Source organism: Acipenser ruthenus, chromosome 3 (assembly GCF_902713425.1).
Source record: "Acipenser ruthenus chromosome 3, fAciRut3.2 maternal haplotype, whole genome shotgun sequence".
NCBI lineage: Eukaryota > Metazoa > Chordata > Actinopteri > Acipenseriformes > Acipenseridae > Acipenser > Acipenser ruthenus.
Window position 1 is genome coordinate 40,389,331 of NC_081191.1, and position 72,089 is coordinate 40,461,419.

General features: G+C 41.8%; 1 protein-coding gene across 2 annotated transcripts; it reads right to left on the reverse strand.

Annotated features, from left to right (window-relative positions):
- Nucleotides 1-10,258: 10,258 nt before the first annotated feature.
- LOC117435273 (brorin-like) lies at nt 10,259-59,103 on the reverse strand. 2 transcript variants are annotated; one of them, XR_004663434.2, is made up of 5 exons: nt 58,812-59,103; nt 48,097-48,858; nt 46,048-46,177; nt 17,936-18,229; nt 10,259-17,322 (listed from the first exon to the last, which is right to left on the reverse strand). XR_004663434.2 is itself a non-coding variant. In XM_059012929.1 (4 exons), exons 2-4 carry the CDS (start codon nt 48,778-48,780, stop codon nt 18,078-18,080), a joined length of 966 nt encoding a protein of 321 aa, XP_058868912.1. In that variant the 5' UTR covers nt 48,781-48,858; nt 58,812-59,103; the 3' UTR covers nt 10,259-18,077. The 2 variants fall into 2 exon arrangements, 1 of the variants encoding a protein (XP_058868912.1); XM_059012929.1 differs by having other exon boundaries at nt 10,259-18,229.
- Between the last annotated feature and the right edge of the window lie 12,986 nt (nt 59,104-72,089).

The following is a 72,089-nucleotide window of genomic DNA, read 5'->3' on the forward strand; positions in this document are numbered from 1 at the left end:
CCACAACATCATCACGTCAGCCAGTTTGTCCGCTAGAAATTGATTTAAATGGAAACCCAATTTTAGGTTGGTTATGCGCATTACTTTTGCCGAATTTCAAATGCGCATAAGACGTTATCGCTTTGATATCTTAATGGAAACATAGCCAGTGTTTTAATGTTATACAATGAAAACATAAAACTTGCTTTTACTGTCAATTGCTTTCAGATTAAATATTTCATTTTTTTTCTTTTTTAGTGACTGCTGTTGAAGTTTTGGGGTGCTTCCAAATGGGAATATACTACATGCTACCCACTGAGGGGCTCATGTAACACCTTGAATATACACTGTTTTATTTATACTACATGCTACTGAGGCGCTCGGGTAACACCTTGAATAAACACTATTTTATTTATACTACATGCTACCCACTGAGGGGCTCAGGTAACACCTTGAAGAGACACTATTTTATTTATTTGCATCACGACAGAACCCTTTGAAAACAGCTGTTAATATTTCTTTGTATTCCAGATATTGTTGTTTACTCCAACAATCAGGTTAATCAACAGAATTAATACTTGCGGGGGAGTTTCTTTGCTCTTGTCCAGATATTGAAGATCCTGGCTGATGAGAAGTTTGCTGATTTAGTTCAGGCTTGGTACCAACTTCTTTTTGTAGGTCTGATGTTTTTGTGTTGTCCAAACTGTCGGAATAGTCATTCGGTGATTGCTCAGTCGTAAGGTCCTTTCACACCAAGCGTGTTGCATCAAAGTGTCAGCGTCACATCGTTTTTTAGAATACTGTACAATTTATGGAGGCTTTCACACCGCGTAAAAGAGACCACGTCTGAAATTGACGGTGTTCCTAATTTTCTGTGCGCATCCGGTTTAAAGTTTACAGGAAATCAAAAATGATGTTCAACAACAGTGTGAAGTATTTTGTTTAGAAATGTTTAGTTTTGGAGAAAGTGATCATTTATTTTCAACAGACTACTTAGGTACACTGCATTGTGTGAAAAAAAGTTTCAAGAAATAAAATGTAAGTGTGCAAAAGCCCACTTTTTTGTTTAAAACATAAATTAGCAAGCGCTGTGTGTATATGAAGATCACAACTGGGGGGTTTTGTGCGTGTATGTCTGTGTGTCAAATGGGAAGGCACTTAACTTTCAACAGTGAAGACGTACAGTAAAGAAAGACTGCTTTACACACTCGAAACGGCAGGCTAATTGATATTATTTTTTTCCCCCCTAGATTTTTATTTCCTTTCCGGTATGCCATACCATCATTTTTTTTTCTTACTGGTATGCATAGCGGTGTATACCGCCCCACTTGAACCACTGCCTGTGATAAATTCCATTGGCCACTTTTGTCTGTCTGAAACTTCTGTACATTCTGTCTTGTGATTTAAAAACATTATTTTGTTAGAGAATAAAAACTGTTGATATAAACCTGTATTACAGCATTTTGACTTAATTGGTTTTGGCGTTCGGCCTCACATTTCTGGTCAGTTGGTGCTGTTTTGAAATCTTTTACATATCTCATCCTGCGCTGAGAGGTAGGCAGGGAGGCAGTTCGATCACCAATGCCTCTGGCGAGGTGGAAGATGCGATTAAGGTTGGGGAGCAGGACGTAAACTCAAAGCACAGAACGGAAAGAGAGGTTGTTTTAAATTTACAGTAGCTGACACTGTTTGTAGGTTGACAAGGATGTGGGAGTTATCTCATTAATCCAATGTCTGCTTGACTTTTGATAATGGTTGCAAGGATTTTCCTATGAGTCAAATTATACTTTTTGCAGGAGTATATGTTTCAAACATATGTTCTTACACACCATAGGGTTTATCAAGAAAAGTTATTGTTGTTCGTTTATAATAAGAGTTGCTGGGCCTAACGCAGTTAGTGATGGAGCTGGTGATAGTACTGTGCTGCTGAGCTTTGCTGCCTTGTGTGCTGGAGGAGACCAGTGACTATTCAGAATCGCTAGAGAGCGAAGGAAATATTACAGTCCCTAATTGGATTGAGTAGTTGGGACTTGGAAAGCACTTTGGCCTGTATTCTCCAAATGTACTCCAAATTCTGATTAGTGCATACTTTTCAGAAAGGAAAATCACACCCAATACATTTTCCAAACCAGAAACACCTCAGATATTTAACATTAGGGTACTCTGAAGGTGTTTTTTTTATATTTATTTTAGAATTTTAATCACTTTTTTACTTCATAAAAAATACAATTTGAATTAAATAGCTTTAAGAATCTAAACCTTTGACTTTTTTTTTCACAGAACATTTAATTTATGCTGATGTAATCCATTTAAACAACATATCTAGATTAAAATGAACAATATACTTTTCTGGAAGATTTATAATTGCCAGAAATAATTGATTAAACACTTTTGATTAAAGAGTTTGTTAAGGTCCACCCATTGAAGAAAATAATAATAATAATAATAATAATAATAATAATAATAATAATAATAATAATAATAATAATAATAATAATAGACGCACTTCCATTTCTAAAACATTTAACTTTTTACAGCTATCGTCTTGTGGTGCATTTTTAGACCAGAAGAGTAGCAAACCACAGGATAAAATCAGAAAATGTTCAATGTATTGTCTTGAAGGTAAACAATTGATCAAACTGAGAAAATAATGTGCCTCACAGCAATCAGTCAGCATGTCTTTCTTTTTCTGTTCCCTCTCGATGTTGAAATAATTAAAAAATATATATTTTTTTGTTGCATACCGATGAGAAATTACAACAACTGAATTGTTGATAGTTGTTAACACAGAGCATGTTATGGATTTGTATTTCCTAAGTGTGGTTTATATAGTTTCCCTCCAGGTTATTTTTTGTTATGTTTGATTAATTAGATAGCAGACTGGGGACTGTTGCTGAAATAACCACTGCCTAAGGAATAATACAAAAACGTGCATAATTAAATAACACAGATTTCATTTGTGACAAAACAGCTAGCTACATTATGTACAAAAAAGCTTTTGCTTGGTTTTTTACTTCTTAAATATAATTTGTAGCATTAAATAAGCAACAAAGAAAATAACAGTTCTGCCAATTAAACCCACACAATCTATTCCACCGCAGGATTTCTCTGTAGGATCAGGACAATACAACAAACAAGACATAGACCTACGATTACCTCTCAGTCTCAAGTATGGAACATATTCCATTTCAGTAGCACATTTAATATTCTAATAACATCTAATGTTGGCCATGTGTAGGTACAGTAAACTTGGCTTGAATCTATAATATGAACAGGTGAAACAATAAAAACATTGTTGGAGCTTAATGAATGCTCAACAGAGCAGGCTCAGTTCAGACCACTTTGATTTGAATGTATGTTAAATCCTTGGTTGTCATTCTTCAATACTCATAATAAAAAGCTAGTAATTGTTATTTGTTTATTTAGCAGATGCCTTTATCCAAGGCAACTTACATAGACTAGGGCGTGTGAACTTGGCAGGGAAAGCTCGTAAGTGTCCCAAAAAAATGGTCTCAATTTCTTGCAAGATTCCTGGACAAGCTTGTGAAATCAACGCCCACTTACACATGGAAACACGAGTTTCTCCTGAAAATGTTAATTAGCTCATAAAAGTCCTTTCCTAAAGCTGCTACAAAAGTCACATAGGAATACGTAAGTTGCCATGGTCCAAAGATGGCAGCAGGGAAATTAATGTTTTGTTTGCAGTATTTCCTTTATCAGATTGATGTTGCGATAACCCCACTTTTTTTCTCTGTCTTCCCTAGAACTTTGCATAATGCTAATCATACATGGATCTAAATGTGTTTGTAAAGTATCATACAGATTGTATTTACCAAGTTTCTGTTTAAAACTATTATTAAAAATGTTTGATAAACTGCATGGTGGGCTTGTGAATTCAGGTGGTTACAGCTACTGTACAGTACTTCAGAATATACTTGCAAATTGCTTTCCAAACAACTGTCAAAACATCTTTATTGTAAAGTACTACTAAGTACTATGTTTAAATGTGTATAACTATACTCCAATGCAATTTCTCCTAGTTACCTATGTCTGAGTAAAACCGATGTCCATCCTTCACTTACGTCCACTGGAGCAATGAAGAGGCTTGGGTGTTAATATCCATAAGGGAAGAGGATATGATGAGGCAGCTTGAAAATAAAATGTGGTGTGGAATTTTCGCGACTTATTTCTTGGGAATCAACAATACTACTCAATATTCCAATACTTTATTAAGCAGAAACAGTCATACAAGTACAGCGCAAATGAGGATGCTATATTTGGTATAAAGAGATACAAAACAAGCTAATTAAACAAAAATGTGATCTAACATCTACAAAGAGCAGCAAAGCCAGGTTTTGTGCTCAAAGTCAGTTGCGTGACTTTCTGTCAGTGTCATTCAGGACTAAAAAGCAGCGTTCACATTCAGCATAAGTAGCAAGATACCTTTTTTCTTGCAACTGTAATTCTACAGGGAGTTTTTTCCACTGTCTTCATCCTGCAGCTTCCAGGCACGAAATTCGTCAACAGCATCCCGAGTAGGCTCTCCGAGTAGCGTTCCCAAACTACGTATTTCAATATTTTCTATGTCACCGTTGCTAGTTACATCAGATCTGAGGTAAACAATTAGGTAGTTTACACCATACAAGCTGCTTTCATCAATTGTGATGCTGATACAAGACTTTTTAATGTTGAAATCATTTTGCTTTTCATTTCATGGGCTATGCCGATAATGTCTGCACCGTTCATATCTTGAAGTGAAACTAACGGATCCATTTTGCTAAAAGCCAGCCTTTCTTTGCCGATTAGGTATGCAGTTCGGAATACTGCTGCAGTCTCGTTTAGTAAATGAGAACTTAACTCTGAAACCATGTTCGGAAGAACACTTTTCTCCCTAATATTATTATTATTATTATTATTATTTATTTCTTAGCAGACGCCCTTATCCAGGGCGACTTACAATTGTTACAAGATATCACATTATACATTATTTCACATTATACAGATATCACATTATTTTACATACAATTACCCATTTATACAGTTTGGTGTTTATTGGAGCAATCTAGGTAAAGTACCTTGCTCAAGGGTACAACAGCAGTGTCCCCACTGGGGATTGAACCCACAACCTTCCGGTCAAGCGTGCAGAGCCCTAACCACTACTCCACACTGCTGCCCTAATAGTGGCGATCTCGATAGCCTTTTGATGTGCAGCGCTATTTCTGTGTTTGCAGATTTTTTTACGTAAATGTTTTGCAACAGATGAACTCACCGTGCCACTCAACCATACTTCTGATAGCTGAACTCCCTTTTCAGAAATAAGTCGTTTAGCTTCTTTGCAGACTGTACACCCTAGCATTTCCTTCGTTGCAAAACAACCATGGATTACGTTCCTTCCATTCCTCTCACTGTTTACTGCTCCAGATGTTTGGTGTTTTCAGTGTCGTCGTTGTTCTTGTCGGTGTCTACATTCTGTATTTCAGCTTCGTTAATCAAATCTGTGCTTAACTGGCCAGTTGAGCTGCATGTTGAAATGGTTACGGCCTGACTTTCGCCAGTTTTAGGTTTCTTCGTGAAACCGAAATCTGACAAATCTTGCTGTTTTCTTTTATACATTTGCATTCAACTAATCACTATGTACCAAACCATTATTTCTGATATCAGACTGAGGTGCGATGATAAAAAACGATTGTGTGTAGATAAACATTCATTTGAATGTGTTAACTCTACACAGTGCCACCCGTGGTGCGGCTGATCATGACAGGTCCATCTGAATGAAGGAGCAATAGGCTACATTCGGAGACCCCCCCAGGTTTAGATTTTTAACTCTTGTAGGGGGGTTCTCATCTCTTATAGAGGAGCTCCCCCATAATTCAAACCCTCCATATTACTGTTTTACAATTCTTGCTGGAGACTGAGGTAGCTGTTCCTCTCTTGCCTGAGCACCTCCTTAAGGTCCTGGCACAGATTGTGCAGGATACAGAAGACTGTAATAATTTGGGGAACAAGCTTGTGGTTCACTTCAGTACGCTTCAGTAGTAATATCCCTTTCAATAGCCCAAACGTCTGTTCAACGCCCACTCGAATTTGGCTCAGTTTATTATAAATAAAGATCTAACACCCCCGTACACACAGATAATGTGTGAAAAGCAGTGTGGGTGACAACACTGATCGTAGTATTAAAAAAGCAGGCACTATCCATCAGCAAATCAGATCTTTAATAACCGTTTACATCAAACACGATGACACATGGATTCTTTCTCGTGAAACTTTTCTCTGCTCATGTAAACAGTATTTTGGGGACTTTCACAGTTAACAGCATGAGAATCTAAGTGGGCCGTCATCATGACTAATTAAAATATGACCCTCCCCTCCGCCTCTCCTTCATTTGCATAGCATTCAGGGAAAAGTAGGCGTTCCAAAGGGAAATGAGAGGCTATACACAAAAAAGCACCACGTCCACGTTTATTTCATGTGAAACAGATGTCTCGAGAAAAGCACACACATGTGACGTGGCCTATTGTCACATTAAAAACAGTATTGACATCTCAAAACTTGAAACAAACAACCCAAGGATTTCCAAGGACTCAAGTATTTACTTAAGTTGTTTATTTTTTGTGATGTGACAAAAATTATGCTTAAAACACATTAGTAAAAAGCTTAATGAACTACCCCCTGTAACAGGGGAGATCTGTGCTGATTATCTGGCATATCCATGGTTCTGCAGGCTGAAGGCAGCAGTCTCGTAAGATCTGTCTGTCAGTCATGGCGATGACATGGAGAGGTGAGGAAGAGGGTGTCTTGGCTTTCCATCTCTCTGAGTGGCTGAGAGGAGGGCCTTGGGGGATTGCTCGGCCCATAAGAACTGCGTTTGGTTGTGCATTCGGGTGGCTGGAGAGAGGATACCAGTGACGCTTGAGAAAGACGTTAGTGTAAACAAAGAGCAGGCAAGCACGGCTGAGTGAGACAGTCTGCCTTAAAAGAAACTAAACAGCAGCGCTTTACCAGGCAAACTAAAACTCTGGTGCTTTCGGATTGGTCTGCTGCCGAGGTTGCTGTGGCCACTGACTGTGTACGAGGTGTCTTTGACAACAGTAGAGAAGCTTGAAGCTTTAATCAGTTCATACATCAGGAAATGGTTGGGAGTTCCACGCTGCTTCAGCAGAGTGGGACTTTATGGTAAAGGAATACTGCAGCTACCAGTCTCCGCTCTAACCGTGTAGTTCAAGTGCACCAAGGTCAGACTGGAAATGACATTAGTAGAGTCACGCGACAAATGCATAAGGGAGGCAGCACCTGTGTTGAAAACTGGAAGAAAGTGGGCGGCAAAGAAAGCTGTGGAGGACGCAAAGGCTGCCCTTCGAATTGGTGATATCATAGGGCAAGTTCAGCATGGAAGAGGGGTTCTTGGTCTCAGTTCAGCTCCTCCTACATGGCACAAGGCAGCCCCAGCTCAACAGAGGAAGCTGGTAGTCAATGAGGTGCAAAAGCAGGAGGAGAGGATGAGGTGCGTAAAGGCCGTTTCCCAGGCCAAGCAGGGAGAATGGATGAGATGGGAAAGTGTGGAACAACACAAGATTGGCTGGCAAGACCTATGGTCAATGGAACACAGCAGGATCAGTTTCCTCATCGGGTCAACATATGATGTTCTCCCATCACCACAGAACCTAAACCTCTGGGTAGGAGAGGATCCCTCATGTCCTTTGTGTTCATCACCTGCAACATTAAGGCACATTTTGACAAGATGTAAGGTGGCTCTTAGCCAAGGACAGTTTAGGCCCACATGAGTATAAAGAAATAACTTGAGTATAAAATGAGTATAAAGAAATAACTTAAGATACCTCAGTTTTTGTTTTTATTATTTTAATGATTTGGAGTAAATAGCATTGAGAAGCTAGATCTTTGTTTCCAACGTCCGTTTTATTATGAATAATATACTGCTTAACAGTCACAAATCTATTGTTACTTTCTTTGAAGAACAAACAACAGCCTTGATAGTTTAATGAATATCAGGCTTAGTTTTATTAATTAGAAACACACTGGAAAAAGACCATGAAAAAAGACAGCTCTATAAATAGAGTCCAATAATAACAAAATAAAATATTGATAAACAAAAAACTTTACAACATACAACAGAAATGCACACCCTTGATTTTTCAATACTATCACATACATGTACAGGTAACAAAAATGACACAGCTAATTGTTGTACAGACACCACATACAGACATGCTCAAATTTGTTGGTACCCCTCCACAAAAAACGAAGAATGCACAATTTTCTCTGAAATAACTTGAAACTGACAAAAGTAATTGGCATCCACCATTGTTTATTCCATATTTAATAGAAATCAGACTTTGCTTTTGATTTTTTATTCAACATAATATTGTAAATAAGAAAACAAATGAAAATGGCATGGACAAAAATGATGGGACCGCTAAACTAATATTTTGTTGTACAACCTTTAGGAGGCAATCACTGCAATCAAACGTTTTCTGTAGCTCTCAATGAGACTTCTGCACCTGTTAACAGGTAGTTTGGCCCACTCTTTCTGAGCAAACTGCTCCAGCTGTCTCAGGTTTGATGGGTGCCTTCTCCAGACTACAAGTTTCAGCTCTTTCCATAGATGTTCAATAAGATTCAGATCAGGACTCATAGAAGGCCACTTCAGAATAGTCCAATGTTTTGTTCTTATCCATTCTTGGGTGCTTTTAGCTGTGTGTTTTCGGTCATTATCCTGTTGGAGGACCCATGACCTGCGACTGAGACAGAGCTTTCTGACACTGGGCAATACGTTTCGCTCCAGAATGCCTTGATAGTCTTGAGATTTCATTGTGCCCTGCACAGATTCAAGGCACCCTGTGCCAGGCGCAGCAAAGCAGCCCCAAAACATAACCGAGCCTCCTCCATGTTTCACTGTAGGTATGGTGTTCTTTTCTTTGAAAGCTTCATTTTCTCGTCTGTGAACATAGAGCTGGTGTGACTTGCCAAAAAGCTCCAGTTTTGACTCATCTGTCCAAAGGACATTCTCCCAGAAGGATTGTGGCTTGTCAATATGCATTTTAGCAAATTCCAGTCTGGCTTTTTTGTTTTTCTTTCAAAAGTGGAGTCCTCCTGGGTCTTCTTCCATGGAGCCCACTTTCGCTCAAAAAGCGACGGATGGTGCGATCAGAAACTGACGTACCTTCACCTTGGAGTTCAGCTTGTACCTCTTTGGCAGTTATCCTTGGTTCTTTTTCTACCATTCGCACTATCCTTCTGTTCAATCTGGGGTCGATTTTCCTCTTGCGGCCGCGCCCAGGGAGGTTGGCTACAGTTCCATGGACCTTAAACTTCTTAATAATATTTGCAACTGTTGTCACAGCAACATCAAGCTGCTTGGAGATGGTCTTGTAGCCTTTACCTTTACCATGCTTGTCTATTATTTTCTTTCTGATCTCCTCAGACAACTCTCTCCTTTGCTTTCTCTGGTCCATGTTCAGTGTGGTGCACACAATGATACCAAACAGCACAGTGACTACTTCTCTCCATTTAAATAGGCTGAATGACTGATTACAAGATTGGAGACATGTGTGATACTAATTAAAGGAACTAATTAGTTTGAAATATCACTATAATCCAATTCTTTATTATCTTTTCTAAGGGGTACCAACAAATGTGTCCAGGCCATTTTAGAATATCTTTGTAGAATAAGCAATAATTAATCTCTCTTCACAGCTTCTTTGCTTTATTCTATGACATACCAAAGGCATGCAGTATACATGATAAAATAGCTTTTAATTTCATCACTTTTCAGGAGGAATGAAGCATTATTTCAATGAGCTGTAAGGGTACCAACAAATTTGAGCACGTCTGTACCTTGGCACAGCTGTCCTTAACCAGAATATTCAGTCCTTGTGAATAGGGACCTTGTTTGCCTATTTTAGAGAAGGTTTAGTTTGTTCTTTTTTTTCCAAGCACTGTTTAAGTTTAAAAAACAGTCCTAAAAAACATTCCTTACAATAGTCCATTAAGTTTTATGAATAGGGCTCATGTACTCTTAAATGTTTGTTTTAACTAATTTCTTTAGCACTGTAGTGTGGTGTGTGTTCCGACGGAACTGCTGTGTTAAGATTGTTTCCAAGCAAACTTAACTTGATTAATTTGGAAAAGTAAATGCAAAAAGCATTAGGGGTGTGCAGATAAAATAGATTAGACTTTCCCTTAACTAGTGTGCTAGAGATCTGTGGAGTCTATAAGGTACAGCTTACTATATATATATATATATATATATATATATATATATATATATATATATATATATAGACCCTTCATCTTTTGTACTGCCGTACAAAATAATTTCTACATTCCATCAAAATCTTCAGAATCACCACCACACGGATACATTACCTTATAGGTAACACAGGTACTGCAGGAATGATCTGGCTCAAAGGCAAAGATTATTGTACCACGTGCCCAAACAACTCAGCATAACGTTAGTTTATTATCATAACCCTCGTTCCCTGAAATAGAAATGGAACTATTACCGCATGGGTATTTTTCTCCTAGAGACCCGGAACCTGAATAAGATATATCAAAGCTGCTCGACGAGCCTGTGACGCAGTCATGGCCCATCCCTGAGGACATAAACACTGCGGTCACAGACCTCAATGTCTTTTTTCCTTCAGCCTGCTGCAATCATGGACGCAGTGACCTTAAAGGTTAATGGTTACATTTCTATTTCAGGGAACCAGGGCTATGACAATAACCTAATGTTCCCTTTCAAGTATGAAATGTAACCATTACCGCATGGGTAAGTGTACCAAAGCCGTAGCAAGGGCAATATTGCAGAACAACTGGAATGCTACAAGGCTAAGCCAAGAGGCTGCCTTGTACATTACCATATGGAACCCCAGTAACAAGTGGCTAGGGTTAAAAAATTGAGGGAGAAACTCCCCTCTATGTCTGTGTTGTAAGGGTCGACTGAGAAGCCACCCTTAACGCTCTAGTTCCAAAACCAGGGTTTTGAGGATCCACAAGTCTGTAGAACCCAGTAAAGGTATTGGTGAGTAGCCCACACCACTGCATTGCAAATGCCCTTGACAGACGCACCCTGGAATAAGCCCATTAAGTTGCCATGCCCCTGGTGGAATGGGCAGTGAGCTTCTCTTGAGGGTGCATTTGGCCAGCTCATTGGCAGTCCTGGCTGCCTCCAACTTTTTGTCCTGTCAACATAATATGGCAGGGCCCGCACAGGGCAGCAAGTATGGAGCTGTCGCTCCCTGTCAGACTGGAAAGGAGGTGGATGAAAAGCCTCCAATTCCACAGACTGGTTGACATGAAATGCAGAGATTGTCTTTAGCAAAAAGGCAAGATTGGTACAGAGTGTAACCTTTGTCCTGGCCTCTGTACAAATTAAGCAGGCTTTTGCAATAGAGAATGCCTGCATCTCACTCACTCACTTTGCGGAGGTGATAGCAAGCAAGAAAGCGGCTTTGAGCGGCAAATATTTCAGCTCAGCTGAATGCTCAAAAGGCTTCTGAGTGCATTAAGCACCACGTTTAACCTCCAGTGAGGTACAATGTCCTTCATAGGCAGGCAAAGCCACTGAGCCCCTTTCAAAAATGACCCTGCCAGGAAGTGAGCTCCTGGGGAGACCGAGTCAATTTTGACATGGCAAGCTGAAATAGCTGCCAGATAGACCTTTAATGTAGAGGGGGATTTCCCCACATCAAACAGGTCCTGCAAAAACTAAAGTACAACTGCCATGGGACAGGTCGTGGGGTTGAACCCATGAGGCAGATGCCACGTCTGAAAAACACCCCACTTGCACCCATACTGGGAACATGTGGAGAGTGCTCTGAGCTGCAGACCCAGAGCTGCAGGCTCAATTTGTCGGGATGCTATAAAGTCCCCCGTGCCTGACTGAGCAGGTTGCGGCGCTTGGGCAGTCTCCACTGCTGGCCACTCAGGAGCTGTATCAGGGTCTCCTGGCCAGTAAGGGGCTAGTAGGAGCACCTTGGCCCTGTCCTGCCTGATTTTCTCCAGGCACAGCGGGAGCATGGCGATATAACAGTTGCCTTGACCAGCGGGTCCCCGCCTCCTATTATGGAGGACCAGAGCATACAGTGGGTTGATTTCTTGGGAGGCAAAGAGATCTATCTCTGCTCTTCCGAACCTCTCCCAAATGTGCCTCACCACCTCAGGATGAAGCCTTCTCTGAGGTGCTGGGAACTCTCCTTGAGAAGAGGTCTGCTGCTCAGTTTATCACCCCAGGCAGGTGCACTGCCTGTAGTGAGAGGAGGTTCTCGTGTGCCAGGAGCAAAAGCTCACGGACCACATGATGGAGACTGGGCGACCTGAGGCCGCCCTGGTGGTTGACGTGAGCCACTACCGTTGTGTTGTCTGTACGGACAAGCACATGTCTCCCTCAAACCTCCTGCAAAAAAATCTGCAGGGCCAGGTAAACTGCCTGCAGCTCCAAAGCATTGATGTGAAGACAATGCCAAGGGGGGTTCCACACTCCTTGCACCTCTCTGCCTTTCCACACAGCGCCCCAGCCCAGCCTGGATGCGTCCATGGTGACGACCTCCCTTCTGGTTTCACTGCCCAGCACTACGCCGAGGCATAGATGGGCAGGCTGTTTCCACCAAGACAGTGCCTTTAGACAGTGACGAGACACTGTCAATAGGCAGTCGCAGTTCAGCGTGGGCTGAAAAACCCTGCTGTTAAACCAGGCCTGCAGAGGGCGCATGCACAGGAGACCCAATGGAAGGGTCTGGGAAGCTGTTGCCATCAAGCCCAGAATTCTCTGGAATGTCACTACAGTGAGCACTCTGTTGAGCTGAAAGAGCTCTAAACAGGCGGCTATTCTTGGCACTCTGCCCTCCAACAGAGTGGAAAGCATGAACCTGTAATCCAAGCACACTCAGGCTGCCTGAGAAGGCGTGAGCTGGCTCTTCATATGATTCACCATAAGGCCCAGCCGTTGAAGGTGGATGGTGACAAGTTCTGTGTGGGCCTCTGCTTGTGCTGGAGACTGGGCACAAATGAGCACTAATTCCTTGGGACATGGAACATGTACGCTGTTCCCTGAAAGGCGAACCTCAGCTACTTCCTGTGCAATCATTTTATGGGGATGTGGAAATTGGCATCTTTGAGGTTCACCGTGGTGAACCAGTCACCTGGCTTGATTGACTGCAACAGCTGTTGCATTGTCAACATTTTGAACCTCCTTCGGCTCAGATACAGGTTGACCTGTCTGAGGTCAAGGATTGGTCCCATCCAGCATGGGCATTAGGAAGTACCTGGAGTAGAACCCTTCCTCCAACTGGAGGGAGTCTATCGTGCGAATAGCCACTTTTTGCAGCAGAGCTTCTACCTCCTGAGACACCTCTGTGGTATCTTGCGGGTCCGTAACTGATGTTGTAGTCATGCCCCGAAAGGGAGGGGGACCATACTTGAACTGCAGAGAGTAGCCGGTTTGAACCTATTAAAGCCTCCGTGGCGAGCAGCCATGGGCTGGTTCTGAACACCACCTCTGGCTGCAGGTGCAGCCGGTCTGCCGGTCTTTGAGACTGCTGGGGCCTTGGGTGCCAGTTTGCTACTGGTTTATGCACTGGAGGTGGTCACTTGGGAAGCATGTGAACCAGCTCCTTCATAGATTCCCACACGAGATGAGAGTGCTGCAGCATCTCTTCCACCGCTGGACCAAACATATGCCCCAGTGTAATAGGGAAACCATGCGTGCAGCTATCAGTGCAGCCAGCACGATAGCTTTTTTTTAATTCAGTAGTCGCCAATTGATTTTACCCTGTTTTTCTCCCAATTTGAAATGGCCAATTGTATTTAGGCTCAGCTCACCGCTACCACCCCCCCGCCTACTCGGGAGCGGCGAAGACGAACACACGTCCTCCGAAATGTGTGCCGTCAACCAACCGCTTCTTTTCACTCTGCAGGTCCGCCATGCAGCCACCCCAGAGCTAAAGTGTCAGAGGACAATGCAGCTCTGGGCAGCTTACAGGGGTCGCTGGTGTGCTAAACCCTCCCCCCGGATGGTGCTTGGCCAATTGTGCGCCGCACCCTGGGAACTCCCGTCCACAGTCAGCAGTGGAATAGCCTGGACTCGAACCTGCAACCTCCAGGCTATAGGGCACATCCTGCTCTCCACATGGAGCGCTTTTACCAGATGAGCAACTTGAGGGTACTAGTGCAGCCAGCTTCTTGCCTACAGCCTGCCCGTTCCGTTTTGATACACAGGTTCTTGTTAACCAGGCACAGCTCATTCAGCTGCTCTGGTGAGGGTCTGTGACTGTTAGTGAGGGGCGAAAGCACTAGCTGAATAGGCACGCTTGAAGGTCACCTCCGAGAAACTGGCACTGCTTGTTGGGGCAGATAGTGTCCTTGGACAGGAGCGTCTACCAAAGCAGCAGCTGAAGCCTCCACCGGAGGAAATTGGGCCAGGCCCAGCTTCTCCGCATCATGCACCCTATATAGGGGGTCCATAGATCGGGAAACAGCAGGAGCTGTAGCTAGATGATCCCAGGACAACTGTATCTCAAAAAAAAATCTTGTTGCACTGGGGCGGGGGTGGGGGGGGGGGGTTTGGGTGGACATGGGAAAGGTGGTACGCTGATCATCAAAAGATGGACTGCCTTGTCTCATCTTGTGTAGGCTAGGGCACTTGCAAGACTGCAGTGGCTCTCTTGATCAGCGGTAGAAGTTCTGCTGACAGGGAGCGTTTAACCACAGGGGATGTGCCGTCGATCTCCATGTCCTCAATGGGAATGCCAACTCCTGTTCGCTCCCCTCAGAGGCGGCAATGGACAGCATGTCCTCCTGTTGACAATCTGTGCTTGTAGCCCCTTGGGGCCCCAGGCAGACAGGCAGGGCAGGCGGTGCCAAACGTTCATGCAATAAAAAACGTGCATCAATCCATTGCACACTAAAGGCGTTAATATCATACTTCAGAGCACTGATGTGCAGTGGAGGCTTTGTAGTAAATATACCTAGTTTAAGTATTTTAATAAAAATAAATACAGTTCAGTTGTTAATTCTTACATAACTTTGAACATAAAAATGTTAAGTGTAGTATAAATTTAATGATCAGCAAACGCTAATCATAAACCACTTTATTCTTTAGTGCACGTTGATGGAAGTTAAAACATTTGCTAATTATTACGTTTCTACTAGATCTACATTATGTTGTTAAGCAATACATACAAATATATGATATTACACAACTGCATACAGTTGTCATAGCATCAGAAACCATATGACCAATATTTTATTTCAAACACTCACTCCTGTAATAAATATATCTAAAAGTTGGGAAGCCAGCAATGAGCCATCAAAAATACTTTACCATAATGACCTTCTACACTCTGTGTATGGAGCCAAAAATTCCATCAATTTCATGTACTGCCCCTATTTTCTGACTGTTAAACCCTGACCGCTCTTGGTTGCCCTGTCACGCTTCTTTCTCTGATATGTGTCTCCAGGTTAAGCCATTGTTTCTTTACTTCCTCGACTTCAATTCAAGGAAAAAGTATATGCTTGTAATAACCTATACTGCACAAAATCCATGTGATTATGTATGCTATCTGTTCATAATTTCATGTTTTATAATACATATCATTCATGCACAAGTCCACGGCAATGTCTTTCCATTTGTTTTCTTTTTTTCAATATTTGTTGGATTCATTTGTTTGGCAACACACACAATTCGTTTTTCCATTTTGTTCAGGGAACCTCAAGAAACCACGTCTTCCAAAATGATTATCATTGGTCAATGTCATTTTTAACGCATGTCAAAAAGGATAAAATTGTTTCGATTCCAAAACTGACGCATCACCGTCGTGTGTACGTCGTATGGACTCAGTGTGCAAGGTGCAATAGGGAATGTACGTGCTTGTTAAATTAATTGACGCATCATGATTACGCATGTTAAAAACGCATGACGGAACAGATCCAGTTGGCAAAGCCCTTAACACTGTGAGCACCGTTCCTGGTGGGAAACATGAAACTGACCAGAGCTTTTCCATCTGCTCCGAGTTGGCCAATCGCTTGGACCGGCGACACTTCCTCTTCCTTGGGGGAGAAGGAGAGGCAAAAGAAGATGAGAAACACCGTGAAGATGGCTTCCTGCGTGGGCTACTTTCCTGGGTGCGTCGTCTGGTCTCCCTTGGCACAGAGCCACGGGGTGAGGATTCAGCCACCTCTCTACCAGAGGGTGCTGGAGAAGAGCGGTGTGCAGGAGTGAGGAACACATAGCAGTCTGTAGAGCTGCGGGAGAGACGTTTCTCCAGAAATTCACAGAAACAGCGGTTCGTCAGTGCCTCCTTGGAGTGCTCTGGCCCTAGTCAGGAAGTGCATCTGCCGTGCTTGTCTTCAACAGGCAGACTGGCCTTGCATGTCTGACAGGGATAAAAACCCAGGCATGATACAAGAAGCAAGCAATGCAGTGTGCAGTATATAGATGTACAAATGCTGCCTCAATCTGCTTATAGACCTCAACCGGGCGGGTCAAGACCCAAACAAGACTGGTCTGGTACCGGACCAGGGGAGTAAGCACCAGTCGGTATCGTGTTGCTGGGACAGCAGCGGGATGACACCAGGTCGGTTTGGTACCGGTTCTGTGACTTTAGCACTGGGTCAGCATGGTACGGTACCGGGGTACCTTGGTCCTGCATAGTGCTGCGGAACCCAGCAGCTGCTGTCACTACATATGTGCTCGCAGCACCACGTTGCCCACAGGCCTGCGCTTAGTCTCTGTGAAAACAGAAAAAAATAGATTGAGAAAAAAACATTTCTCAACAAAATACAGTAATTGCAACAAACTACATGAAATACGCAAACCGTCTCGTAATTTTAGCCAAAGCCAAAGAGAAATAAATAACTCCAGCCGGAGCTACTGCAGCCTGGGGGGACAGCACAAAGTCAGCCGACTTATGTTGCTTGATCACTGGGAAGAAGTGACTGGAGCCACTGGCTTCACACGGGGCAAAAGGCTGCAGTGGAAAGTAACAAACAACAGGCTGTAGTGCACAAATACGTGCAATTAGTAAAACTAATACAGCGATTATTTTTAATATCACATATAAATTGTGTAAAACACAGTAAATGCTAAATATATAGCAGAAAAAGTAACACATACTTATCTAAAACAGCTGTCCTGTCTGGTCAGTTCTTGAAAGGAAAAATGGCGTTGAGGTCTGTGACCGCAGTGTTTTTATGTCCTCGGGGGTGGCCGATGACTGCGTCACAGGCTCGTCGAGCAGCTTTCATATATCTTATTCAGGTTTCGGGTCTTTAGGAGGTAAATACTCATGCTTTGATGATTACATTTCGTACTTGAAAGGGAACACGCTATTAAGAAATGAAAAAAAAAAAATACAATTCCCTTTGAAACAAACAGTGTAATTAAAACATTGAAAAGTAAAAACAATACAAACTTAAAGGTGAAGTGGTGAAGTACAAACTACTGTATTTGTTTTCCTGCACATCCCTAATAGTCAAGCAAACCTTTTTGTGTGTACTGGTACTAAATACTTATGGTGGCTGAAATTCAGTCGGACAACTTACACAAACTGAGCTAGATTCTCCAAATCATCAGAAGCACAATTATTTTTCTGAAGCAAAAACACCAATTGAAATGCTACTGTAAAACTAGTAATAAACAATTTACAGACCCCTACATTAAATGTCTGAGTTATTTATTTCAGTTTTTTCCTTGATGAAAAAAATGTGCAAATGACGATTAGGAGTAAATCGCTTTGAGAATCTAGCTGACTGATTATAAATATAAGTGGTGCCAATTTAAATACAGGGAATGGTTTGGTAATTTTGTAAAAGTCATTCATTCTTTACATTCTAAAAGTTTTTTTTTTTTTATGTTCCCTAACTTCACATCATATTAAAATAGTTTTACACTGCCTCTTTTAACAGTCCACTAAAATGAATAGAAAGTTTAGGCGCTTACAATTTTAAGATGAACATTATTCGATCACCAGGCATTGCTGTTGCTACTTGTCAGGCCATCAAACTCTTACAGACCGTGGCTGGGAATACATTTGAATAATGACGTCACTACCCCTGCTGTGTTCTGTGTCTGAAGTGGATATCTAGCTTAGCTTGCATTCGTGTTTGCTGCAAGTGGCTTGTGGTTCAAGCCTCCAAGTGCCTTCTTCATACGTGCAGTAGCATATTGTGCAACCGTTGATCTTCACTTCCCGGCCGGCTGGTATTACTGCGTTATCTGCAAAGCAGTTTGGCCCTAACAATAAAAAAACAAAAAGCCAAACATCAATACAATTAAAAAAGAAAAAAAACTACAACACCACACTTATACATGCTGTAACATAGACATCTTGGGGTACATAAAACAAAAGCAAAAGTGAACTATATTGAAGAATAACTTTGTTCAGGTCTGAAATATCATGCTTATCTTATACCAATATATTACTTTTCTTGCCCCACATTTGTTCTATGTGGTATTTCTTATACCCACTGGGTGCAGCATGGTGCAGAGGAGCAGGTGAATGCTTACACTCTAGTGTACATGTTTGAGAGTCCTTTTGAATCCACGGTGGATCCACGGTGGGGACGGCTTTAAAAAACGTTTTTTTAAACAGTTTTTTAGGCCCACGGGTTTTTAGTTTAAAGCATTGAAAATATCCCCATGGTACAAATTCTTAAATGTCTTAACAGGTTTCATTTGGGAAACTTTCCAGGCAAATTCTAATTACCAGCTGTTGGCACTGATCTGTGATCTGTCATTTGAACACCCAAATTGTATGATTCTGTTTACTGTATAACAACCACTGGAACAATCACTGCTGGCTTTTTCCATTCATAGTTACTATGTTTACATGCACAAGGAATTGCTCTTTTTGGTCTGTATGCCTGGAACTGATATAGGGATATATAGAGAGAGGATACTTTTTCTGATTCATGCAGTAGCCTGCCTTGTATCCTAGTCAGATGTCTATTAGTATTTGAATTATTTCAATTATTTGAATTATTTCACAACTGTACTATAGCAAATCAGTTAGTGTTAACTGTATAGATTCAATAGCTTATTATCTGCCGTTACCCGTTTTTAACCCTATTTGCTCATAACTGTTCACAGCACTGAATAGCTCAGTCACCACTCAGAACAAAAATCAATACATAACTGGTAGTAAAACAGCAATTGCAGTGTACCTGTGGTTTTGAGAGAAAAATAAAAACAGGTTTACATTGGAAAAAATACATGCAAACCGCAAATTATTATGAACAAGTTGTGCTTATTTTCCCACCATTTTTGTTAGGTATTTACTAGTCAATTTGCACAAAGGACATTCATTAGTTAACTTGATCAAATGTATGCAATTACCTCTTGGTAAAAAGACTGGGGAGAAAAAAATATGCAAATACATATATTGTAAATACCACAGACCCTCAATTAAAATGGTAGCACACAATGTATCTGTTTGGTTACCATGCATGTGCTTTCCTTTCACTTATTGCCTCTTGTTTATTATCTTATTGCTCACATTCACACAGTAAAAATAACCCACAGATTATGTACTCAATAAACATGCCCACCATTCTTGTTGCATACGTGCTAATGATTTTAACCTGGGGTGACACAAGGAGAGATGCGGATTTACAGGTTCAGAAACAAATTATAAAACATCAATGGTTTGTTACCCAGTTAATGAATCTCACTTAAATACTGAATTAAACCTGTAATGTTTTAATAAAAAGCTTTCTGTATGCAATTTCCAATACAAGGCCAATGTACTATTATTACTTTTTCATCATCGCTCTTATAGAATACTAAACTTTATTTAGTGCTCATTATCGTTCCAGTACATGCCGTTGTTGTGGTCCTCTATCTGATAATAACGGAAAAGGTGTGCAGGTTGTATTTTGCTTCAGAAATGATATATGAACACATTCATTCATCTGACATTATGTTATGCTCCTTAATATTTCCTATTGAAAAAATAGGAGAATATTAAATTACACAAGAAATAGGTTCCAGCATGCAGGACAAACAAGTCTGCTGCAGGGGAGGTGGTGGTGGGCTGTATCTAAAGTATAGAAAACTGGGTCACATATGTAATAAGTTGCAGTGGCTGGTTACTGAAGGAATATTTACACACAGCTGGCCAAGTGCGATCACTCCCATGGTAACCAGATGATGCTGCTCAATTATTGAATTTATGCAACTTTGGAAATTTACACTTTCTTCTGGTAGGGAACTTTAGTAACAAAACCAAGATGTGCTGTGTTTGAACAGAACCAGTCTCTTATTCAATTATGATGCAGGTTTCATTCAGGCCTGTAGTATAACCACATGGTTATAACTAGGCTTGCTACTATTCGATTTAAATTTGTTTGCCAAATCGAAGATTAATATCGACGTTTATTTTAGAAAGAATTTACCGTTTTTTTTTCTATCTTTATATTTCAATTCAGGCAGAGAATGGGTGAAATCGACTTTTATGCTTAAAAAAAAAAGTTTTTTATGCCATTGAAAAACGTCAACATGCAACAAAACCATGGTTACCAACATTCTAATTGAAATAACGTTTGGTCACAGCAGAGCTATACATTTAAAAATCGTCTCAAATAAACCGTAGTAAACGCAGCATATATATAAAAAAAAATATGCATAGAACAAAACATTAGATAGTTGAACACAGCTAACTTATTATTTGGAGTGAGCTCCCCCTCTCCTGCTTTAACACAGCCAGACACAGAGTCACAGGCAAGGCAGACGGGCCCGCTTCGTCCTGCCGTGGAGACTTCAGCAGTCTGGCAGGGTATTCTGCACAATATTCATTAAGTGTTTTTCTCTTGCGCCCCATTTTCAAAATCAAACTAATAACTGTCAACGTAAACCTAAAGCAAAAGCTTACATACACCTTAAACTGCTAATTTCAAAGTAGGCGCTTTTTAGCTGTAGCTGGCAAATGAGAGCATTTTAGCACTGCTTCAGTCAACGAGATCTCTCAGAACAGGGTGAAACTACAGTACTAACGGACCATTGAGATGACTGACAGCGACCCCAGGCATTCAGAGCGGGACAGACAGCAAGTATAAAAACTACACAAACTACAGAGGATTTCTAAATGATTATTTTTGGTAAGAAAATAATAGCAAGTGGTTTTATCGACGTTTATCATATATAAATTTATTTCAGTCGAACTGATATTTTTTGGGAATTCGACGTTTAACGAGCTTTACCAATTAAAATCGAAAAGTAGCAAGCCTAGTTATAACTAATGGTTTAGCAGCACAACTGAATGGGTTGGGTTTAATTTGTGCTGTTGATTTGAGACTTTGAGCATTGTACAAACAGATTAATTAACGTGACTAAACCAAGGTGTTTTTAGACCGTTCAAACCAGCATCTGCATCTGAAGGAAAACTTCTTAAACAACATATTCACAATCACTAATACTGTACAGAACATAATAATGGCCACCCTGTGCACATCATTATGACCCTCTCTGTAAAGATTTCAACTGCTTGATCCTTTTTCAGGGGAAAGAGACAGGTTTCAATGCTTACCTTTCCTCAGGAATTGCTTTTCTGAGAAACAAACAACAACTAAAAAATAAATAAAAGTCGCTGTATTTAATGCAAGCTGGCAGGGGCGGGTTAACAGCTTGTGATTTGTAACTGACTCATTACAGCTTGAGCACTATATTAATTAGTTTCGGCTTGATCTTGCAGATAAATTAATGACAATAGACAACTCAGGAGATGGAACTGGGAGAGTATTGTGCTCTCCATGCATTGTTACATGTGCACTGCCATCAAACTGAAAGATCTCTTCAAGGACATGACAGTTCACCTCATTTACTATTCTGAATCAGATTTGAATTTGAAAATAGTTGTGTACTTGATCTTCCAACCAAAAATTTAAAATAGTACTTCAACTGAAAGCGTCACCTTTATCACCCTTGGATAAAACAATTATGTTAGAAAGTAAAATACATAGGGTTAGATTCTCAGAGCTCTACATGCCTTTTATTAGCATTATTTCTTCAGAAAGTAACAACGTACCCAATAAAGTTACTAAACCAGAAAAAGAACCCAGGAGCTTGTAAGTAGTCTAAAAGGTATGTCTATTTCATGTTAGAAAAAAAATGGTACTAACAATGATGTGGAGAAAATAGCTTTGAGAATCCAGCCGATAGTTAATATCCGATTTTATTTCCTATTCATTATTATCGTTTTATGCATGATTTCTAAATTTTTAAACATGTGAGGCCATTAAAACCCTTCTCGTGATTGTTAGATGCTCAAGTGGCTATTGCAGGTTGCAGGAAACAAGAGTAAGCCTCAGGTGGAAATTTGCAGTACAAAATAAATAAATGACAAAAACAAATCCAGAAGCCTGACTTTTACAGATATTATTCACTGAGCACACAGCTTCTCAGTCACTCCAGCCTCACTGGAGTCTCAAATCAATCTCTTTTATTTTCAATCCGTCACATTTCCCAACACCTCTCCTTTTTGTTTTGTCGCCCGCAGGACATGTAACCAAGTCTGCAGGGCACTAAACAAAAATCACTAGGAAACATAAGGGCAATAGTCCTTCTTCATACAAAGTCCAGAATAATGTCCATGTCCCATTGCTACAGCAAAGCTACCTTGTCTCTTCGGCCTCATAATCCAAAGCACAAGTGTACTCTGTCGTCCTCCACCGAAATCTAAACATTTGGCACTGACCAGACATCCTGCTCTCCAACTCTCCACTGAAGTCTCTCCAGGTGCAACAAAGCAACACACTCAAACCAGCCGATCTTCCGCCATTATTCAGACCACCTCCAGCAACCTTGGAAGTTCTAACAGTAGCGTTGATGGTCATCCTGACGACAAAACTCCTGCCCCACGACCTCTTGTCAGCGAGCAGGCTGCGGTCCAAAAACTGACTCTTCAGTATTCGGAAACAGCGGCACCTCGCAGCAAGCAACCACACCAGGCAGCACATGCTTAGCAAACAGTCTCGACACAGTTCTGGGGTCCATCTTCCTCCCAACGACAAATTTGCAGGGAGGCACAAAAGACCATACACCCCCCCGGCACTTGGGTTATAAGCGCCCCCTGCTGGCCATTGGATCCCGTTGCTCCCACCAAATGTAAAGTAGATGGTCAAGTGTCTATTGCAGGTTGCAGGAAACAATCAGAAGCCAAGATTTAAAAATGCCAAGAGTAAGCTTTTATTCAAGCCTCAGATGGAAATTTGCAGTACAGAATAAATAAATGACAAAAACAAATTTCTGTCTCTACAGAAATTCACTGAGCACACAGCTTCTCAGTCATTCCAGCCTCACTGGAATCTCAAATCAATCTCTTTCGTTTTCACTCCATCACAGCGATCTACAAAATACAGCAGGTACAATCCATGGCACAGTACAGTTCTGTAGACACAAAGAACTGGCTGTGTTACACTCAAACTGGTTAAACTCATCATTTTTAAATTTTTTTCCACCAATGTGCTATATGAGCCAACATAGGGCTATCAGTATTATTATAAAAGAAGGTATGATTGCACTGTAATAAACAGTTTCACAGTAAACCCTTATATCCACTCACTATTATCACATAATGTCACAATTTCATTACAGCAGTAACGACTGGAAAGTAAAAGCAAAAATGATCATGGTGATACCTAGTGACATCATTTCATTAGCTACAGTAGGTCTCACTTTTGGAAGCAACACATGTTATAACCAACATATATTTTCCTTACAAAATGACACCTAGTTATTATATTATTTTAAATAACTATCTTTTTACATGTTATTTGTAGGTAGTCTTGGACTTCCTAGATCATTTTACCTGGAGATTGAACCTACCGCTTCAATGCCTTTTTTTCTATCATAAATGAACCTGATGCTTCCCCTATTGGCTGACATGAAAGGAAATTAAACAGTAGTAGCATACTTGAAAGTAAAGCATGCAAACTATTTTCTTCAGCCTAGCATAGTACCCTTTGCTATAACATGTGCTTCTTTCAAAACTGCGCATATCTACTTAGTGAATGGAAGTTCACAACAGATAAGGTTTATGGAATTATGTTGTACTATACACTGTAAAAGGCAGCCTGCATAAACCCCCAAATCTGTGACTTCCATTCCTATCCAGGCCATTTCAAAAGCACATGCCTTCCACTGCTTTGCCTGTGCAGGTACCATATGAATTTACTGTTCCAATAGCTACATCTTACCATTTGTGGAGCTTAAATAAACTTTCTTCCATATTATCCAGTCTTCTTGTTATACTAAAGGAATATGCATTTGTTCCACTACACACTGCTTACACCAAAGGCTTCTGAGGCGCAGTGGGTTTCTATTAGTTCTGATGGCTGTCAAGACAGGTCTCTGGGGAAATGGCAGTGGCAACTAATGCAGTTTGAAAGATTAATCTCATTCCCTCTGGTTATACTACTGTTGCAGTACCTCGCAAATGTAAAATCCCACTAAAAATGCGTGTATACTTTTCTGATGCCAGTGACGACAATGCTGTGATTTCTAATCATAGAAAGTATACAAATAGGTGCAAATGGCAAGAAATCAATTATTTGATATTAATGCTCACTGATGAAGGACAAAAGCCTCCAATGGGATCCCTGGTTTTCATATTCTTCAGTGCCTTTCTTTACAGTGCACTACTAATCAAGATTACCATTCAGAATGGTGTAGCCAAAAATCAGATCATTTGTCATGCTGAATTAATTCATTCAATTAACTTTCTTATCTTCAGAGACAAGCCTTTCTTGGTCACATATTTATAAGATAGACTGAGTAAGAACCAATTGTATTTTTTAGGATTTGCATAATGTCTGCTAGTGTTTTTTGTATTTTATTTATTTATTTAACGAGAGCCACACTAAAAAAAAATGAGTTTAATGAAAAGCTAACTACATACAGTAGTTTGTTTCTGCTCATTAAACGTGCTCCACTGTGTACCCTGCTGTTAACGCTGTGGTCTGTTATTGGTTCTGCTAAGATTTTTTAGGCAAATATGCTGGTAATAAAATGCTTGTGAAGGCTTGTCCATCGATTGATATAGAAACGATGCTGATATGGAAATGCCAGTTATTGTAATTCCTTTTTTAAATTATTATTATTTATTTCTTAGCAGACGTCCTTATCCAGGTGCTGTTTGAAGAGGTGAGTCTTAAGGAGGCGCCGGAATGTGGTCAGGGACTGGGCAGTCATGACATCTGTAGGAAGGTCATTCCACCACTGCGGAGCAAGGGTGGAGAAGGAGCGGGCTCTGGAGGCAGGGGAGCGTAGCGGAGGTAGAGCTAGTCTTCTAGTGCAGGCGGAGCGGAGAGGTCGAGTGGGGGTGTAGGGAGAGATGAGGGTCTGGAGGTAGCTGGGTGCAGTCTGGTCAAGGCATCTGTAGGCTAGTACAAGAGTCTTGAACTGGATGCGAGCGGTGATCGGGAGCCAGTGGAGCGAGCGGAGTAGTGGAGTAGCGTGGGCGAAGCGAGGCAGAGAGAACACCAGGCGGGCAGCAGAGTTCTGGATGAGCTGGAGCGGATGGGTGGCGGACGCAGGGAGGCCAGCCAGGAGGGAGTTGCAGTAGTCTAGGCGGGAGAGTAAATTAATTTTGGGGAAATTTAGGCCTAACTTCTGAGTTTTAAAAAGTTCCCAGGATGTGATGACTGAAACTGAAAATGATATACAAGTGGTCCTAAACAGGAAGAAAACATCAGTTAAAATAAAACTGATATTTCAGGTGTTTACTAGGCTGCTCTTCAAGGCTTTCTGTTTGATGCACTGTGGCATCAAACATCTTGAAAAGCGTATACAGTTTTACAGTAGTTTGTATGAGTGTTTTAGTTATTGATATGCAATAATACTCCGTGAGTAGTCTGCAAATCTCTCATGTCCCTTGCTGCCTATTGCTCCATCTTACAGTTTCTTCTTTAATTAGAATCTGCCTCGGAGCAGTTTATACGTCTCCCTGGTATTCTGTTCCATTACGCTGCTTGCATACTCTATATTGAACCTCCTTAATGTGCTTCTGGCTCAGAGTCAGACTGCTTATCACAAATTCCTCAGAACTAATTTTCAAAACTTCTGTTTGGAGCGAATTCTCCTAAATTACTGATGCTGCTAATTGAACAGAAGAAATAAAAAGAAAGTGCTACGCTTTGTTTGGGAGCTGTCAAGTGATCTGAAGAGTTTGTGCACTTGTAAAATACTTAGCCCTCTTTCCCATTATAAAGATTTTCCATGGTAAATTTGCACAGCTAATTTTGCAGTTTTTCCATGCTTTTCCTATACTATACATTTACCATAGTTTACCATGGTTTGCCATGTTTTTTATGTGCTTTACCAAATCTCTCTTGGCTGGGCTGTACAATACTAACCTATTTTACCATACTTCTACTATGCTTTATTACACTTTGCTACGTTTTTACTTTAGTAAATCTTTATAAAAAGAGTCATACCAGCTACTTGCTTTAGCATTTATTCTCTTACTCCTCAAACCATCAAAATTCTGGCACAGTGGGTGGGTGCATTATCCTTGACATTAGGATACAAGTGCATGCCACTGAAAACCTGTCACTAAGGTGGCTTTCTACTTTTCAAAGGAGTACAAGGCAGAATTTTGTATAGTTTTGGCCTAAATCGATTTTCTCTGCACCACTGCATTGAGGAAGGAGGACCCATAATGACTATTCCTTTGTAATTGCCCCTGGTGAAATTCAATTGTTGGTGTAATTAACAATAAATGCTACATTAACCCTGTTACATGTGCAGAGCACAGCCAAGCTTGCAGTACAGCTTGTCCTCCAAACAGTTCCTGTAAAGCTTTTATTCAAACAGCAATGGAACACTGACTTAAAATATTAACATCAGCTGTCACTCTGACCTAGTGCATTCATACCCTCAGCTGCTGCTTCTACAGGGAGGCACAGACTATTCTCTCAGCAACAGCTAGCTACACATATACATTCAGTATAAACATAAAGTATTCAGTACACATGTATGGGAAGTCTACACACTATAATTGCGTACCTACATTTTAGTCACTTTTTTATTTATTTATTTTATTTCTGCCGTGGGTATAGAAGTACTAAAATCACCTGATTTTCAGTGAATCAAAACAATAACTTCAAAATTCCTTTTATTTATGTATGTTTTCCACCCAATACATTTAAAGATAAATCAGTGCTGCTTTAAAGAATGTTGTACTTTAGCACTCTGTAGTATAGATGTTTCAAACACCAAAAAAGGTAGATAAGGGTTAAAAAACAAAATAAAATGTGTTCTTAGCATTATCATGATCACTAAAAAATACAGGCACATTAAATACCCTTCAGAAACACTGTTGTTACAGGTTTGTTACATCTGTAGCAAATTCAGTATTTTCAGTTGTCAGTATTGACAAATATTCCAAATAAAATGTACAATATTCCTGTGTCTCCTATTGTATAAAAGATGTCATCTTGTGCAGTTTAAGCAACAGGTTCATGTCTACAAAATGATGTCTCTTACACACCACAAATTCAGTTATATAAACCACAAAAAAACACAACTACTGTACTACTAAACAAAAAAAAAAACATTGCTGTTTTTTTTGTTTTTTTTTACTTCAGAATTGTGCCCATGCATGAGACAACATCTGTACACAGGAAAAGATCCTTAACAGTGATTTCTTAAGCATTGGCATTTTTTTTTTCAATGGTTATGTAACATACCTGGTATTTTGTACTGGAAGTTTTAAGAAAACGTGAGGTTTAGTGAGACTATAACATGGTATATAAAACAGCACTTTTCTATGGTGTAAGTGTTTAATAAGAATGCAGCTGTTTTGCACTTCTCTCTGTATTTTATTGTTTTGTAATCATTCTGAGTGGTTGAGGATTCTGTTGCTCCTATAAATCGATTGTTATTATCATGATGTGTTTCTCTAAAGCTGCCTTCATCTGCCTTTTGAGCTCCATACAAAAATCTTGTGAAAATAAGACCTTCCAACTCTGCCAGCTCCAAGAATCTCCAGACAAGCGCATAGCCAGGAAAAAGCAGATTTGGAGAAAAATGAAATAAAAAAAAAAAGTCCTGGAGCAACAGTACCCAGAGCCTTTCAGAATAATTGCAAACACCATAAAATAGCAAGGGAAATGTAAAGGCATTTTCAATGACATTTAAAGCTGCTTACACTTTGTGTCAAACACACATAGGAAACGTTGTGTTAATGTTTTATTTTATTCAGTTTCATCTACCGTAATAGTGAACAAGTCTACTGCAGCTCGTTCACTGTTATTTTAGAGAGGGCCCTCTTTGTAAACTAGATGTTAATGAACAGATCTGATCTGCTATCCACTTAAATTAGCGGCACCAGTTGAATACATTCCTGATAATAAGTGGTTATATTGCAGATGTTTCAATGCCAATAATAAAGCAATGATTAATGAAACATACCTATCCAAGCCGCCTTTTTTTTTTGAGACTGCCTGCTGAGATGAGCAGTACAAATTGTGCTAAACTTGGTGGAGATTTTTATGACTCTGCTAGTGCAAAAACTAGTGCAACACGAATCTTGTATGAGACACTGACATTTTAGTTATGAGTATTTGACACAAAACCTCCTATTATTGTGTATTCTTACCAATACACCAATACAAATCTTCATTAAATAGTAATAAAACAGTGATGGATACCACTCAAACAATATGTTTACAGCAACCCATTTCGGCTTACTGAGCTCTCAGATATCTCTGCTTTTCTCTGCTATTTTCTGTTTTGCATTAGCTTTTAAGAAGACAATTTTTTTAAGGCAAAAGGTATGTTCCATGTGTTGTACGCATTGTTTTTTTTTTCACCACAAGTTTTGTGTGCTGCTAAAGGCCTTATATTTCTTCCATCAGTGATACATCAAATATCACTATCTAATGTTTTTGGACAACATGTATGTTTATGAATTTTTGAGATTGCAGATTCAATAAGCATATATTAGCCTAATATTGAAAAGTAATATTTTCTTTAATTTACACAAGCACCTCTTCATCACAATAAATACCTAAAATCCCCAAATAACACTCAAATAATATCTTCCAGATTTGTTGTCTTCTCTGATCTCAGCATATTTAGTTGATGTCATTGTACTTTACTATGTACTGTACAGAAACACCCCCCCAATCACAATACCAAAAAAATAATTTGTAAACAAATAAAAAAACAAATACATCTTGCAATCTGTCTAAGTGGTCTCCCCATCACAGACGTAATTTAAAAATAAATAAATTCTTGCACAACAAGAATTAAAATGACAAATTAGGCCTTCAAAATGATAACACATATTGTTAATCCTCATTTAACAGGAGTAATCCTTTTTCAAAGTACACATTATAAACATTCCACCTTATGAGGGTTACAAAAAAATCTAAATGTGTCACATACTACAATCACAGATCCTGCTTACTGTCACAATAAATTGTTGAGAGCTGAGGGAGATGTAGAAACGGTGTGCCACTTCTAAAATGACATATCTATCAATATATATTTATTTGCTTAGCCAATAGTAATTTTCATGAAACTGCGTCGATGTGCATACAGTACTTTAGTTTCCACCACTGTATTTGATAACTGCATTCTTTACAGTACCATGTTATTACCTAATATACTACAATATTGAAAAATATTATTTTATTATTTTTCCCCCATCTTCGGTGAGCAAAAAAGGTGTTTCTTTCATACACTGTATAGGCTATCAAGACTTGCAAGATAAAGTGCTGAGAGTTGCAGGGAAGCTGGGATAAATGTAGACAAGATATAGCCGTATGTCAATTTTCTATCTTAGAATGAGAGTCTGTGTGTGTAATGCATACGTTTCTAGCACTGTATCGGTTACTGCATTATTTACAGTAGCCTGCTTATTACCCCCTACAGTACATTATTGAAAAAAAAAAAAAAGGATGTTATTCTGCGGGTTTCATAAACTAGGCTACCACTAATGCCCCTGTTGACTTGTTGAATCGATGCCTGAGAGAGACGACAGGCAATTTGGAGTAAATGTGTCCCCCCTTTATTTGGACTGGCATTCCCTTTTTTATTTTTTGAGGGATGGAGCCTATCTTTCTTTTTTAGTTGTGTGCAAGCTGTCTTTGTGAAGTTTTTTTTTTTTTTGACAATGACTGAATCTGCTTTTTTTGTTGTTTTGTGCAATACAACGTCATACAGGTATTTGCTGACAATTATTTATTTTTGTTACTAGATTTTGTACATGTTAAATATCCAAGTACAATATAATACTTATTTTTTGTAGTTTATACTTGTGTTTTTGGTATTTTAAAAGCATTTACTGTTGCTAGAAAAAAAATATACTTAAAAAATGTTTAGCACTTCAAAACAACGTTTACCGGTTTAAATTATGTTAACTGCATTTACTTTCCGCCTTCCGTGTGAGCTCAAGTATTGCTGCCGACAGGGTGTTAAATAGCAGCAGTGTGGAGTAGTGGTTAGGGCTCTGGACTTGACCGGAGGGTTGTGGGTTCAATCCCCAGTGGGGGACACTGCTGTTGTCATGCTGATGTGCTAGGGAGGCTGCACTGTGGTTGATCCCTGGAGCCAGCATTGCAACCCAACTGTATAAATGGGTAATTGTATGTAAAATAATGTGAAATAATGTATAATGTGATATCTTCTAACAATTGTAAGTCGCCCTGGATAAGGGCGTCTGCTAAGAAATAAATAATAATAATAATAATAATAATAATAATAATAATAATAATAATAATAATAATAATAAATAAATATAAATCACTGTATGGTCACTTTGAGTGAAATTCAGGCCTAACCCTAACCCCCCCCCCCCTAAGTCTCTTGTATTCCGCAGTGAGCTTAACATTGGCAATGGCACTCCCTTGGGTGAGTGAGACAAAACTGTGAGACGGTTTCTCATTATCGCACTGCAACAGATGCTACAGAGCAGACAGCCCATGAGATTAAGTTCTTTTGTTAGAGTAAATTGGATTGCTGAAAATAACAAGGGGTTTGCAAAGAACCCATTACTTGTACTTGTACTGTAGTCGTACTCGGAAACAAGTACTCGTATGAATGCTCGCACTTGGATTTACTCAGGTGACATCACAGGAAGAGGGTGTGGCTAAACCGGATGTGCCTATTAAAATGCATCTCTGGTGGTTAGGGTTGGGGGGGGGGTGGCTGCATTTCACCGACTCTGTAATTCACCATGCACACCACATGGGCGTGCCTTTAACAGGGGAGACCCTCGGGAGACCCCTGCACTCCCCTGACTATACGACACCCTGTTCACCACTCAGAAGTGCCTTTGCCAGGGGAGATATTCTGGGGCCCCGATGTCAATTTAGTAAACAAAGCCAACAGATATTACAATACACATCATTAAAATAAAGTAATAACAGCACTAACATATTCATTTTAAAAAAGCATACAAAAATGTCCTGAGGTTTATTTCATGAACACCAGATCACTACACCATATTAGACCACATAAATGTGTTTCATGTTATGATAATAATAATAGTAAAAATAGGACAAAAAAAGAATCTAATCCTTCAAACTATGTTACTTGTTACATCCAGGTCAGTGTATTTTCCACAGTACAGATTGTTACGCACATGTGCCTTCACCTGTATTCCTAAGCATTAGCTTTATACACTGTGCTAATGGAAAACATAGTCAAAGGCATCAGTGCAAATACTTTTTTTTTTTTTTTTTTTTTTGCTGAGCACCAGAGCACACCTAAAACCAAGCCATCTCTGCAATATGACCAAAGGCTTTGCAGCAAGAAAAGGCATTTCTCTAATGACCCAGATATTTTGTTTCAACAGCATTCTTCCCTTTTTGCTTGAACGACTGGTGCAGTGGCACTGAAGTGATTTTATTAGGAATCACAGGCAGTTGCAGTGGTTGGTAGGGTATCAGCGATGGTAAGCCTAGTGCGGAATGACACACAACAAAAATACAAAACAAAAACACTGTACAAAACCAGCTAGAAAATAAAAGGTGACCAAGCTCGGGCCGTGCGCTACTCCCGCTACACAGGGAGGTCCCACACCAGGAACTTTCTTCCTAACATAAACTAAATAAACTTTGGTAGGATTAAAAATCCCCTAAATGAATCCCTACTTAAATGTTGCAATTATCCCAGTCTACACACAGTGATAACCTTGGTTGGGCTATCCTATTGACTCTCCTTGGCTATCCACGCAGGCATGACTCTTCATGCTGGTACGCAAGAACAGGAACGAACAAAAACAGAACAAAGAAACTGGCTTTTCAGCCTCTTTTTAAATGCAGGTGATCAGGGTTAATTGATTATCAATTATGCAATTGACACCTGGCCACCTGGTGCACACTGGATTTCAATTAAGCAGGCAGGGAGGTCTAACCTCCCAACCCTGCCATCTAGCACACATTTGTTTTTACAAACTAACACATTTTATTTACAATCAAAACAAAAACATATTTTATTTAGAAACCCAAAGTAAAACATACTATTTACAGAGGCAGGCCTTAAACCCTACCACACCATTCCACAAATGCTTTCTGCTGAAGATAGCAACTTCAGAGAGATTAACTTGTTTCCAGTAATTATAAAATAAAGAACAGAAAATCTAGGGCAGAGAGACTAAAAATGTGATAAGATTTTTTTTCAGTTTTTTTTGTTTGTTAATTATCTATTATGACCCGTCACAACTTTTACAATAGACTTCCTAAATGGCCCTGACGCTTGTACTGCACAATATAAGCACTGGTGTACCGGGCAGGAACGCTGTTCCGGTATTCTTTTCTATAGGTGCAGAACATTCACTTAACAAATCTTTACCAAGTTGACTTTCCGTGGGGAAATCAAATTAGTCTTTCTGTGTCTTGCCATTGACTAGGCACGAGGAACAAATAAATCAGTGTCCGATTCCCTACGTGCCACTTTTGATGAGTCTCCGATGCGTATTTTACATGTTTCCAGAGTCAAGAGTCATACACATCTCCCACACAATTGTCTGATTCAGTCAGTCGTCCTTGTGATCCAATTAAGAGAACATTAGGAACCTATTACAAACTACAGTACTAAAGTTTAAGAAGGCTGTTTTTTAGTAAAAATGTGGACGAAGAAGACAGTGCTCTGGGGGTAACATTGTATATTTTCAGGGGAAAAAAAGTGTATGTTATGATTTGGTAGGAGAGGAATGCTGGTGGGCTGGAATGTATGTCTATGTCTTTCCTGCGTCTCCGACTTAGCTGGGGGAGGTTAATCAAGGCAGCGCTGTCAGATTTTTTATTTGCAACACCCCATCAAATTTTGGAAGTAACCAGCCAAAAAAAACGCACTTGCATTTATGATTTAATATATATTACAACACATAAATAAGTCCTACACATTTATTTAAAATAACAAAACACATAGTAATGTTCTAAACTTTGTTTTTTTTTTCTCACAATTTACAGTACCAGAACCCCTATGGTTTTTTTTTTGTTTGTTTGTTTTTTGTTAATCTGATGAGATCAAATGCGGTAGATCCAGGAACAAATGTATTCACAATGTTGTGTAAAATTAAATTGTTGGCAGATAGTCTTTAAAAATTAATTAAAAAACAAAAACAACTCTAAATTGTACTGATACATTTCTTAAATTGATGACTGTAACAGGGTACACCCGCCCCTGTATTATTTCATAGACATCGGATTCTGTTGCGACGCATAGTGAAGAACTTATCTGTAGCAGCAGCAACTGGCTCTGGTTGAGACAAAGAGATTCTGGTTGGGGACCTCAAGCACAGTAGAAATACAAAAAAAGTTGATGTAAAGGAAGGTAAGCTGGGCTTAGCTTAGTGGGGGACGGAGGGGGGTGATGCTGGGACGCACTGTCGAGCCCTCTTAAGGTGTCGTTGGCTAATCGATGAAACACCAAGGATGGAAGGTGCCCACTTGAAGACCCCAGAGAAGTACCCTACTCAGCTCAGTCCAGACAGTTGTCATGCTGATGTGCTAGGGAGGCTGCACTGTGGTTGATCCCTGGAGCCAGCATTGCAGCCGTTTTGAGTGCTGATGCGCCAGGGAGGCAAAATAGCCTGATCCCTGGAGCCAGCATTACACTTCAGCCATTAACACCAGACAGAAGGCTATCTACATTATCATATGGAAGGAAACACAGATGGATCACATTAGTTTACAGTAAAATAAGCTATGTCTTAGTTGGTGCTTATCTTGGCGAGAAGTTGTAACACCTACTCACATGTAATGGAAATCACTTGTGTATTATTATGATTTAAAAAGTAATGGTTTGTATTGTTATTATTATTTGAATGTACTGGTTTGTGTTTGTTTTAAAAACGATGTTTGTTATTGTTTGGCAGCATAGATGGGGTTAAATCCCCAATCCCCATCCCTTTATACTTGTGTAGAATGTGCCTGAGCATGATTGATTTATTGACAAGCAATCGAGTTCAGGCACAACTGCATAAAAGAGGCAGGAACCTCTCAGTCAGAGAGAGGGTGGTTGAGGAAAGGGTTTTGGAAAACGAATGAGAGAGCAAGCAGCACAAGGTAAACAAAACAACTGCTTATTTTCTTTAATTAGATGCATTTAATAAAAGTACGAGCACAGTAGCGACTCACCCCGGAGTTCTGGTGTGTGTGCCTGTTATCTTCCTGGCCTGTGATGTCACCCACCCAGCCATCCTGCCACAATGACGAATACAAAATAACTGAGCGTTTGTGTGATTCCTAATTTTATTGGATGCAGAGCTTCAAAAAAAAAGTTGGGAGGGGCGGACACACACATGATATACTATACAGGGCATCCTGGTGATTAAAGTGCAGCGGTGGTGATGACCTCATAAATCGAAAGGAATAGAAAAAAACATGCATGATAAAAACAGCCAAAAAATAAACAAACCACCAAAGACAATACCCGCTAGACGCTTTCAAAAGAAGCCAATCTGGCAGCACTGATCAAGGGGAGTCACCTATAAAAGTGGCACCAAGATGCATGCATTACCTATTCGATGTTACCTCAAGTTCAATGCGCAAATAAAACGTGAATTTGTATAAAAATCAATATTTTAATATCCGTTCTGATACTTTCAGATTTAGGACTACACCGTTGAATATAAGTACACAAAATACTGTAATTATCTGCAGGGCAAAGAACAGCTAAATGTATCATGAATGCAGAATTGATTGTGGATTTACAGGTATTTGGTTTAATGCTTATAGGTATAAATGGTACGATTCTCTCTACTGAACACATAATACATTATTTGGCTAGATTATTCAACAACATTAATAATCATTTCATATGTCCTGGTTATTACATCTTTAAGGTAGCAAGTGTCTAACAAGGTGCAAAGAAGCCTTGACAAAAACAGCAACCTTAACTTAGTAGATAGGTGGTCAATCAAGACTGCCCTAAGAACATAAGAACAAGAACATTTGCAAACAAGAGGAAGCCATTTGAACCCCTCAGTGTCTGGCTCCTGTAGCTGACTGATCCTATAACTTTGCTGGGTTTTAAAGGATACCAATGATTCAGGATCACTCACGTGGCTCGGTAACCCATCCCACCATACCCTCTGTCCGAAGCCTTTCTCCATTTCATTTCCAACTTTCCTTTGATCCTGGTTTCGGTGCTGTGCTTAAAGTATTGGCTAGGGTTATCTTTGTAAAATCATTTTAAAATGTGATCATTTTAAAATCAAGAAAATAAGAACAGAACATCTAGGCAGAGAGACTAAAACGTGACAAAGATTTTTTTTTATTATGACCCCCCCTAAAGACTTCAATCAGTGCGTTTACATGAGCATAAGAATTCCGATATTTTTCAGAAAACTAAGTTTTCCGAAAACTAATTCCGATATCAAAAGTCATGTAAACACAGTTTTCGGAAAATGTATCAGAATATTCCTTAGGTCAGTTTTCAGAAAACAGCACCTAGAAATTTCCGATTTAATTCCGAAAACGAACCAAATGTATATCATGTAAACGCACTTTTCGGAAAATTTATTGTGATAGCGTACTGCACATGTGCAAACTTTGATCTTCATTCCGGCACGTGGTTTTAGAAAACAGAGACAATAATAATGTAGTCAGTCTGCATGGATCCATTTGCTCCGTTGAATAATATTTTGTCATATACTTGTACTTGCTAGAACCAAAGTCATTGTATTTTATCTTGCGCAATTGTATTAATACTTGTACTGTGATTCTTGAAATGTATTTTTATTTACGACTTTAAGTCGCCCTGGATAAGGGCGTCTGCTAAGAAATAAATAATAATAATAATAATAATAATAATAATAATAATAATAATAATAATAATAATAAGTTAGGGATAAAGTAATATTTGTCCGTATTTTTTTAATAGCCCATACTGAAGCAGCACATGTTTTCCAGCTTTAAAATTACGTGATAATTTAAAATAATGTCTGCAAAAGAAACTGGTACCATAGAACAGGATGAGCTGTTTGAAAGGTTGATTGCACATTGTGGGGAATCTGAAAAGAGGTATAGGATAGTAATCTTTGAATTTAAGACCTGACACTTCGATAAAGCACTTGTTATTGGATTGGTCTCCGTTCTATCGCATAAAAAATGTCAGGTCTGTTCAAATCGTACTTTGGGTGCTACAGTACTTTGCATGCGAATATGTCCTGCGTTTTCCAAAAACTGCTGGTTTGAATGGGTATTCCTTGGTAACCTGCTGAATACTGCAATGCTATATACTGCTGCTATCTGGGAAGAACTTGTCCTTGAACTGAAGCACCCACTAGTATTTAAAAAAGCTCGGCTCTTGTTGTATGCTACATTTATTTATTTTTAAGTAGCAAGTTTCACAATTTCTAGGCAAACTTTCTATTCTGAGCACTGAATTCATCACAATTTCTAGGCAAACTTTCTATTATTACAAACTATAAACTTTCAAATATTACAGTTTTTCCCCAATCACTAAAGCACAGTTACTGATCCTATTAGCACAATTCTCAAAACAGTTAACACAAAAACCAAACAGTTACACGAGTTGCAAAACATCAAATACAATTGCAAAATGAAGCAAACATGTCAAAATGCTCACACCAAATCATGAAATAAGAGCTTTTGTGTTTAAGTATTCAAGCAAAAGAAAATACCTCTTTTTACTTACAAAACTCACAAAATCAAAACATTAAAGAAATGCATACTAAACTTAGGATGCATTGGTCATATTTGCTTCGCACAAATGAATACAGTATTAATTACAAAATTAAACTTACAGTTCAGTAAAAAAAAAAAAAAACATTATATTATATATATATATATATATATATATATATATATATATATATATATATAAAATAAATAAAAATATACACATTTGTATTTATTGCACATCATCGAGTCTCTCATTCCTTTCTGGTCATATGTTTTCATCCACATCACAGCGAATATTCTCCCTGGCTATGCAATGGAAACAATCGTCTGGTGTGACGGATCCAGGCTTGGTATTCTTCTGGCATAATGTCATTACAAGCCTCATCCACGGCCTGGAGAAGTGTGGCTTCTTCATGGGGATTGAGATCATACACCTTCCACCTCCAGGAGAAGAAAAACTCCTTGATAGGATTCAGAAAAGGGGAATACGGTTGAAGGTACATTACCGAGAAGCAGGGATGTGCAGCAAACCACTCCTGCACCACCACAGCAGGACGAAAACTCACATTGTCCCAAATAATGACAAACGTTGTGACCTCTCTTCCTGCCGACATTGCTGCATTGGGTTGGACAAGGCGAATGTGCAATTCACTAAGAAAGACTAGCAGCTGCTCTGTATTGTATGCGCCAAGTAATGAACTGTGGCAAACAACTCCGTTATGCCACATATGATGTTCACTCCACGCTGCCCTGGCACATCCACAGTGGCATGCTGTCCAATGATGTTTCGGCCACGTCTGCGTCTTTTTGCCAAATTGAAGCCTGCCTCATCAACGAAGATATATTCATATGGAGAAATGCTGGCATCAAACTCCACCATTCTCTGTAAACATACAAAGATATGTTCAGGTGTGTTTATACTGCAAGAAGAAAATCTGAGACCAGCAGAACTAATTTCACTGAACTAAGGTCCATGCTCAGAACAGGACTTAGTAATTGAGAAATTGTACATTTCACATCGTGTTACTGTAACTAGTTGTATTTTGCATTACCATTACTGTAGTAAAATTACAGTAAACTTACTTGTACACATATTGGTAACGCAATTCCTTCACCCTTTCACTGTTCCTTTCAAAAGGTACGACGTAGAGTTGTTTCATTCGAACATGGTGTCTCTTCAGAACATGGTCAATGGTTGACAAGCTGGCATTGTTCACACCATGAAATACATCATTGTCATCATCAATCTTGTTCTGTATCTCACGAAGGCGGATGTCATTACTGGCACGGACCATCTCAACTATTGTCAACTCTTGCAGTTCAGTGAGGAGACGACCACGGCCACCACTATTCGATTTCCTTTCAATTCTAAAAGCAGAGTAATGCATACACAATGGATATTTACTGTGAAATGATAATGTGACACAAAACATGCTCATAATTATGTATTTGTATGTTTTGTAATATGCACGTGACTTACCGATTCTCAGTACGAAATGTACGGATGATAGACGCAACTGTGGAACGTTTCAGGTTTGGTTGAACTATCAACCCAGCTGCTTTCATTGTCAAGCCTCTGTTGATGACATGATCAATGATAGTTGCTCATATGTCATTTGAGACAGCAGCACACTTTCATCTCAGTCCGGGCTGTCTGGCCACAATACCATGACCATGACCGCGACCATGTCCACGTCCACATCCACAAGCCTGTGGTACACACAGACACTAAAGGCTGGGTCTGAATGGGAAACTAGGAGCTAGCAAGAAGCTAATTATTATTATCATTATTATTTATTTATTAGCAGACACCCTTATCCAGGGCGACTTACAATTGTTATTAGATATCACATTATTTTTACATACATACAATTACCCATTTATACAGTTGGGTTTTTACTGGAGCAATCTAGGCAAAGTACCTTGCTCTAGGGTACAGCAGCAGTGTCCCCCACCAGGGATTGAACCCACGACCCTCCGGTCAAGAGTTCAGAGCCCTAACCACTACTCCACACTGCTGCCCTAGTGAAGTGACGCGTAATGAAATGACACGTCCCAAAACTATAAGAAGGAAAGGTGCCAGTAACCCTGCTCATATCTCTTATAATTCACAGTACACTCAACAAGCATTGCGTCCTGACAGCATGGTGTGCAAAAGTCATACATTTTACAGGGTGGAGGCTAGTCGCGAACTGGTGACCCTGCATTCCACAAGCAAGCATCTTAACCACTATTCAAAAGAGCTGGGCTAGTCTGCATTCATCTCATCTCACTGACAGGGGACAGAATGCGTAATGGCAACGTATCCCACAACAGTGCCTGTTACACTAGCCGTGTTGTTGATACTGAATCATTGTGATCCTTTAAGACCCGACTTGACTCAAATTTTGAGACCAACCTACTTCTAGGAATAGGACGAACATTGGTGGACAAAATGGCCTATGTTCTTATGCAGAAAATCCCAAAAGGATTCAAGATCAACATGGGTACACTATGAAATGCTTAGAATGTCATAAAAAGTCAAGCACTCACCAAGTATCTGCTGGTAAGCTTATATATTTATTATTATAACATCATAATCATAAAAAACAATGAAGCGAATTCACGCAATATATTTATATATATTTACTTGAGTCTATAGCACACCGTCAATAAGAACATTGCTCTTTTAGCGTGCTCCTATTTTTTCAATACTATGAAATGCTGCCTACTGTATTTGCTCGGAAACAGCGCCTGGTTGCTTATTTTCTCAATCTTCTCTTTACTTGGGTAGTTATTTGATAAGGGCGTCTATAGAGAGTAGGTGCATATATTTATTCAAAGGATCCCACAGCAGCCTACAAAAACAGGTTACAGTATTTTTCAAATAATTCACTAAAATCTTTTACAGTGGTTGAATCCTGATCTCCACATTGCATTAATTCCTAAAGTTAAATGCTTTGTCCAGCAGCTCATGCAAGTCTCACGTGCACATTTTGCATTTGATCTCAATGCCATCACATGCTGTGAATGCTTAATTTTAAAACAGGCTAAAAAATAAATATATATGAAATAGATTTAAAGTTTGGTAACTGACAGAATGACCTTAGGAAGTCATCTGCTGTTCAACTTTTTATTTTTTATCCACAAATAAATTGTGAAAAAATTATGTTGTTAAGGCCAGATGTGAAAAGAATGAAACAATAATAATAAACGTGTTAATTTAAATGAACTAATGTACACCACAGGCAAAGCGAATGATGCAAATCTTAATTCTGTATATAGGCTTCAATTATTTTTCGTTCAGATTGTGCATTGGCCCTTAAGTGTTTATTACTCAGACCATGCTCATGCTTGACTGAATTGAGTAGGGATGTTATTATTATTATTATTATTTATTTCTTAGCAGACGCCCTTATCCAGGGCGACTTACAAATGTTACAAGATATCACTTTATTTTTAGATACAATTACCCATTTATACAGTTGGGTTTTTACTGTAGCAATCTGGGTAAAGTACCTTGCTCAAGTGTACAGCGGCAGTGTCCCCCCCACCTGGGATTGAACCCACGACCCTCCGGTCAAGAATCCAGAGCCCTAACCACTACTCCACACTGCTGTTAATTGTTCAATCAAAATATGTTTTCTAAAAATACCAAAATCAAAAATCAGAACTTGTCTGCGAAACAAATGCCAGCAGTTTCTTTCTACTGGTTACAAGCCATGTACTGTATTATATCGCCACAGTGCTTTTCCTTTCTCTTATTGTAAAATGCTGATAGCTTAGCATTTAGTAGAAAAATCACTACAATTAAGCTAGACCAGTTATATACAGGTATCCCCCTTTTTTTCTTCATGAAACTATGACAAGAGGACCAGTGAGAAGCATAGCATTTTTTCCAGTCTGTAAAACTAAATTGTTAAAGAATTGACATCGTTTTTGCCATGTACTAAACTCAAAACCTCCTGAATCTACATAAATGCTACTGTGTTTAACCCAGACGCACTGGACCACTCTAATTTCGGTGCTTATGCACCAATGATGCAATCTCTCTTCCGGGATGTCTCACGGTAATAATAAGCTATGGGGCACTCAAATCAGTCTTTCTGAGCCTTGTCATTGAATAAGGCTAGACACTAGAAACAAAAAAAATGTATCCTTTCGTGCCAATTTTCACGATAAACGTCAAAAACATCATATACACCATCAAAATGGTTCCCACACCAGCAGCATTCTCCTAAAACTCACTTTATGCAAGACTGCTGAAATGTAGTAAAAGGTCAGATCCTCATTCATCTACCCATTTGGCAACAATCGGATTACGGCTTTTCATTTATCTTGCAGGGCCTTTACCTCTCTCTTTGCACCCTCAAATACAACTACAGTAGTCTCCGGCTAAAAGAACATCCCTCGGGAAGCAAGTGATGTTTTCTCTTAGATGAAATGTTCTCTAAGACAGAGTTGATCACCAGACACAACATGAAAAAATAAATAAATATGTATTACTTGTCCTGACGCACATGCATCAGCTTATGAAATTAACTAAATAAGTGAAAAGCAATAGACAAGTGTATGTTAATAAACTATAATAATAAAGTAACAGACAAATTAATGTTAATAAACTAGCTGTCAAAATAAATTAACACAGCACCACTAGACATGGTAAAATATGCTGCAGCAGCAGCTCTAGATTAATTATGAATACATGTAGAAGAGCAATATTCAAGACACGCACACAATTATTTAACAGTGTGGTGAAGCAACTCACCAGAACATGAAACAAAAATTGCTAGGTTTTTTTCAAGAGCTCGGACAATTTCCAACTTTTTGTAGCAAGAGAAACAGTAGCAGGTTTTGCTGTTTGTTTACATGCCATTTTGTAGTGATGAGGTGCACTCGTGGAAATCAGAATACAAAACAATGCAATGATATGACGGCAGTTCTTGAATGATTAAATAAACCAATCAGTGTGCCTCAAGACACTCTTGCGATGACAAGTCACTTTTGACAAGACTGAATAAACCATTTTAATTGAAGTTTGATGATGATGAGTTATTTGGTTACAAAACAGTACTGTATTAGTTGTGAACAAATCGCTATTGGTGCCAAGAAGGTGTTCTTTTAAACAAAGTTCCTGTTCCTTTAGCCGGAGCATTTACAATAGGAAAAATCCATGTCACAAGGGTGTTTTCTTTGGTGAAGTGTTCTCTTAGGAGGTGTTCATATATGCAGAGACTACTGTATTGGTATCAGCCTCTTGCCATCAGCCTTAGCTGTCAAGCACACAGTCACCTGTGTCTTGTTAGCCCCACATGACTTCATTCACACAGACTTCACACCAGTGCTCTCCAATGTAGTTTTGCTTATGATTTCATGCCACATCTTTGTCTCATCCATTGCAATTATGTCCCTTGGCTGGAATGAAAACTCCTTCTGAAGTCTCACTTTTAGGACAATCACCCTATCTACCATGGCACACAGATCTTTTTGTGCCAATGTAAAGACAGTCCATACCTTTCCTTTTATTTTTACAGCCAGTCGGTGCTGTAAAGTCTGGTACAGTTTATATAATTTTCTTGATACTCGTAGCCTATTTGCTCGCCTGTCAGGGATTCTACAAGTCCCTCCCAGCACCTTCCAGTCGTCTGTTCTTACATTTTCCTCTCCAGCTCATCTCCATCAGTTTTTCTTTCTTCTCCGTCCACTTTTCTATTCAAGCATATCTGCTTTCTATCCACATTGTACCGTCTTGCAGCTGCGCTAATTGCATGCTATATTGTCTGCAAAATCAACAGCTGACAATCTGAATGAAATTGTGAATGATTGAACATTTTCACCTTTGTGAGACATTGGATTAATAAGTTGCTCCAAAACGCTGTAACTGTCACTTTCACACATAACTGTTACTCCCAATGTTCAAAATAAGCTATGTACTGGGTGTTTTACACAGTGAAAAACTATGAATTACACATGATATTTAAATTAATTTTGTTATCAAGCTTCTTGGACTTCATTGGTTCCCAACGTCTCAACTGTCGATTGTTAATATACTGCAAGCGAAAGCTAGGATTCTGGATATCTCTGAGCATTGAAAATGTTGACTGAAGTTAAGTGTGTGCAAATGCTGTCTGAGAAAGAAAGGCACTTTGTCGAAGTGAGGATAGATCACTGCGGTGTTAAAGGAGCACTGGGGTTAAAATGCTTAAATCCCAACAGCCTTTTTAAAGACTACCATAATATTAAGAGAGTAATTTCCCTGACAGTAGTGTCGTATTAACAAATTATTCTTGATATTTCTGTCCTATACACTCCTGCCAAGTCAAGAAAAAATACATGATTACAACACATGCAATAAACTTTTAGATTTGTTTTCTCTCTCAATCGCTTGTAAAACACACCAGAACAGTGTGCTTTAAGGATCGTTCACACTGGCACGGCACAGGATTTTTTTTTTCGCTTCCCATTATAGTCTACCAGGATGCGGGGCGGACGCGGCACGGGCGGAGCGGATATTTCTTTTTGCTCACAGAGCAAACTTTTTATTTGCCGCGTTGCTATCAACCAATGAGAAAACATAATGTAACAGGGCGAGCAGCCCTGTATATTGTTTGTTTATTTATTTTTAGATCGGGGTCTCCCCCTCCGCCCCTGTGCAGATTGTTTTGTATTGTTTATTTATTTTTAGTGTATTGTATTTATGTCGGCGAGCGCCGTATGTTTTGTTTTGATTAAATGACGGCGTAGCGCCGTGTTATTGTTTTGTTTATTTTTAAAACGTGTCCTGGCAGAGGCGAGATCGGTGCTCGTCCTCTGCCAGGTGTAATGAAAAATACTCGTGCAGAAGGTGGCCATCTCCCGAATTAATTAAGTGATTAATTTAGTTGCTAATCGGGAGATGGTCACCTGAATATAAAAAGCCTGCAGCTCTCCAGTTCAGGGTGGGTGTTTTAGGTGGGCGATAGAGACGGAGAGCGAGAGGATTAAAAACGAAACTAAAGCATAGCATACAGGAACAGTGACAGCGACTGCCCAGCCTGACCTGTATGGTTTAAGGTTTATTTATTTTGGATTTTGTGTTCGAGATTTGTTTTTGTTTACCCTTTTATTTTGCTCTGTGAGCAAGTGTTCTTTTGTTTAAATATTTATTTTATTTTTGGATTCATTAAATAAAACGGCGCCCGCGCCACTGCACAATACCTTTTTGTTGTTGTGGTCCCTTCTTCTGCCGTGACGTCAGACCCTCGTCCATTCCTGTCACAATAAGCAAGCTGCACTCGCTCAACCCCACACACAGATGCATATAACGTATAGGCTATGATTATTGTATAGGCTATGTAGCCTAGCTACTACACACACAGATGGGGTAGAGGACATCTACTATGTAATGACTAGCCTATGTATTTACATAGAATGCACTCGCATCACGACATATCTTACTGCCAGCTGACCTCTCCAGCGGCCAGCCTACTAATAAGTTATAATTTTTCATGGATTGTGCAGCCAGCTTCATCAAGGGACGGTAATCAAGTCCATCCAGGTCTTGGACATGGAGCGGTAAATGTACAACCTATTATTAACTGAATAACTAAAGAAATAATCAGAATGAAAACAATTTCAAAAACAATACAGCTACACATAGTTATTTGTAAATACTGAGAAAATTAGTTTAATATACTTTTTTATTGATTTTCACTTTTAATAAAATCTTCAGAGAGTGTGTGAATGTGATTTTTATTACTGGTCAACATTATTAAAACAAAGAAGCGTCATTTTACAAAAATACGAAACCAGTGTGTGGTGCTCCCCGTCACTTCGACCAAAGGTGAAATCAAGAGAGAAAGACATACCATCAGTTTCCAATTGTTCTGTTATTTCTTACCATATGGTGTCTTTCTTTTTATTGTCTTTATAACCACTGACACTGGCAGCATGAAGAACATTATATTTTTTCAACTTTAATAATTAAATTCTCATTGATGCCCATTTCTCTTTTATTTCTGTGGTCATTTCTGCGTGAATGAGACAATGACAGTCTGACAGCCTCTCCTTCGACTTTGTCCGAGTAATGACGTGTTGTGTACAGAAACACAGAAGGCTTGCGCAAACCATTAGTAATAAGGCAATTCTATTTTTGGCGTAAGGGGGGGGTTTGCATAGCAGCTACAGGAATATAGAATGCTAATGTACACCTCTTCATGGTGACCCCCCCCCCCCAAATGAAATAACACACTTGGACAGTTGTATTGGATTTACCACTGTATCATGTTTTGCAGCCTCGCAAACAACAACATCCATTGCACAGCCATGAGACTCTCAAAATTGTGAAAAACCGACCGTGACTTTCAGGGGTAAACCTTGAGACTTGAGATCCCATGCTCTCATGAGAATGCATGACTGTCGGATAGTAATTATTACATATGCTATCATCACAAAATATATAAAAGCGGGGGTTCCTTCATTCCCCAAATGCTCTTTCCTCTGACCTTAAACCCTATGACACCGGTTGCTTTTTAGGCCTAATACTTTAAAAAAAAATATATTTTTATTACAAACAAACACTAAACCAAATATATCCAAATAATACTTAATTCATTTCATTGTGTATAAGAAAATAATATTTTGGAAGATATTAGAAAAATGAATTGTTGGGGGGGGGGGGGGTGCTTTGGAGAGCATGGGCGCTTTTGCCAATAAAACTGGGGTGCTAATATAAACAAATATAAATGAATGCAACATATTTTATTTAAGGTTACATAGTAAAAACGCAATACCAGAGCACAAGGTAGACTTATGGTTTGTAAATCAAGTGATTTGACATGTTTACCATATTTGATTTTTGGTTACCAGTAGCACTAGTGTATTCACTCAATTAAATGAAATAATTCACTACATAAATACAGCATATCACTCAAATGTGATCATGCATAGTTAATTTTGAGAAATGTTTTTAATAACATTTTAATTAATAAAACATACCGTTTTTGCACATAGGGCAGCACCGTTCAGGCTCGTATTCTGGATCAACACATTCAGTCTGTGGACACGCTGCAAGTGTGCACAGCACCTCCCCACTAGACTCACAACGGCACTGTTCACAGGGAGAAACCTGAAACACACAAACGCACAATACAATACCAATACAATATAAATACAAACGACCAATAAAATATCACCATTACTAGTTCTTCAGCCTTAATGTTAACCAGTGAAACCCCGGCTACAAACTACAAAAAAATCATAATCTTAAACGTTTTTTCTCAATAACATTTACTATAAAAGAACGTACAGTTTTCTTGTTTTTTTTAAGCCTATTTCCAACCCCCTGATGCAAACCCTGGTCAATACAGTGGACACTGCCCTCTGTGCCATTCAAAGGCGTACAGAAACATCTGAACATCAAAGCATAAAGCCATCAGCCTGGCCACTTAGCGATGCCAAGTTTATGTGTGTATGCTTCTGGAGCTAGAGAATATTTCACTGGATGTATTGACAGCATGCACATGAAATACCATAGCAAATGATACAGACTATAATATCGTCACCAAGGCATTAACTTATACTATGAAACTATTATTCAAAGTTTATGGTAAAAGATCATGTATGTTCTCCTGTGTGAAAGGGGTAAGAGCTATATCAACAAGGGTTACTGTTCCATATTTGTAGCATGAATTTTACACTAAGAGGTGACATAGGTTTTTATAATTGTATGGAGTGACTTTGGTGTTTGAGCTAAGAAGCCTATAAAACTAAAAAAGTGTATTGTGAATTTCTAAAAAAAATACATACATCTCCCAGTGGCCCCCCTGGTAAACAAATCCCAAAGCAAAATGACCCCCCCCCCCCCCCCCATTCTTTTAATTTTCTTTCTTTTTCATAACCTTTAACTAACATATAGCTACACTAACTGTCAAAAACATTCAAACCTGTAAAGTCTGTACATTTACATATCAAATGAAGCCCAGAATATACTACAGAGGATAATTAAACATGCAGTTATTAGATGGAATCGTGAGATGTATTTTAAAAAACATCATAAGGCCACGGGTCCTCTGTTAGTTAGTGGATCCACTAGTGTAACCAACTAAAACTGCTTCTTAGCTCTCAGGTTATGTATTATTGAAGCTTCCTCGCTGCAGTACTCAAGGGATCCTTCTGTTACCTGCTAATTTAGTTTGTAGTACAGAGCATAGTGCTCATTTAATGGACTTACTGAAACACGAGATAAATATTTCTTTAAAATGGGCGTCGAAATTAACTTAACCCTGCAAGTTAGCAGCTTCAGTATAAATTCAGTGTTTAAAATAATTCAGGATTTAAGAAATCTAAAAGCCAAATTAAAAAGCTCAGCTCTCATCCAATTAATGGAATGACAAAACATACAAAATAGCTTTTTACTTTCTGATAGTCTTTAAAAAGATATGCTGTAAAGTCATAAATATTTGCGACCACAATATTTGCGGAATCACACCCATAAAACCTATTTTGCTCCAGAAATGTTGGCGACCTGTTGTAATATACAAAGTAAATATTGTTAGTGGAATTTGATATTCATGCCAACAATGCTTGCATTTTTTTTCATACGCAAAAAACGCATAATCAAAGGTTCGCAAATATGTATGGCTTTACAGTAGTTGGGTTATATAACTAGCATGTGAGTAACATTATTAATGCACTGCCTGGCCACTTTATTAGGACCTGTCTACGTGATTGGATTTGGCATGGTCTTCAATTAGAGATATAAATAAGGTTAATCATGTGATGTGAAGTGATCCCAGCAGGGCTATAAATCTTTTGTGTCAAGTCTGTGAACAGGGGAAAAGGAGGCTCAATATAGTACGTACATGTCCCAATAAATCGGCCAGACAGTAGAGTCAGATATAGGCTTATATGGGTAGGTATGTGAAAAACTCAGTATTGGATGAACAGAATTCAGAACCACTCAACATAATTGCAAACATAAACAAGGGAAAGGTGAAAAATGTGTTTTGAAGCTACTTGTTTTTTAAAAAAATAACGAGTTCTCACCTTAAACTCTTCGAGAGACTTGTAGGTCTTGCCCCTGAATTCACAGAAATCTTTCCTCTCCTTACACTGCGGGCAACACTGACTGGTATCCACACGGATGCAGCGAGGGTGGATCTTTGGGCACTCTGGTTTGGCACAGAGGGGCCCTTCCTCAGTACAAAGACAAGGGCAGGTAGAAGGCCCCGGTGTGAACTTTTCCCCAATGGCAAACACAAAGCCGCTCTCGTCCAAACAACCCTTCCCACGGTAGTCTGGGTAGGCATATTCATCCAGGGTGTCAGGAGTGAAACTGGCCCCGGGGGTGGGCGCCTCATCCATCTGCTCTGGTGCCTCTTCATTTCGTTGTACCTGGTCCCCTGGGGGCGTCTCGTTCTTGACCCTCAGGTCCTGACTACTCCAGCCTGGCCTCTGTTTAACCCAGCTAGTTTTGTTCCTCTTATTTTTCCCATTCTTTGCAGCCTCCTCTCTACCAATTCTGGTGATCTCTTTGAGTTGGTCTTGCGTGGCCTGGCTCAGGCCGCTTTTGGACACTTGGTCGTCTTTGCTTTGTGTCAAGCCATGCTCCTGCCTCTCTTGGCTCATCGGAAGGGGGATTGTCGGGTTGCAGAAGATGCCCATCAGGCAGCAAGCAATTAGAAGAGATCTTGACAGAACTCCAATCGTCATGGCAAGAGAATGCCGCATGACTCAATGCCACCCAAGGAGTACAAGAGTTAAAACTCCCATCACAATATCACATCACTGTGTTTGAGCCCTGGACGCCTGCAGAGAAAAGATATGGTAGCGACTGTAAACGTCACACAATCTGTCATTCCAGTGTCAGCCCAGTTCAGTAAAATAGTAACAGCTAATTGAATTATTATACTAACATGCCTGCAAGGAAAACACATTAAAATAAAACCTGAAGATTACTTATCTTATATGATGATTACCATCAGTAGCCACAGCAAGAACATTATAAAACCATAAAAGAGAAACAAATAGTTCTGATTAGTGCCTGCATGTATAGAAAAGAAACAGCCGGATTACTGTTAGTGTTATTTATATTATTGTTATTGTTGTTTGTATTATCATTATTATTTATTATTATTATTATTTCGTACTGGTTTTACAAGTCTGTGAAAGGTGATTTCAGGAGCTAGTTTTCAGTTCTAGTTGTCTGTATGTAAAACATGCTAGATCAGACAAAGGGGTAGGTGTACTAAGAAGGGCCAGTTGCAACGCAAACATACAGCAATTTGCATTTTCTTGGGTGCAGTGTTAAATTGTGCACAATTACAAACCACCTGCACATTAATAGAATAGTGTTTCCTATTCCTACACAGATGTTCAGAATGAGCTGGAGGGGTTAGTGGCAGTGCAGTCTATTGCTCCCAACATGTTGGGGAAACCAGAAATGACATTGAAATTTGCTTTCAAGGCTCGTATGTACACCCTACTTTTAGGGAAAAATAGGTATTTGGCTATTCGCCTCAAAAATGCATTGAGCACATCTGGCAATGCACAAGAAAAAGCGGGAAATGCCAGCAACAATTGTGACTTTAAAACATGCTTTGAAAAGTTCTTAACAAATTGATGCAATTATAAGTGTCGCAATTGCCTGCAGCTTTCGTACATCTCATTATAATATTTGAGAACCCTCATATGTACAATTTCCACCCCCTTTTTGCGAATTTATGAAGGAACGCCCATAATTACATATTCATCTACGCTTGAACCGCAAACAGAAACTGCTGCCGCAAAGCATTCCCTAAAAAGTCGCAAACAGCATTGTGCTTGTCTAGCACATTTCACCCGAGAATTCCCACTCATTTGCAACTGGTTTGCAACTGGTTTGCAACTATTACGAAAGGCGCAACATCTACCCCTTCTGGTGATCCTCCTTTCTGGGGCAAATTGTCTATGTTTTGCTGGTGTTATACTGGTGTGTCCAAGGTGGTACTAGCACTTACTAATGTAAAGACACTTTTGCTGATCTAGTCAACATTACATATCTCTACGACAGGCACCTAGAACTGAAGAGAGGCTAGTGAATTTGTGGTCAAAGCACCTTAAAATGCCGGGGAAATAATCTTCGGCTCCCGACCAAATCCAACCAAACATTCTGCAGCCCTGGGTAATAAGGCAATAAGTAAATTAAATAATAAGACTGAATTTACATTTAGCTCAATAACATTGTAACAAAGAAAAGGCATGGTTTTGTGAAGTGAAAACTGAAGCCAAAATTCAATCAGCTACATTTCTTCAATTTTGAGCATTTTGTAGTTACTGCAGTATGGCCTAGTTATGTTGTATTGAAAATGCCTCTTATCTGGGTTTGTAAGAAAATATGTTATTTCAGAGTAAAAAGAATATAAAAAAAAAACGTGGCAGCATCATATTTTTGACCTTATCACAGCAGAGTGGGTAATAGGGGTCGATCTTCTTTCCATCAACCTGTGAGATGTCTCAGGGCACCCCACCATGCAGTGTCTTGCATTTCCATCCTGCGTCTTTTTCTGTCACCAAAAGCCCAATTCAATAAAGTGGATGCAATATACTGCTCTACGAACACAGCATTGATGAAAATAAATAGCTCTCTATTTATTACATGGACTTAATATTTTCCCAAAAAGCTTGGGTGTCTTAATTACTTTACTCCACAAAATGGAGCAGTGAGCTAAAAGACAACATCTACTTTATTTAAGATTTTGCATACTATTTTCCGAGCAGTAGTGGAGTGGCTAAGCTCAAAATATGAGGGGAATTGTGCACCTTTTTCTAGAAGCATGATATAGTGTTAAGCTGACAAAGGCATTGTTACTATGGACACCAGACCTGGGACAAACATAGTTGTATTTGATATTTTATTTGTAAACACCAACTATTTCAAACAGTTGAAATATTTAAATAAATATGCTTGAATAAATATATTTTTTTAAATATTCAAATATTAATTGCACAAAGTAAAATATTATTTGAAAATATTTAATTTTTTGGCATTAAACAAATACTATTTGAAAATATTCCCAAATAGTTAATGAATAATCAAAAACTAAAACCTAATTATAAATGTATAATTATGTACAGAGTATTGCAATTACCACACAGTGGTTGAGGAGGACTTCTAAAGAGGAAAATGCTAAACATAGTCAATTCAATAACATCAAAACAAATTAAATTAAATTAAATCCAATTGAAACAGAGCAGTTTTCAAAAGATAATTGAGTGGCTAACAAGGACAAGGCCTAACCTGCTTAGAATTCAGGATAATAATTAGGCTGCTGTATGTTACAGTTACATGTTTATGAAGTGTGTAAAGTATTTCAATGTATTTCAACTACTTTACTCAAATTTAAATATTTTCAAATAATAATTGCTTTCCACAAACCATATTTAAATATTTTCAAATAACAGTTACTTTCTGCAGTCTGTATTAAATCATTTTCAATTATTTACAATTTGTATTTAATTATTTTCAAATAACAGTTACTTTCTGCAATATGTATTTAATTATTTTCAAATAATAGCTACTTTTCACAAACCATATTTATAACTATATTTATCCCAGTTCTGCCTGAGATGACTCCATATTAGGGGTTGTGTGACTTTTTGATTTCTGGATGATAAAGACCTTTAATGCTTTGAGATATTGGCTTCATACTCGGTACACATATGTATCTTGTGATTCCCTAGGCCAAGTTCAATCATTTGTGTTACACAAGAAAAATGTATTCTTTCACAGCATTTTTTCCCCCATACTGCTATTGAGGTCAAGACTTTTGAAGTTACTGCTACAGAGACAGTACAGTTTGTAAACATGAAGTAAAATGGAAATGTGAACAATATTTTATCATTGATCTACCCAGAGGTACATTTTTACTGGACACCACCTGTAATACAGTTGACATGGCCAGAGATTAAAAAAATGTTTACATTTTTACAGGAAAACACAACTTAAGTAATAAAATCAAAGAATACAGCTATGCAACAAACATGCTTTTCATTTTATATTATTTTAAAATTGTGCACACCTCATGAAGTTGGCACAGCCTGCTTATTTTTTTAAGAATTACCTGGGAAACAAAAGCAGACAAAAACACGATCGATTAATCTCACCCATCAAAGACCCATAATTCTAGGAAGACTTGTTTTTTTGGGCGAAAAGGCTGCGTCTTCAGGGGACACAGTAAAAAAAGGTCACTAATATATATATATATATATATATATATATATATATACACACACACATACACACACAAATTAATTAGCTATATGAGTAAGAATTTTTATACAGTCCAACGCTTACTGTCAAATGCTGTAGTATACAACTGATCTAGGTATCGGTAATCATCGCCCCCCCCCCCCCCCCAATTATGTTTTTTACTGAAGCCTGTATTGAATTCCACATAATGCACTATTTGGAAAAATAGATAGATAGACACACACACACTCACACAGATACCAGTAGAATCTTGGAAGAAAGTGCATTAATTGGAGTCTATGAAGTTATTTCTGCAACTTAAGAAGAAATTAAGGAGACAATTAAGTGGAAATTTAACTAAAGGTGCTTTTTGCAATGCCACTAGGTTGTACAGTATATTCTATGTTAAAGGCCAGTAATTGTATTACTTGGTTTCCATGGTAGCCAAATCAAACTTAGCTTGGCACTATATCAAAAATGAAATGTCTAGTCATAAACTATGAATGTGGAAATGTTATACTTCTAGGATAAAGTATGCAGTTTTTGGATTTACCTGCTCCACTACAGCATTTTTGCCAACTCTTTTTTATGATCTATAAAAAATACGCAGAAGAACTGACTGATATATATTCCAATAAGAGATGTAACCTTCTTGTTGTATTTTAAAACATCTTACTACAGTGAAACCTCAACACAATATGTCGCTAATATGGGGGTGGCCTTAATATTGAAGGTTTATTAAGATTAAAGTCAGTGGAATCATCCTTAATTACAGGATGACCTTTGTACTGAGGTGGTCATTAAGCAAGGTTTCACTGCATTTTAAAATAACATTTAAATATGACTATAGAATTTTTTTTTTTTTAAGATAGCAAGCATCACAGATTCAGTGCCTGTTGAGTCTTTCTGGAGCAGGTAACCTGATTTTCTTGTATGTATGTTGCAGTACTTCTCTTCAACACTGATCAAAAGTGACGTGGGTTATTCATAGAGTCATAATACTCTGACGTAATAACAAACTGAAGGTCAATCTGATGGCTCAGCATCTTTACCGGCTAGAAGCCTACTTACAATTAACTCCTATAGGTCTTGAAGTCAATAATCCCAGGTTGGCAAAACCTTGTTTCTGATGTTGTATAAATTAGGTAACTTTTAAAGACTTGTAGTAACGTTTTGCACATGACAGCACACTGTGTAAGGAAATAGAACGGATTGATACAGTTCTTTCTATCTTCTAACTTCAGAACAAAATATTTTCTTAATTCTTCAAAATGTAGGTCTGCTGGGTGACCTAAGGCATCACCTACAGTGCACACCAGCAGCAAACAACCAGCCCCACCCAGCAGGCACAGGGAACACAGGACATGGCCAGCCCAGACACTGATGTCCCAGGAGACGTTGCCCTAGACAGCCACCCCACACTGCCCCGCTGCAACCTCAGCAGGGCCCCTGAAGGCTGGCAGCCTCAGACCCCCTTTTCAGCACAAAAGCTACAGTACTGGTGCGTTTGCACCTCGGACACCTGGGTGCTCGCCACGGTGCACAACAGTTACGTGCTTCAGTTCCGCTTGGGACCTCCTCCCATTCGAGGTATCACGAATACTTTCGTGACAGATCCTCCCCAGGCCTTGGTACTTCAGAAGGAAGTGGCTGCCTTGCTGTGCAAGCGAGCCATTCGTCTCGTAGACCCCACCTCCCACAGAGAGGGGTACTACTTGAGGTATTTTCTGGTGCCCAAAAAAGATGGCGGCTTTGCCCCGTCCTAGACCTGAGGCTCCTCAACGGGTTCTTAAAAGAGAGGATGTTCCAGATGCTGACTCACCGTCACATTCTCCAGTCAGTCCGGCCGGGCGACTGGTTCACCACCGTGGACTTACGGGATGTGTACTTTCGTGTTCCCATTCATCCAGAGCACAGGAATTATCTCCACTTCACCTTTTAGGGAAGCGTTTACGAGTTCACTGTGCAGCCATTCGGCCTCTCCCTAGCTCCTTGTATGCTTTCAAAGTGCGTGGACACTATCCTGGCCCACCTGCGGCTGCAGAGGATTAAACTATCTCGACGACTGGGTTATCTGTTCCCAGTTGCGAGAAGGAACAGTGGGCCACATGGCGGTCGTGACAGAGCATCTGGCGAGGATAGGCCTCACCATCAACGATGCAAAGAGCAGGCTTACATCGGTGTAGTGCACAACGTACTTGGGGCTCCAGCTGGACTCCAGTACGATGCGCATACCTCTTGGGCGACAGTGTTGCAGCTATCCAGGGTTGCCTCTCCCTGTTTCATCACCCTCCTATTGTGCCAGAAACTGTTGGGTCTGATGGCCGCAGCCATATCGGCTATTCAGCTGGGTCTACTTCGCATGCATCCTCTACAAGCGTGGCTCAATGTGTTCCACCTACATCCCAAGAGCGACAGGCACCGTCGGCTGATGGTGTCTCATACGTGCTTGGCAGCCCTACGCTTGGGGAGGACGACCTCTCACCTGCGCAAGGGTGTACATATGGGAGTGGTTTTCAACTGCCAAGTTGTGATGACAGATGCCTCCAACTTGGGTTGGGGGGCAGTCTGGGAAGGCAGAGGAGTCTGCGGCTCCTGGTCGGAGTGCTGGATAATTCGTGATATACAGCGGGTCATGATATAAACCAAGTTTCACGTTTGCCTATGGCAGCACATTACAAGTGCGAACAAATAGAAAAAGAAAACTAATGGTGAATTAAAGAACAGTGTTTTAATACAATACATTTAGTCATTTGTTACATTTAAACAAATGTACAGTACTGTGCAAAAGTTTTAGGTGTGAAAAAATGCTGTAAAGTAAGAATGCTTTCAAAAATAGACATGTTAATAGTTTATATTTATCAATTAACAAAATGCAAAGTGAGTGAACAGAAGAAAAATCTACATCAAATCAATATTTGGTGTGACCACCCTTTGCCTTCAAAACAGCATCAATTCTTCTAGGTACACTTGCACACAGTTTTTGAAGGAACTCGGCAGGTAGGTTGGCCCAAACATCTTGGAGAACTAACCACAGTTCTTCTGTGGATTTAGGCAGCCTCAGTTGCTTCTCTCTCTTCATGTGATGTTGAGATCAGGGCTCTGTGGGGGCCATACCATCACTTCCAGGACTCCTTGTTCTTCTTTACGCTGAAGATAGTTCTTAATGACTTTCGCTGTATGTTTGGGGTCGTTGTCATGCTGCAGAATAAATTTGGGGCCAATCAGATGCCTCCCTGATGGTATTGCATGATGGATAAGTATCTGCCTGTACTTCTCAGCACTGAGGAGACCATTAATTCTGACCAAATCCCCAACTCCATTTGCAGAAATGCAGCCCCAAACTTGCAAGGAACCTCCACCATGCTTCACTGTTGCCTGCAGACACTCATTCAAACTGCCTTCTGCTACAGCCAAATATTTCAAATTTTGACTCATCAGTCCAGAGCACCTGCTGCCATTTTTCTGCACCCCAGTTCCTGTGTTTTCGTGCATAGTTGAGTCGCTTGGCCTTGTTTCCACGTCGGAGGTATGACTTTTTGGCCGCAAGTCTTCCATGAAGGCAACTTCTGACCAGACTTCTCCGGACACTAGATGGGTGTACCAGGGTCCCACTGTTTTCTGCCAATTCTGAGCTGATGGCACTGCTGGACATCTTCCGATTGCGAAGGGAAGTAAGCATGATGTGTCTTTCATCTGCTGCAGTAAGTTTCCTTGGCCGACCACTGCGTCTACGGTCCTCAACGTTGCCCGTTTCTTTGTGCTTCTTCAAAAGAGCTTGGACAGCACATCTGGAAACCCCTGTCTGCCATGAAATTTCTGCCTGGGAGAGACCTTGCTGATGCAGTATAACTACCTTGTGTCTTGTTGCTGTGCTCAGTCTTGCCATGGTGTATGACTTTTGACAGTAAACTGTCTTCAGCAACCTCACCTTGTTAGCTGAGTTTGGCTGTTCCTCACCCAGTTTTATTCCTCCTACACAGCTGTTTCTGTTTCAGTTAATGATTGTGTTTCAACCTACATATTGAATTGATGATCATTAGCACCTGTTTGGTATAATTGTTTAATCATACACCTGACTATATGCCTACAAAATCCCTGACTTTGTGCAAGTGTACCTAGAAGAATTGATGCTGTTTTGAAGGCAAAGGGTGGTCACAACAAATATTGATTTGATGTAGATTTTTCTTCTGTTCACTCACTTTGCATTTTGTTAACTGATAAATATAAACTATTAACATGTCTATTTTTGAAAGCATTCTTACTTTACAGCATTTTTTCACACCTGCCTAAAACTTTTGCACAGTACTGTATATACAGTACACCCTCGCTATAACTACCCTGTTAGGATCCAAGCCTTTTGTTCGTTATATCGAGGGGTTCGTTATAGCAAAAGGGCAATCAAAATAGCCGATAGGACGAACTGAGGTTGAACTTTTATTCAAAATCAATCTGACATGAATCGTTTCAAAGTGCACCAAATCTTAATTCAACATGCAAGAATCCCAAACTGATCTTTTATTCCAAATCAACCTGACATGAAAAGTTCATCAGATTCTCAAGTTTTCTGTTGTTGCTTTTTTTCTTTAAATCAATTTTGCTTTATCGCATGGTTGCTGAACAAGCCAAAAAAAAACAGTACTTTTTGAAAACCTATATTCACGACAGAGATATGCCTGTGTTACTCCCTGATCAATATAGTTTGCAGCTTTGTTGCAACATAAAATGATTTTCCTTTCGGAGGCATAGTTACACAGCACGCTCTTTTTATTAAGACAGAAGAGTTGACTTCACTGCGGAGGTGGCATCCCGTGCGTACAGACCGGGATGTTGACAGTGTGTGTTTATATTGCCTTTTATTTTTATTTTTTTTAAATTGGGGTTCAGGGTGCAGGTACGTTAGCCCAAGGTTTGTTATAATGAAGGCTGTTATAGGGTTCAAATAAATACAGTATACTTTTACTAGTCCAAAAAGTAGGGACTAGCTGTTCTGATGAGACATTTGTACAGAATACTGATTGTGATCTGTACCATACTAAAATGCATGGTCTTTGTTTGATATCTTGGTCCTTACATTTGAACCAAAAAAACTAAACAAAACAAAAAAACACATTTACACATTCATCTCAGAACTGTGATGTTTTAATGTTTGGTGTCTACAGCTATGCACATGCATCTCATTATATGATACAATGGTTCAGATAAAAGTTAAATTCAGACTACTGGCCGAGTCTACTGTAATCCCCACATTAATTGTTAGCCTACTGGGGCTTAATAATGAACATGATGTCTATTGTACTACATGTAGGAAAGCTTTTTATACTGTGTATATTCATGGAAGTGAGTGTAATAACAATTTAGCATGTCGGGACACACATTCAATCTACTGTAATCTAATATTTAATAAATACATAAATACATTTAATAAATAGGTCTGACATTTAATCTAATAGTCAATCCATAACTAACATTAGTTTATGCATGACAAAGTAGGATATATTACTTGTTTTAAAAGTCGGGTCACCTTAAAAAAGGTGCCGTGCTGCCTTGAAGGATTAGGCTGAATAAAATCATAATGTAAAGCGATATTTTAGAAACGACCAGAAAGCTATTTTTCTTAAATACCAGAATATATAATACATATTCAGAAAACTAATTCTATTAAGTCTATAATCATTGTCTAGTTTGCAAAACTGGAATACAGCAAGAGAAGGTGATCAAACACTGTTTTAGCATCATAATTTAAGACTTTGTGATGTCAGAACACAATTATTGCTGTTTTACTGCACTGATAATTTATAGTTACAGTTCATGTTTTGTACTGCTTACTAAACCTATTCACTAAATATATCTACGGACTGTTTCTAAATTAGCTTGGTGGTATTTCACATTGAACTGGTTAGAAGGACGTAGTTTCCCAATTATACAAATCATAATTATACAAATTTATTTCTGTATACTGTATATGGAACTGTAAAATGTCTGTTTTACAAAGTTTTGTTGAGTTACCTCTGCGTAGTCTATTGCTAAATTGTGAAAATGACTTAATTCGAGCTCATACTTTTGTTTTATTCACAAACCCACAACTGCATTGATGCATAGCATAACGCATTAACTGCTTCACGCAGCGTGCACTGTACACTACAGCGACACTTCTTGCATATAATAACTGAACTAGGGACCAGTTTAAAAAAAAAAATGCGAATCAAAGGAAGTATATTAAGATTCAACCCCACATTATCAAAGCAATGACCTGAAAGGAAAAGAAAATGTTTGTTAAAAAGTTTCAAATAAATTACCCATTAGATTAATTTACGAGAGCCGACATTAACCTTTTTAGTTTCTTGCTAATTCTGCAACATTGCCAGTGCCAGATGTTTTTTTTTTTCTCTCTTTAGTCATTAAACACACACACACAGGATAGCATAATAATCAATCAGACCTAATAGCAAACGAACAATACCTTTTTTAAAAAAAATCATAAAAGTTTAAAGCAATCGCTTTTCAAACAAACAATACTGTTAAAAGTTACCTGCACGGTAGTCCTTTTTGGGTCGCAATCCACTCTTAATAAATTGTTTGCAGTCAGCAATATAAACTCTACTACACGTTCCGCGTGAGGTTGTAATCAAAACACACCAAATTTCCCCAAAACCGTACATTCACTCGCCCCTCAGTTTCTGTCACCTCTCAGGTTCATTCAGCAAGCTAATTCTTCTGACTAACTCCAAAGCCTGGCGAACCGAAACGCAACTCCTTCTCCGAGAGTGCTGCGGTAAAGAATTGGATACAGACAGGCAAGGTGATTGACCAACCGGGGTAGAGACAGGGGCCTCCACTACGGAGGAGGAGCTCTCGACTCTCTTCAAGGAGGTACATTTCATGAATCCATGAATTATACAGAAAAATCTGAATTACTGTAAATATTCAATAAACTCCACGTTCCTTTAGAGGCGCCACACTATTGAAACATGAAATATGTCGTTTTATAAAGGGATGGTCACGTTGGAGAGTATTTTAAGTGATGGCTATTGGAGGCTACATAAATTCACAATTGTTGTAATTAAAAACAAAAAAAACTAATCTAAAACAATGCAGAACAAAAGTGTATTTTTTTCTACTGAATACACAGCAGATGTATAACAAAGATGTACTAACATTTAGAAAACTATAGACTTAGAAGGCTTTTCCTAAACCACCTTAACCAGTCAATTGTTATTAAGTCTGTTTAACCAGTATGACCACCCTTACAAAAAAGTACCATAGGGTTGTACTATTGTACTGCATGGTACATTTGTGGAATGAGTACCAAGTACAGTATTGGATTACAATTGTGCTCATTATCGATAGCATGGTACCCTAGTGTACAAAAATAGTGGTGGATTATGGTACGCCCATATGGCAATAATAAAAAAAGTACAGATTTAGACTAGTTTTAAACTGTGTAGTTAGCACAATAGCATTATTGGACATTATAGTCGCACTTTGGTTCAGAATTGGACTATATAGATGAAGATTTTGGTGTAGTACTACATATGGTTTTAAATAGTTATTATTATTATTATTATTATTATTATTATTATTATTATTATTATTATTATTATTATTATTTTTCTTTAGTAAAATCCAGTGTTGGATTACCTGACAACATTGAATTTTACCTTGGCCATATAAATGCAATGCCATTCAGTTCTCTACTCACATTTTTTTTCTTTCAGTTAGTTGGAACACTTTAACCATGGTACAGTATTTTGGGGAAAAAAAAAATCATTCAAATATATTTTTAAATGGAAATATATAGTCAGCCACTGAAGAAAATTATAGCCTTTTTATTTTATACATGTATCAAATATAAAATCAAATATACTGTATTTAACTTTACTTTAAAAAGGTAAACTGTTTAATATTGGCAAACTTCAGACACCAACATATTTTCTTTTCAATAAAGTTTATTTTCATATAGGTAAGAAATGTAACACAAACAAACATATCAGAGATATAGCAGGTAACTGAAGTGTCTCCCCTCCTCCCGAGTGTCATAATGCCGCTTCTGGTGACAGCCTGCAGTCTGCAGCTGGTCCCAATCAAAAGTGTACGCCAAGTCAAGTCGATCCTGTAGCTACCTGGCGTACTCTGGCCCTGGTGGCTCGCCCCCAGTAGAAGCCCTGCTGTAGCCACCGGAGTGTTTGACCCCAAAGTGCCCAGTACCAGGGGTGCCTTAGTGGGCCTGGAGGACTGTTAGCTGCAAAGCATTGGGGAAAACTGGCAATGGACCTCCTGGCTCCTGCCACTGCTGCTTGAGTACACCGTCCTTGATCGCGATGCTGTCTCACTGGGACCAGAGCACTTTGGGAGCTGCGCCTGACTGTCGACGGCTGGTGGTTGGTGGCTGCTTCTGGGGCTCCAGCTATGCTGGCTGGAGCTGGCGGCTGGTTGTTGGGGCCCGACCGTTCCCATGGGGTTCGCCCGGGGCATTGGATTGGTCCCCCGGTTTAGCCTCCATAGGAGTTGGGCCCAGCTGGAGTTGGCTGGCGGCTGGCTGCTGGTGAGTGGGGTTCCAGTCCCTGCAAGGCTTCCCCTGGGGTTTTGCTGTTTCCCCAAGTTGAGCCATAGTGAGCGCTGGTCCCCCCTGGAATTGCAGGAGTCCCGCGTGGAGGTCCACGTGGCTCCTGGAACGCCTCAGGAAGTCCAGGCCCAGGATGCAGGGGTCTTGAACAGGGGAAACCCACACAGGATGTTTCACGGCCTGGTCCCCGACATGGATTGTCATCGTTCCCATCCCCCACATCAGCAACAGCTCCCAGGTTATGGTTTGCAGCTACGCTGTTGTGGACATTGAACCGAACCAGGGTGACGATAGAGCCTTTGTCAACTAGAGTGGTGCAGGGGACCCCTTCAATATGGATTGGGACGTGGCAGAAGTCCCCAACCGATATTCTCCCCACCAAGACTGCGGGCTCAGTTTGCACCAACATGTAGTCAGTGGCTTCAGGGGAGAGCTGGGCCAGAGAGCTTTTGGGTTGGACCCTCCCTGGATCCAGCAGTGGGCAGCAGGAGGCAGAAGGAAGCAGAGCAGTGCTCTCAGCTGCTTCTGGGGGGAGCTGGGCCATGCTCCCCCGACTGTAGGGCTGAGCCCCCTCTGACACTGGCGGCTGGAAGCAGACTGCAGGGAGGTGCCTGGCAGTGTTGTCAACTGATTCTAGGGCAGTGGTTCCCAAACTTTTTTTTACTGTGTACCCCTACAGAGATTTTGCTGCGCAGCCCCGGCTATACTCAATTCAAAAGTAAAAAAAAAAAAAGATTTTGCAGATTTTAATTAAAAAAAAGCTGTGAACATTCTGAACCGATCCTTAAAAAAAACTACACTTTAACTGTAAGCTTTCTGATACTCCTGTCTCCAGCTGCTGAAGCCTTTTGTTTCCTTTCAAGTATGAAATGCAACCATTGCCATATGGGTATTTACCTCCTAAAGACCCGAAACTTGAATAAGATATACCAGAGCTGCTCAGAGAGCCTGTGGCGCATTCAAGCTGCACCCCCGAGAGTACAAGAGGACTGCGCTCACAGATCTCAACATCATTTTTCCTTCAAGCATGCTGCGATCATGGATGCACCGACCTTGAAGGTTAATTGTTACATTTCTATTTCAGGGAACCAGGGTTATGATAATAACCTTTCAAGTATGAAATGTAACCTTTGCCATATAGGTGAGTGTACCAAAGTCGTCACAAGGGCAAGACTGCAGAATGAATGGAATGTTACAAGGCTAAGCCGAGAGGCTGCCTTGCATGTTACCATACGGAACCCCAGTAACAGTAGCTAGGGCGAAACTCACCTCTATGCCTGTGTTGAAGGGTCGACTGGGAAGCTGCCATTAACACTCTAGTTCCAAAGCCAAGGTTTTGAGGATCTACGACATTCAGTCTGGAGAACCTAGTGAAGGTATGGGGAGTAGGCCACAGTGCATGGTGAAATAGGCAGTGAGCTTTTCTGGAGGGGGCAAGTTGGCCAGTTCATAGGTAGTCCTGACTGTGTCTGCTATTCACTTGGATAGCTGCTGCTTAAACAGGGCTTGACCATGGGACTTCACCCCATAGCAGACAAACAATTGTTTGGACTGCCTCCAACTTTTCATCCTGTCAACGTAGTACGCCAGGGCCCGCACTGGCCACAGACTGGTTGACATGGAATGCCGAGATCATCTTCAGCAAAAAGGCAGTATTGGTATGGAGCTTAACCTTTGCGTAAATTAAGCAGACTTTCACAATTGAAAATGCCTGGATCTCAGTCACCCGCTTTGCGTTAAATGATAACAATTTCAGCTCAGCTGAATGCAGGGGCTCAAATGGAGGCTTCATGAATGCATTAAGCACTACTTTTAGCCTTCAGCGAGGAACATTGTCCTTCATAGGCGGCCAAAGCCACCAAGCCCCTTTCAAAAATTGCCCCGCCAGGAAGTGAGCTCCTGGGGAGACGAGTCAATCTTGACATTGCAAGCTGAAATGGCTGACAGATAGACCTTTAATGTAAAGTGGGATTTCCCCTTGTCAAACAGGTCCTGCAAAAATTGCAGTATTACTGCCATGGGACAGGTCATGGGGTGAAACCCACGAGGCAGACACCATGTCTGGAAAACACCCCATTTGTACCTGTACTGGGAATGCGTGAATGATGCTGTAACTGCAGGGGATATGCTGTCAGACTCCATGTCCTCAGACAGGAATGCCAGCTCCTGTTCACCCACCTCCTGGCCAATCTGTGCTTTTAGCCCCCTGGGGCCACAAGGGGACAGGTAGGGCAGTCGGTGTTGAACGTTCCCGCAGTAACTCCGTGAGAACAGTTCCTTGGTTGGAAACAGCTGCCCAGAGCTTTTCCAGTTGCTCCGAGTCTGCCGATCGATTGGAATGGTGACTCTTCTTTCTCTTCCTTTGAGGGAGGAGAAGGAGAAGCAGATGAGGATGAGGAAGACCGTGAGGACAACCTGCTGCCTGGGCTACTTTCCCAAGTGTGTTGTCCGCTCTCCCTTGGCACAAAGCCATGGGGTGAGGATGCAGCCACCGCTTTAACAGAGGGTGATGGGAAAGAGTGCTGAGCAGGAGTAAGGGACAGAGAGCTCTCCATAAAACTTGCAGAAGCTGTGATTAGCTAGTGCCTCCTTGGCATGCTCTGGCCCCAGGCAGGAAGAGCATCTGCCGTGCTTGTCCTCAATAGGCAGACTGGCCTTGCATGTCTCACAGGGATAAAACCCAGGCATGATGCAGAAAGCAAGCAATGCAGTGTACAGTATACAGTTGCTGCCTCAGTCTCCATATAGATATCGGCCAGGCAGGTCAAGACGTGAGCGGGACCGATTTGGACGTAGTGACTGGAACAGATTGGTACCTGGAAGGTATCGGGTTGATCCGGTACCTGTTTGGTGTATTTAACACCGGGTTGGTACTGGTTCAGGACCGGTGCAGTACTGGTTCAGAGCCTGGCTGGCACCAGGCTGGTTGGGTAACGGTTGGGTGGTTTTTGAATCGTGTAGAACTGGGTTGGTACCGATTTGGTGACTGTAGCACCGGGTTGGTATGGGTACGGTACTGGGTCGGTTCAGTACTGGTTCGGTGACTTTAACACCAGGTTGTTACGGGTATGGTCCTGGACGGTTACATTTGTATTTTAGGGAGCCATGGTTATGATAATAACCTAACACTTTGCCGTGTCTGTCTAAGCATGCAGCAGTCTGGATTCCCATCAACTCTTTGAATAGTAGAGGTGGGAAATCAAAAACACTTTATTCAGGGATGCACAAGGAGGTGTCAGCCAAAACAACATATACTTATATAATGTGCATAGCAATGCAGACAGGACATGTGAGGACTCTCATTCTCAATTACTGTAGTTCTTAGATGTAATTTGCCTTTTTCCAGCTTAGTTTGTTGCTGTCAAAGTCACATTAAATGAGTTGACGCTGAGACTCCCACTTCTCCCAGACTCTGCAGCTGTAAAAGTTTCAGGCAGGAAAGTCTACATACACCTGCAACAATTTTATTTACAGCAAAATCTCCAAAACCGTCACCAAAAGTCAAGCAACTCCCAAATGTCAACCTTCATTCAGTGGCAGTTTCCAATAGCTTTCATGGCAGGTACATTTAAGAACATCTCTTTTTGCAGCCTGTGCCATGCCATTGAGGTTACCTCTTTTTGGGCCTCGCCAAGGGGTTGGCAGTCTGACTGCCTCCCTCCCTGCCTATCTCTCTTATAAATACTGCAGAGTACATGTCAGGACTTTTGAATAATACAAGAATCAGACAGTCGAGTTTATAAAAGAAGATCCAGGATATTTGTAATTTTATGTCCAATGCCGCTGTATTAATCATCCACTTACTCACCGTCTCAACCTGTTTTGCTTTATATTTAATCTTTTTTGTTTTGTGATGTTTTCCCTTTTTCTTTGGGGTTTTTGAATTAAAAATAAATTAATCATAAGTTGCTAACTCCTTAACAAAACAGCAGCAAATTTGATGGGGGAAAGTGTTTTCAGTTCTGCATCCAAGGACAGCACTGTGTGTTTGTCCAGCCGTCAGCCTCCCTACACATCAGAGTCAATGGGATTTGATGTTGTCTCATTACAATGTGTGCTGTACATTATGGAGAATGCAAGGGTGATCAGAACAAAATTGAAAATGAAGGCGAGGCAAATCATCTGTGTGAGAGGACGGATACAAATGTGTACAGTCAACTGGCAACACAGAGTAGATGTTTACTATATTACTCTGACTCTTGCTAATCTAAAGACACTTTGGGTAATCTAGTATTTGTAATATATATTTGTAATATATGTATGTGACAGGATGGACCGAGGTTTGAGACTCAGAGACAGTTTTAAGTTCAAAATAAAGTTTTTAATAAACAAAAAATACAAAATAAATAGGCACAAGGGCCAAGCAAAAAGGTTTTAAACATAAAATACAAACACAAAACAAAACTTACAAAATAAAGCTTCCAGGCTGGGCGTTGCCTTCACTGGAACCAACAACTTACAAAAACACAGTACAAACAAAACACTCCTTCTCTTCTGGAACTCTCCTCCAACTCTCTCTCCTAGCCAGGGCCTCTCCCCTGGCTTTTATCCCCTGTGGCTGGAGCCCAATGAATCAATAATTGCTAATTAGTCAATTAGGGCTCCAGCCACATTCTCACATGTTTTCCTGGCAGGGAGGAATTTTAACCCCCTCCCTGCCAGTCCCAACCATGATCATAAAGACGGGGCAGTACCCCGTCACATATCCCCCCCCCTTGTGCCAAGCACAACATGGCCTAAATGGCCACCTCCCCCCTCAGTCTCAGTCCCGGAAGAGGGGGAAGCACAGTGTCCATGGGGGTGGCCATGGTGGGACGTCCGGCACCACCCAATTCTTCGTGGCCAGCAGCTCCCTCTTCCGGGGCTCCGGCCACACACCATCTTGCCGCGAAAGTGCAGCTGGGGGAGCTGGTCTCCTGACCTCCCTCCCCCTCTTCATGGTCAGCAACTCCCCTCCGTGGGGCTCCAGCCACAGTGTAGCGACCCCAGGCGAAGCAGGATCCCCGAAGACCCCAAGCAACGGCAGCAGCAGCGGACCCTCGGGAGGCGACGGCAGCAGCAGCGGACCCTCGGGAGGCGACGGCAGCAGCAGCGGACCCTCGGGAGGCGGAGACGGGAACGGCGGCCCGGCTCCCTCTGGTGGCGGAGGCGGGAACGGCGGCCCGGCTCCCTCTGGTGGCGGAGGCGGGAACGGCGGCCCGGCTCCCTCTGGTGGCGGAGGCGGGAACGGCGGCCCGGCTCCCTCTGGTGGCGGAGGCGGGAACGGCGGCCCGGCTCCCTCTGGTGGCGGAGGCGGGAACGGCGGCCCGGCTCCCTCTGGTGGCGGAGGCGGGAACGGCGGCCCGGCTCCCTCTGCTGGCGGAGGCGGGAACGGCGGCCCGGCTCCCTCTGCTGGCGGAGGCGGGAACGGCGGCCCGGCTCCCTCTGCTGGCGGAGGCGAGAACGGCGGCTCGGCTCCCTCTGCTGGCGGAGGCGAGAACGGCGGCTCGTCTCCCTCTGCTGGCGGAGGCGGGAACGGCGGCTCGTCTCCCTCTGCTGGCGGAGGCGGGAACGGCGGCCCCTCTCCCTCTAGTGGCGGAGGCGGGAACGGCGGCCCCTCTCCCTCTAGTGGCGGAGGCGGAAACAGCAACTCCTCTCCCTCTGCTGGCGGAGGCGGGAACAGCAACTCGTCTCCCTCTGCTGGCGGAGGCGGGAACAGCAACTCGTCTCCCTCTGCTGGCGGAGGCGGGAACAGCAACTCGTCTCCCTCTGCTGGCGGAGGCGGGAACAGCCTGTATTCTTCCCCTACAGGTCCCTTCAGCCCTAGGCCTGTGGGCTTCCCTTTCTCGGGCCGTGGACGCACCGACTCCTCCCGCTCGGGCCGTGGACGCACCGACTCCTCCCGCTCGGGCTCCTCCCCCTCGGGCTGTGGACGTTCGGGCTCCTCCCTCTCGGGCTGTGGACGTTCGGGCTCCTCCCGCTCGGGCTGTGGACGTTCGGGCTCCTCCCGCTCGGGCTGTGGACGTTCGGGCTCCTCCCGCTCGGGCTGTGGACGTTCGGGCTCCTCCCGCTCGGGCTGTGGACGTTCGGGCTCCCCCTCTCTGGGCGACGGCAGCGGCCCCCATTCTGGCTCTCGAGACGGCAGCTCCTCCCCTTCTGGCTCTCGGGACAGCGGCTCCTCCCCTTCTGACTCTCGGGACGATGGCTCCTCCCCTTCTGACTCGGGACGACGGCTCCTCCCCTTCTGACTCTCGGGACGACGGCTCCTCCCCTTCTGACTCTCGGGACGACGACTCCTCCCCTTCTGGCTCTCGGGACGGCGGCTCCTCCCCTTCTGGCTCTCGGGACGGCGGCTCCTCCCCTTCTGGCTCTCGGGACGGCGGCTCCTCCCCTTCTGGCTCTCGGGACGGCGACAGCTCACCCCTCTCTGGCTCTCGGGACGACAGCTCACCCCTCTCTGGCTCTCGGGACGACAGCTCACCCCTCTCTGGCTCTCGGGACGACAGCTCACCCCTCTCTGGCTCTCGGGACGACAGCTCACCCCTCTCTGGCTCTCGGGGCGACAGCTCACCCCTCTCTGGCTCTCGGGACGACAGCTCACCCCTCTCTGGCTCTCGGGACGACAGCTCCACCTTCTTTATTGGAATGACTGGGGCATATCCCATATCTACCGCCAGGTAATTAACGACCATCAAGGCCAGCTCTGCGAAGGACGCCGGGTGATGCTGTTCCTCCCACTTTTCCCACCTCCCCCCATCTCAATGCCACAGCGTGTTGATAACTATGGGGAGGTCGTGGAAGAGGTCCGCCTCAGGGTGCATCAACCAGTCCCATATTTCCTGGGATGGTGGTGAAGGCGGTGATGTAGGAAGTGGTGGGGTGGCTGCCGAGGACGGGGTTTGCAGCTGCTCCTGGTCCCGATTGTGGGGGCATCCTGCCCAATTGTGGCCATCCACCTCACAGTACCCACACCAGTCAGCTGGTAGCCCATCTGGACAGGACCTCCACCGATGATCTTCCTTCCCGCACCAGGAACACCACGGGAAGAGGCTCGCTGGGTCCTCCAGCTGGGGTGGCTGTTGTTGCAGCAGCCTACATTTCTTCGGCTGCTGCATCTCCTGCCTTTGCCGCTGTCTGCTTTTCTTCCCCATTTTCCAAAAAAAAAAAAAAAAAAACTCCCAAAATTCAAGAAAAAAAAAAAAAAAAACTGCTCTGAGCCTCCAGGTGGCGCTATCCCGTTTCTGACACCAACTGTGACAGGATGGACCGAGGTTTGAGACTCAGAGACAGTTTTAAGTTCAAAATAAAGTTTTTAATAAACAAAAAATACAAAATAAATAGGCACAAGGGCCAAACAAAAAGGTTTTAAACATAAAATACAAACACAAAACAAAACTTACAAAATAAAGCTTCCAGGCTGGGCGTTGCCTTCACTGGAACCAACAACTTACAAAAACACAGTACAAACAAAACACTCCTTCTCTTCTGGAACTCTCCTCCAACTCTCTCTCCTAGCCAGGGCCTCTCCCCTGGCTTTTATCCCCTGTGGCTGGAGCCCAATGAATCAATAATTGCTAATTAGTCAATTAGGGCTCCAGCCACATTCTCACATGTTTTCCTGGCAGGGAGGAATTTTAAACCCCTCCCTGCCAGTCCCAACCATGATCATAAAGACGGGGCAGTACCCCGTCACATATCCCCCCCCCTTGTGCCAAGCACAACATGGCCTAAATGGCCACCTCCCCCCTCAGTCTCAGTCCCGGAAGAGGGGGAAGCACAGTGTCCATGGGGGTGGCCATGGTGGGACGTCCGGCACCACCCAATTCTTCGTGGCCAGCAGCTCCCTCTTCCGGGGCTCCGGCCACACACCATCTTGCCGCGAAAGTGCAGCTGGGGGAGCTGGTCTCCTGACCTCCCTCCCCCTCTTCATGGTCAGCAACTCCCCTCCGTGGGGCTCCAGCCACAGTGTAGCGACCCCAGGCGAAGCAGGATCCCCGAAGACCCCAAGCAACGGCAGCAGCAGCGGACCCTCGGGAGGCGACGGCAGCAGCAGCGGACCCTCGGGAGGCGACGGCAGCAGCAGCGGACCCTCGGGAGGCGGAGACGGGAACGGCGGCCCGGCTCCCTCTGGTGGCGGAGGCGGGAACGGCGGCCCGGCTCCCTCTGGTGGCGGAGGCGGGAACGGCGGCCCGGCTCCCTCTGGTGGCGGAGGCGGGAACGGCGGCCCGGCTCCCTCTGGTGGCGGAGGCGGGAACGGCGGCCCGGCTCCCTCTGGTGGCGGAGGCGGGAACGGCGGCCCGGCTCCCTCTGGTGGCGGAGGCGGGAACGGCGGCCCGGCTCCCTCTGGTGGCGGAGGCGGGAACGGCGGCCCGGCTCCCTCTGCTGGCGGAGGCGGGAACGGCGGCCCGGCTCCCTCTGCTGGCGGAGGCGGGAACGGCGGCCCGGCTCCCTCTGCTGGCGGAGGCGAGAACGGCGGCTCGGCTCCCTCTGCTGGCGGAGGCGAGAACGGCGGCTCGTCTCCCTCTGCTGGCGGAGGCGGGAACGGCGGCTCGTCTCCCTCTGCTGGCGGAGGCGGGAACGGCGGCCCCTCTCCCTCTAGTGGCGGAGGCGGGAACGGCGGCCCCTCTCCCTCTGCTGGCGGAGGCGGGAACAGCAACTCGTCTCCCTCTGCTGGCGGAGGCGGGAACAGCAACTCGTCTCCCTCTGCTGGCGGAGGCGGGAACAGCAACTCGTCTCCCTCTGCTGGCGGAGGCGGGAACAGCAACTCGTCTCCCTCTGCTGGCGGAGGCGGGAACAGCAACTCGTCTCCCTCTGCTGGCGGAGGCGGGAACAGCAACTCGTCTCCCTCTGCTGGCGGAGGCGGGAACAGCAACTCGTCTCCCTCTGCTGGCGGAGGCGGGAACAGCCTGTATTCTTCCCCTACAGGTCCCTTCAGCCCTAGGCCTGTGGGCTTCCCTTTCTCGGGCCGTGGACGCACCGACTCCTCCCGCTCGGGCCGTGGACGCACCGACTCCTCCCGCTCGGGCTCCTCCCCCTCGGGCTGTGGACGTTCGGGCTCCTCCCTCTCGGGCTGTGGACGTTCGGGCTCCTCCCGCTCGGGCTGTGGACGTTCGGGCTCCTCCCGCTCGGGCTGTGGACGTTCGGGCTCCTCCCGCTCGGGCTGTGGACGTTCGGGCTCCTCCCGCTCGGGCTGTGGACGTTCGGGCTCCCCCTCTCTGGGCGACGGCAGCGGCCCCCATTCTGGCTCTCGAGACGGCAGCTCCTCCCCTTCTGGCTCTCGGGACAGCGGCTCCTCCCCTTCTGACTCTCGGGACGATGGCTCCTCCCCTTCTGACTCGGGACGACGGCTCCTCCCCTTCTGACTCTCGGGACGACGGCTCCTCCCCTTCTGACTCTCGGGACGACGGCTCCTCCCCTTCTGGCTCTCGGGACGGCGGCTCCTCCCCTTCTGGCTCTCGGGACGGCGGCTCCTCCCCTTCTGGCTCTCGGGACGGCGGCTCCTCCCCTTCTGGCTCTCGGGACGGCGACAGCTCACCCCTCTCTGGCTCTCGGGACGACAGCTCACCCCTCTCTGGCTCTCGGGACGACAGCTCACCCCTCTCTGGCTCTCGGGACGACAGCTCACCCCTCTCTGGCTCTCGGGACGACAGCTCACCCCTCTCTGGCTCTCGGGGCGACAGCTCACCCCTCTCTGGCTCTCGGGACGACAGCTCACCCCTCTCTGGCTCTCGGGACGACAGCTCCACCTTCTTTATTGGAATGACTGGGGCATATCCCATATCTACCGCCAGGTAATTAACGACCATCAAGGCCAGCTCTGCGAAGGACGCCGGGTGATGCTGTTCCTCCCACTTTTCCCACCTCCCCCCATCTCAATGCCACAGCGTGTTGATAACTATGGGGAGGTCGTGGAAGAGGTCCGCCTCAGGGTGCATCAACCAGTCCCATATTTCCTGGGATGGTGGTGAAGGCGGTGATGTAGGAAGTGGTGGGGTGGCTGCCGAGGACGGGGTTTGCAGCTGCTCCTGGTCCCGATTGTGGGGGCATCCTGCCCAATTGTGGCCATCCACCTCACAGTACCCACACCAGTCAGCTGGTAGCCCATCTGGACAGGACCTCCACCGATGATCTTCCTTCCCGCACCAGGAACACCACGGGAAGAGGCTCGCTGGGTCCTCCAGCTGGGGTGGCTGTTGTTGCAGCAGCCTACATTTCTTCGGCTGCTGCATCTCCTGCCTTTGCCGCTGTCTGCTTTTCTTCCCCATTTTCCAAAAAAAAAAAAAAAAAAACTCCCAAAATTCAAGAAAAAAAAAAAAAAAAACTGCTCTGAGCCTCCAGGTGGCGCTATCCCGTTTCTGACACCAACTGTGACAGGATGGACCGAGGTTTGAGACTCAGAGACAGTTTTAAGTTCAAAATAAAGTTTTTAATAAACAAAAAATACAAAATAAATAGGCACAAGGGCCAAACAAAAAGGTTTTAAACATAAAATACAAACACAAAACAAAACTTACAAAATAAAGCTTCCAGGCTGGGCGTTGCCTTCACTGGAACCAACAACTTACAAAAACACAGTACAAACAAAACACTCCTTCTCTTCTGGAACTCTCCTCCAACTCTCTCTCCTAGCCAGGGCCTCTCCCCTGGCTTTTATCCCCTGTGGCTGGAGCCCAATGAATCAATAATTGCTAATTAGTCAATTAGGGCTCCAGCCACATTCTCACATGTTTTCCTGGCAGGGAGGAATTTTAAACCCTTCCCTGCCAGTCCCAACCATGATCATAAAGACGGGGCAGTACCCCGTCACAATGTAAAATAGATATATCTATGGCAAGCAACATGAACTAAACAGTAGCTTCTGAACTGTACCAAAAATGCTTAAACACACTTATCAAAAAAAAAAACCATTATTTGAGTAATTACAATCGGAACCACACAGAACCACAAGATAAGGGGACATTAAAGAAATGGAAAATGTAATTTGAAGACCACCCCCTCCCCCTCCACCCCCCTTTGGTAATATATTTTGTTCTGTTAATATCAGATTTCGGGCTGTAGTCATAAATGTAGTTCATTAAACTCTTCTGGCTTGGTCACTATATCTTTGTCTGTCAAACACCATACTTGTCTCTCAATAATCCTCTCATGCTGTTCTGGTCTTCCTTATCAGTTGTTTAGTACAGACGGCTTCCCACTGAGAGCTACAGTCTCTTTTGTCAAAAGAATGATAGTACACATGGGTCATTCCATGCCAACTCAACCAGA

Bases quoted from the DNA above. Each gene is read 5' to 3' on its own strand.
- LOC117435273 (XM_059012929.1), bottom strand. From the start codon at position 48,780: ATGCGGCATTCTCTTGCCATGACGATTGGAGTTCTGTCAAGATCTCTT. The intron at 46,178-48,096 runs GTGAGAACTCGT...TGTGTGTTTCAG, and splicing joins AGTCTCTCGAAGAGTTTAAG to GTTTCTCCCTGTGAACAGTG. The intron at 18,230-46,047 runs GTATGTTTTATT...TTTTATTGTTAG, and splicing joins CTGCCCTATGTGCAAAAACG to GGCCAAACTGCTTTGCAGAT.